Source organism: Solanum stenotomum, chromosome 3 (genome assembly GCF_019186545.1).
Source record: "Solanum stenotomum isolate F172 chromosome 3, ASM1918654v1, whole genome shotgun sequence".
NCBI classification, from domain to species: domain Eukaryota; kingdom Viridiplantae; phylum Streptophyta; class Magnoliopsida; order Solanales; family Solanaceae; genus Solanum; species Solanum stenotomum.
This window is the reverse complement of record NC_064284.1, coordinates 15990445-16057900: the sequence shown is the minus strand read 5'-3', so window position 1 is coordinate 16057900 and position 67456 is coordinate 15990445. Positions and strand designations below refer to the sequence as shown.

Here is a 67456-nt window from a genome sequence, read left to right as displayed (position 1 = left end):
TGAGGTGTTAAGGAATGACAAAAGTCCAACATTGATGGTTAATTATGAGATAGGTGGACTCTTTATAAGGCTTGTGAAATCCTCCTCCCATTGAGCTAGCTTTTGGGGTGTGAGTTAGGCCCAAGACCTACTTTAGCAAATGTTTGTAGAATCAAAATTTTAGGAGACTCAACTAGATGTGTTCAATTTCAGTTAAAATTTTTAGAGGCTACTCCATTCTAAACCCTAAATTCATGCATATATAAAGGGTGATATATTCTTTTGAAGAGACATCTGTTTGAAGAGGCATCTCAAGTTTCCCATAACTCTTGGATTATTCAAAAAGAGATCTAGGAAGTCCAAATCATCTTAATTTCAGAAATACGCTACTAATCTCTCTTAGGGGAGGAACAAGATCGTATCCATATTATTTTATCAATAAAATTATGATATAATCATATTTTATTTGTGATTACAATTATTTTTTATATTATTAAAATTTGTCACAAACAACCGTAGTAACATTACGACGTTAAAGAACAATAAAAATTATTCAAGAATGTGATAGATTGCAGAAGAGGTGTCATTTGACACGAAACAGTGAGCTTTAGGCATTGAAGATTGGCCCTCGCCTGCCTTAAAACCTGCAAAGATTTAAAAAGAAGAAGCAATAAATCCGTCCCACCAGCATAGATTCAAACCCGCCCCACATATATGCATTTAAATGTGTTCTGCTCCACAATCGCATCGTCTCATTGTCATCCTTAGTGTTATTAAAAATATATGGCTGACAATAGACTATAAATACGCTCTTTTAAATCATGATTCGTACCTCTATGATCTACTATTATTGATCTATAATGAATAATGATCTACGTACCTCTAGCGTGGTCGTCTAAAGAGCACAAAATAACCAAGGATCTCAACATATATGTGGTCCATATAGAGATATACTCCTATAAATCATCAATTAATTGGAGTATTAAGTATATATATATATATATTAATGTAACGTGATCAAATGATAATTGTTTTTGTTTAAACACATATTATATATTTATTGATTTGATATAATCAGTCTCATACTAAGTGTCACACCCCTTTTTGCGTAGGCAGCGGAAAGGGTTTTTCCAATTTAAGTGACGTTATTGATTTAGAGATTATTTTATTTTCGTTTCAGAGTCGCCACTTGGAATTGAGTTATGGTGTTCCAAGTCACCTTTTGTTTAATCCCTAATCAAAAGGAAATGACTCTTTATATGGTCTGCGAACTAGAAATTCGGGTAAGGAATTCTGTTGACTGAGGGGAAGGTATTAGGCATCCCTCGAGTCCCGTGGTTCTAGCACGGTCGCTTTTATTGACTTCTACCTACTTTAAATCATTTGTAGATATATTATTTTCAGGTCATGACTTGTTTACATTTTTATTGTTGAAACTTTTATTTGGTCTCAAATCGGATGCATAACTGCATTCTCGACTTTTGACATATAAATAGCTTATGAACATAATTGTTTTCTTCTCTCGAGTGCATCACCTAATTTTATCTATAAGTGATCTTATTTTAAATTAATGAAAGTTATTATATTTTTGGACAAGATGCGTCACCGCATCCTTGAGTTTTTTTTCAATGTCTCAAAAAAGATGCGCAACCGCATTCTTAATTTTTTATAAATATTTTTAACGTGCATAAAACTCATCTAGTATTAAAAGTACTTACTCTTACTTTTTTGAATTCTAGACAACTAATCTTCTCATTTCATTATTATATTTATTGATGATACTTTTAATTAAATTAACCCACATGTTAAAATATATATTAGAATAATTTTAGCAAGGTGTGTCACCACATCCTTGAATTTCTTTCAAGTGTTTCAAAAAAGATGTGTAACCACATTCTTAATTGAAACAAATATTATTTTTTGTTTACATGCCTAAAACCCATCTAATGTTATAAGAAAATATTAAATAAAATCAAATAAAAATAAAACAAATCTAACTTCTAGGATACAATATAAATTTTGGATTACCTTATATTCTTTTATTTTTATTCACCCTTAAAGTTAATGTTAAAATTAGGCCTACACATATATTTTTTTTAATTTTATTTTATCTTGAAGTTAATGGCGAAATTAGACATANTTTATTCACCCTTAAAGTTAATGTTAAAATTAGGCCTACACATATTATATTTTTATTTTTATTTTATCTTGAGGTTAATGGCGAAATTAGACATACTCATATTGTACTTTTTTATTAATCCAACAAAACAATGACGAATTGCTAAAATAAATCTTATTCTTTATTTAATAAATAAAACAACAATAATTTTGTGAACCCAATAATTCCTACCTTATCATTATTAGCATCGAAATCAAGAAAAGAACAACATCATGACCCATTCATTTTAAGACATCACAACTAATGAACAAAAATAGATAAATAAAAATAACCACCAATAAAGTTACTTTCATTCATTAAAGAGATACAACACTTAACACATTCTTCATTTTAATCAAATTATGAATAAAATAAAAGTGTAAGGTTGAATATCGCAAAATCTTAACCGAAGCTCGATTAGAACACCCACAACTTTTGTAGGTTGTTTGTGATGGTATATGTGTTTGTGTTGATATGAAAAAAATGGGTAAGAAAGAAAAGATGTGAATGTATGATTATTGTTTGAAAGAAGAATAAATAAAATGGAAGTGTTTTCTTTTTTTTTTTCTTCTTGCTCGTGTAGTATAGTGTTCTTTTTTTTTCTCTCTGTCTTTTCTTCTGTCCGTTTTTGTTGCTCTCTCCTTTTGTTTTCTAAGGGTCTGTTGTAATATAGGTGTATGTGTGTGCTGTGTTGTGTGTGTGTTGTGTGAGGGGAAGTGGGGGGTTAGGGTGAAGTGGGGGTGAGGGTAATGGAGTGGAGTTGGGTAGTGGAAGATAGGTTTATTTTTTATTATAAATTAAATATATATAAAAATTATAATAATAATAATATTAATAATAAAAATAAATAAATATATTAATTAATTATTTTGCACTAATAAAATATAAGAAAAGTCAAATAGCTAGTCTAAAAATATAATTAAGAAATACTATCTTGTTTATAAAAATCTAAATTAAAAGAAAACATATATTTTTTGTAGTTTTCAGATCTTTTAAAATAAACTTACTAAAATACGATGAAAAAAAATAAAATATTTAATGGAGACCTAGAAGAAATATTTAAGGAATAAAAATGGTGTAAAACCTTATGTTCGGTCAAAAATTACGTGTCTACACTAAGTATAAGGAAAAAGGGTCAAAATTACTCTCGAATTATTCGAAATAGCTAATATATACCCTTTAGTTATGTTTGAGATCAAAACTACCCTTGCCGTCTATGTTTTGAGAGGAAAGAATTTTTGCCACGTTGGACTACCTAGGTGGACTGCCAATTATGCATATATAGCAAAGATAACATTTTAAGGGCATTTGTAGTCCAAAACATAGACGACAAGGGTAGTTTTGATTTCAAACATAAATAAAGGGTATATATAAGCTATTTCGAATAGTTTAAGGATAATTTTGACTTTTTATGTTTTTTTTAACCCACAATAGAATGGGCAAAAATAAATGGCTGGGTCAAAGTTCAAACATAAGATAATAACGTGTATGAAAATTTAAGTTTTCAAAAAAAGAGGACAAGTAGATAATTTAAAATACAAACATAGTGATCGATTTTAGAAAATTTTAAAAACTACATAAATTATCTCAAACAAAGTATTACTTAGTAGTATTATATGCTTTTGCTTTGACTAAGAGCGCAAGTAATGTGGGGGTGGGGGGGGGGGGGGGTTGCATTAAAAACAATGGCGGCAAATGTATTGTATGGCAAAGTCGATGCCGACATATTCCCAACTCAAAAACTAAAATCCCCATTTTTTTAGACAAACAAAAAGAAAGGCCTCGCAAGTCACAAGTATATTATTATTATTATTATTATCTCTAATCTCTAATTTGTAAACGAAATGTGACATGGCATTTAATTTATCCATTCCTACCTCACATGCCAAATGAATAGTATTTTAATTCTAGGCGTGAAAATGCATCAATCTTCAACTGTGTCGCAGCTGCAATACATAAATGGATTCAAATTTTTAATTTTTTGGATTCTAAGAATCAAATTTCAATTATTAAGCCAATAATCTTGTTCGAGTTAATTTCAAAATTTCAGACAGAGTTAAATTATGTTAAGGGATTCAAACTCATGATCATTTAGTAGAACAAACCCACCTTGACCATTGAAGGTTTCGCTAATGCCTAAATTGAGATAATATTAGGTTCCCCTTTATCTATAGCAATATTAGTATAAAGTGGTTCAGTTTCTAATTTACTATTTATTGCATCGCGATGAGGAATTCTGACAATTAGTTAACAAGTACTTCTAAGTGAGATTAGTAGCTTAGAGGCATTAATAAGGTAAAAGTAGCAGTTGAGTTTTTATGTTAAAACTCCATAACAATCAAAGACCATAATAAACAAACATAAACGGATTATTTGTGCCACAAAAGGCAAACATAGGAAAACTTAATATAAGTGGCAGCAGCTATTTACAATGTGGCTCATATATAATTGAGGTTGATATTTTAACTAGAATGAATATGATCTTGTGAAGGCCTTTTTTAAAGCTAATTTCCAGCTTAGAGATCGAGCCCTTATGAGGGCTAAAGGCGGCCTAATTCGATAACGACAAGTTGCTGATGAATCTCTTTCTGAATATTCTTCCATGTTAACAACGTTGTTGTCTTCTGTATTCCAAAAACGAGCCGCTTTTCTTTTGCTCCTAACTCTAGCTAACACATCATACTTGTTGCAGATTCCCCATACTGTCACCTTTTGTTGTTCAAAATCTACATTCACTGAATATATTCCTGCACTAGGATTAATACAATGAGTACATATATCAAAAGCTCCAAGGAAAAAACAGTAAGTATTGGATTAAGAATAGGGAAACTTACGTCCATTTAACCATCTAGTATATCAAAATATCCTATTTATATACTTCGATTATATATGTCATATGTTATTACATTCATTATAAACTAGATGGCCTAAAGATATTGATACTCGAACAAAAGTCATTGAGTAGTATTAGATTAGTGACTATAGACAAAATGTGCCAATAGCATTAAGCTATTCACACCGGATCATCAGCCAGAGTGACAAACACATAAATTATCTGGGCCTAGCTTGTTGGGCCTAATTGCTTAAATCTACTGTCAAAACATATCTGTCCATTGACTAATTGGGCCTTAACATATCTTCATGTACCATATATGTTGTAGACACATTAGATCTCTAGAAATTAACTGAACCAAAAAGACAAGACATCTGATTATAACCGATAATCATTAAAAGTTTAATTCATCAAATTTTGTCCCAATATATAGACATAGTACATAATTTTACCTTTGATATGGGAAAGAGCATTGTTGATTTTTCTCTCACAACCATAAGAGTATAGAGGAACCATCATTTCCACATACTGAGGCTCTACATTCACATTTCTGCCTGCTGGAACTATCTGCATGTTCGCCATATATCCCCAAATTCAACACAATATAGCTATAGTCCTTATCTTATTTGTGTTATATAATACAGTATGTATGTGTCAACTTAGGTTGAGTACTTCGCCTGATCATGATGAGTAACGTTATATTTATATATAGTGCAACTGTGCAAATTAACATTTGTTGGATTATGACATTGATGACGATCAAAAATCAAAAGCAGCAGACAACATACAAAAAGATTCTTTCTAAAAAGAGATGAAAAATTAATTAAAGAGCTATCTAGCACCCCTTTTTTACTTTTCGATTTTAGATTCTTAATTCATCTATTTTTATTGTACATACTCCATCCGTCCACAATTAATTGTCATGGTTTCCTTTTTTAGAGTTAAACAATAAGAATTTTGACCAACATTTTACGATGTATATTTTCATCATATTGATATGCAAAAAATTGTAACTTATAGTACTTTTCGTATAGTTTTTGAATATCTAATTTTTTTAAAAAAATATCGAATTAACGTAATCTAATTTAACTTTAAAAATTAGTCAAATTGACTTTCGAAAAGCGCAACATGACAAATAAAAGTGGACAGGGGGAGTATTAATTAATCCTACTGCTGCTGAAAGTTATATAAATTGTTCTACTAATGTATGGTTCACTGAATAGAGGAAATTTTATTTATTTTTTTAAAAAAGAGACGTGGAATTATGACTAGGACGAGTGTAAAAAGACTAGTGTCATCATTCAAACGATAAAGTTTGTTCTTCACAACCCATGTGCCCTGCATTGCTTAGCATGTAAGTTGCCTATTATCAATGCTAAGAATTGGATTTCAACTGTTTTTTCAAACTTTAACTACCAAAGTTATTATTTCTTCATGCTTCCTAGTTTAGATACCCCATTTGGCTTTTTGCAAAAAAAAATCTATTGATCCTTTAATGAACCTTTTTTTTTTCATCAGGTGAGGGGGAATTCGTGTAGAGTAAGGAAATAAGAGGATCATAGAAAGGGAAGGGGTGCGGTGACCTTTTCATTAGATTGGATCATGCACCTAATTAATTGGTGCAGTGTGAAATTAGGATAGTTGGACTGCTGTTTAATTTCTTGTATAAAAAATATGTGGTTGGAGTTTGAGGCGGATTCACAATTTAGTTGTAGGATTTCTAATATTGATCCCATTATATTTGTTAGCATGAGTTTTCATATATTTATTATTTGTTGGAGTTTGAGATGGATTCACAATTTAAATTCTATGGATTTAATATTAGGGTTATTAATATTAAGCCCATTATATTTGTAAGGTCGTAAGTTTATATACTTACTATACTGTTTACTGGCCATGTCCCCTGGTTGAAGCAAGGCAGACTTTTAGAGTGGGTAATTTTTGAATTCTTTCAAACTCAATAATTTTGGCTAGTTGTATTGATTTGTATTACAAATTCACCAAAATAAGTATATAAGTAATACTTATCAGATTAAATAGATCATTTATAAAATGTTGAATTCAAACTCATAAACTTCAAATTCTCAATTCGCGTCCAAATCAAAGGTAATTAAGCGCGCGTCAACCTAAAGTAATGGGGGAGATTGAAGGAATATGTTTTCTGTAGTTTCAAAAAGTGATGAACCTAAAAGAATTGGCGTAATTCCTTTTACTGTCATGGAAAAGGTGGTTGAGCTTTTGCGTAGCTTATGGTCTTACACATGACGCCAAAGTAATCTTATCCTATACATATATTCCTCAGTGAACCTAAAGTTTTAAGGAATAAGGCTGCACTTACACTGACCCCGTTCCGTATTTCTATGTAAGTGTTTGTTTGGATTAATTTATTTTAAGTATATTTTTAACTATCCAAAAGTATAGTATTATCTTAATTCAAAGGACAAAGCACAAGTACTTCATCATAAGCGGACTTAGAATTTGAAAATTAAGTGCACCACCAAGGATATAATACAAATTAGTTAGTTAAAACATGTTACACCAAGATGTAAAAATTAATTAAATGACTTGTTGGTAAAAATTGCACCATGGGTGCATGTGCACTTCATCCCTCAAATTTTATTACTAACATATTTCTCTCTCCAAACTCAACTTATGAAATTATACTAGGTCTGTTATTATTGTAATCGTTAAACCGCCAACAGATACTGGCATGCAGCAGCTACCATTGAAGGAATGCAAACATGGGCTCACGACAAAAATGATCAAGCCTATTAGTTACTTTCTTGGTGGTCCTTTTTTGCTGCATGCCCTAGCCTTCTTGTCTTAAAGTATAGCAGCAATATTTGAATAGTAACACAACAGGACAACTAACCCCTGCTTAAATAGAATTTAGTGACAATGACAAAGAAAGTGTATAGTGACAAACATTTTGAGTTAATAAAGCATGTTGTTCTTTTCATCAAATAAGAGCTGATCGTCTTCTCATAGATTCCCTTCACATGATCGATCCCCCAGCTATCATCATCTTGATAAGCAATAATTCTACCTACTGATTGTGACAATATAGTTACTTCTAGCTTTTCCTATTGCCTTCATCTTAATTAAGTCCGTCACTCGATTTAGAAACAATGTTACAATGTTATGTTGTTTACAAAAATCCATTGTATTTTCTAAATTTCTATCAAGTCTATTTCTGAAGCGACACTCCTAATTTACTGAAACACAAACTTGAGATCTCTAGTTAAAGTGTAACCATCCGTTAATAGGTGTGTATCGATTATTCCTACGTTAAACGTGGATTGTCGATACGGTGGTGGTGCGATACAATAGAGAGCCGAGAAATGAAATTTATGGAGACAAAAGGAGATGGCGGCGTGGAATCCCAAGATTTTTTAGAGGAAAAGTGCCCCCACCATGTTAGTAAACCGTTCAGTTCACTTTTACTTGTCACTCATTTTTTAAATAGATTCCATTTTAACTCGTCACTTTTAACATATTCGAATTTTTTATTTTATTTTTCATATTTTACCCTTAAAATTATATATACTATTCTCTAAATCAATTTTCAAGACCTACTACTAAATATCATTCAATAGAATAATGTAGTAAAATATTTATATTAATGATTATTTCTTAATGAATATATCAAAGAGTGACAAGTAAAAATGAACGGAGAGAGGGAGCACAAGTCGGCAGCTGACTCAGATCCACGCAAATCCCAAATGGTGGGTCCCAAACCACGTGGAACCCATGCATTTGTCTCTGTAGAGGGAAAAAAGAGAATCTGCGATTGAACAATTTCTAACACGCATCATGTCTCAATTTGTATTTCTTGGAGCCGCAGTTATATGATGTTATTTAAGTGTTTTATTTCGATTAAGTATACCAATTAAGAATGAAAGAAATTTTTTATAAATTTAAATTAAAGACATGTTTATGATTTTTAAAATTTATAATTATAAATTAATATTGGAATAATTCTTTTTGCTAATTATAAAAAGAGGCACTTTGTTTGACAGTTTGAGACAAGTAAAAAATAAATAAGACACTTATGGTTGAGCTTTTTTCCCTTTGTCTTATTTATTTTTTTTATTTGAAAAGAACGATGGGCCATAAAAAACTAGTTGTATTGGATTTCGGATCAAAACCTTTGTTTTCACTTTTCAAATTTATCTTAAACTTTTGTTTTTATAAAATATAATTATTTAAATTATATTTCATAATTAAATGATATTTTATTTTTTTAAAAAAGAAATATACATTTTAATTTTAAATATTTATTGTAAAAATGTGGCCAAGCACAACTTTAGTATTATAAAATAAAGTTTTTTTTTTTCAATTTTTATGGGCAAATGTGAAATGTCCTCTTAGATTGAGGTCGACGATTACTATAAGCTTTTACCAATTGTTTTCACTTTTCATATGTCGCTTCTTTAAAAAGTGTTTTCGTTTCGAGCCTGCTTTTGCTTTGTCTCTAGTTCCATGATTGTATATATGTGATAAAAATCCTTCTACTTTTGAAACATTCTTATATGACGGTTGAAAATTAAAAGTGTTCATCAATATAATTAATTACTATGAGTAACATTTTGTACTATTCAATTATGCTTGTTCTCTGTCTAATCAATTCGTTGGATATATAGTATTCAATAGATCTTACTTTGTTTTCATGTTACATAAAGTTTCGTAATACAGTCGACCGGGCATACATATTATAAAATAAAAATATCTAAAGTAGACAACTTTGCACAATTTATAATGAACAAGATATCATATTGTAACATTATCAAAGATGGTAAATAATATATATACACAACAAAACAATAATATGATGTAACATTTTTATATCTACTCTTGAAATACCATATTCAAGATTAGATATATATAACACGATAAATATTTGTATTTAACATTATTCATCTAGAGATAGAATATTAATTAATCCCCTTCACATGACCATCCATACAACAAATCAAATTAAATACTCCTACGTGTTTAAATTAATCATTGTCCCACAATATCATAAAAACTTAGTGTGAGGATTGATTAATTAAGTACGTACTATAATTGCTTGCAGGTTTATTAATTATGTAATGCAACATGCATTAGGGTTTTCATCGGAAAATAGCTGTGGAGGTGGAATTCTTTCAATGACGTAAAGTGGCTGATACTGATGATAATACATAAACTTATTAATCGTATGTTCATCATAATAATCTTCAATTGGAACGATCATCTCTTCTCCTCCGCCACCGCCTTCGTTTTTTTCTCCCTCCGGTGGTTTTTCACCGTCGCCCCCTTCTTTATTTTCAGCGGGGGCTGCACCGTCATCTTTCTTATCTTCGGGCTTTGGTTCTTCAACGGGCTTTGCCTCATCGGGCTTGGTCTCTTCAGCGGGCTTTTCGGGCTCAGGTTCGGGTTGAGGGACAATTTTTGCTTGTTTTTTGGTGCGTCGATAGACGTAGTCGACGAGCTTGTTAGCGTCCATAGTGCCTGTCACCGTTACTTTGCCAGTGCTGGCTTCTGTTTCCGCACTTCTAACACCTAAATTCAACAAGTCACATATTCTTGAGTGTTAATTAAATAAATATGATTATTAAATTAAAGTGATACTTAATTTACTACGAAGAGAATAATACATTCCGTAAGGAATGTATAGATGAATCCAGAATCGCTAAATTCTATTGGGTCAAAGACAACGGTTCTGATTTTACACGGACAGACTTTAACAAATTAATTACCTATCATTTCTGAGGTTTCTTATCATGTTTTTCACGCTATCAATTATGTGAAAATTATTCAAATAATTTGTAAAATGCTATTGCACCTAAATATATCATATATGGATAACATTCATGCACGTGCCCATTGTCCCACCACCACCTAAAGTATGGTGATAGAGGTGGATAAAATCTCACCATCTCTCTAAGTAAAAACTTATTTTTATTCCAATATATATATGGGATTATTTATTTGAATATAAAATGGTTTTACTCTACCGTGGTTAAGTGATATGTATCTAACTTCATATTAACCATGGTAAGTTCGTGTAAACATTTGATGTGAATAATTTTTACTTGAAGCTTTGTGTTGACTTTCTATGGCTTGCTCTTGCCTTTCACTCTCACTTGTCTCTTTCTTTTAAAAAAAGAACGAAGCAAAGTGCATGACAATTGACTATCCATTTCACTCGATCTATTTTGCTGTGTGAATAAGGTTTCATCATTACCATCCAAAAATCTAATGACATTAGTGTTATTGATGATTTGATTATCTTAGACCACGAGGATCCCAATCGTCAAATACTTAAGTTTACTTCTTTGATTAGGTCTCAACTTCTTCAATGTGATCTTCAAAGTCGTTTACATAAGAGATGGAAATTATCATTGGCTAGACTTTGTCTATCCATACTGATAATATTAAAAAGAATAACCATTAGTAACAAATTTAAAATGTTATATTGAATAACATTCTTTTTATTTTTATTTTACAAGTCACAGAACATGATTAGTACGTAATATGTTACCTTTCATTCTGAGAATCTTTTTTTTAAGTTGCTCAGCGCAGGCCTCACAATGCATGTTGACATTAAGTTCCACAGTAGTCAATCCACTTACCTAATAAAAGCAAATATCCAATGTTCACATTATGATTCTTTATACCAATAATCACTTCAAAAAGGCTGACACAAAAATTATACCTGTGAAGCAACAACTTCAGGAATTGGTTCACCCTCAGCTACCGGCAGGGGTGACAACACTTTTGCAACTCTTTTAGTTTTCTTCGTAATTCTGTCGCACACTGCTTGTGGCTCTATTACTCCCTTTATTGTCACTTGGTTTTTCGCCATCTCTATTACTACTCCCTCAACCCCTGCTCCACAGTACACACAATAAGGGCAGAGCTAAAGTATCGCAAGGGATCAATCGAACCCCTTTCATAGAAAAATAACACTATACTACATACACGGTCTAATGTTTACTTGTTTTAGTTGTGAAAATTCTGATTTCGCCACTGCAGTGATATTAAGATATAGAACAAATAAATAATAGAAGCTACACAAACCTCTAATCTTTGAAATTGACCTCTCAATTTTCTTGGCACATCCAACACAATGCAAGTCCACATACAAAACAAAAGGTGAAGGTGGTTTTGGCTCTTCTTTTTTCTCCTCTTCTTCTACTTTCTCTTCTTTCTTCTCCTCTGTTTGCTCTTCCTTTTTCTCCTCTGTTTTCACTTCTTCCTTTAGTGGCTCCTGTTTTATGTACATTTCATTCACAATCTCATCAATTCAATAAACAAACATAAATTCACTCATTCAAAAAACAGAGCACTAACCTGTTTCATTTCTTCACCCATTGTCTCTGTTTTTTCTATGAGTATAATGTCAAAAACAGAGTGATAGGTTTTATATAGTTGAAAGTTGGAGAAAAGGGGGCTGTGAAGAGAATCAAATAGGAGTTATATGACAAAATAAGATTATAAAGAGAGAAATGGGCGGTGCGATTATTACTCAAAAAAGCAGAGTCTGTGCGATGGCAGAGCACATGCAGAGCAACTAACTGCCTACAATGAAACTAAATTTATTCCTTCTTTTTGTATATTAGTTAAGGAAGAACAATTTTTTTTAAGAGAGAAGAGGGGGGGTTTCCAAAGAGTAGGGGCTAATCAAATTTATAGACATAAAGTGGATTCAATTAAATTAAAAAAAAAAATTAATGAGAATATGTGCTTTGTGAGAATACTAATTTAATCAAATTATATATTGTACTATCTCCATTTATTTATTTTACGGTTTTTCAAGAGTTAAATTATATTGATTTTTAACTTTAAAAATTCGTAGATTAACTCTAAAAAATCAAAATCATTTATCTCTTTAACTGTTAATGTGAGGCTTTTTTCATTCTTTAACACTCTATCTCACACTCAAAACTGAACATCTGATGCGGGGGCATTTAATTTAAAAACCTAACATCGAGCAAGATAGATATTGCTTTGCTATCATGTAAAATTAGCTCTAAAGAAGGAAGATTGTTCAAGCCGAAATCACCCGTAAAATGTGGAACTTTTTTCAATTTCTTTTAACGAAGAGGGAGTATGTTGCTTAGGTTTCGAGAACTATTGTTGTCTCCTGTTTGAGTGTGTCCCGCAATAATTAATCACCTACCTAATCACATAATTTTGTCTTAATACATTGACCCAAGAGCACATTAATTAGCCAAACCATCACTGATTAACTTCAACTATGCGTTAATTAGACCTTTAATTAAGTCATCATTTTCCTAATCTTCTTTTTAATTGTAGAAAATTCTAGAACAGAAGATGAAAATTAAACACGTGGAGCCTCGTATAGAGAATGTTAATGGATCAGTAAACAATACTCCAATTTGCTATGCTTCACAATGAACTAGCAAACTCCATTATTTGAACCTTTTTTTTTCCTCCCTTTTATCTGATCTTCAATTTCAAAGGTACTTTTTTTTCCTGCATAAATTTATCAACTTTCTGTGGNGTCATTTTCCTAATCTTCTTTTTAATTGTAGAAAATTCTAGAACAGAAGATGAATTATAAACACGTGGGGCCTCGTATAGAGAATGTTAATGGATCAGTAAACAATACTCCAATTTGCTATGCTTCACAATGAACTAGCAAACTCCATTAATTGAACCTTTTTTTTCCCTCCCTTTTATCTGATCTTCAATTTCAAAGGTACTTTGTTTCCTGCATAAATTTATCAACTTTCTGTGGCAGATGAGTCTGGGGAAAAAAAAAGGAATATATATATCCTAAACTTTAATTTCTGCGATACAACTTGGTAACTTTGAACAAAATTTGGGGATGCTAAATTTCTAATGATTTGCGTGTAAAGTTCTTTGTGCTTCAAAGTTGGTATCACATGGGTTGTTCCACTTCTACATCTCAAACTGCCCGGGCGATTTAGTCCAGTATTTTAAATGCGAAATATAATTATAAGTTTAATAACTTAAATTATAAAGTAATAATATATCAATTTAAAGTTTTGAATTCAAATTTAGTGTGTACAAAATTAATCATGTCTAAGAAATAAAATTGTATAAAACAGAAATAATAGCAGAAATAGAAAAGAAAAAAGACCCAACAAAAAGGAAAACAGAAACTGGTAGAGAAAGGAAAATAGATGAAATGTTGCATACTCTAATTAGAGTTTGTAGTTCATGTGACATTTTTCTGTTTAACAATCGATTAATTACAAAATTCATACTTATCAGTTATCATTCTCACTACACCTACCTTACCAAACAGGTCCAGACTCCAGACAATGAAATTCACAGCTAACTAGTAACTACTAATACTTTAACATCTGTCCCATCAAATCCAAATTAAATGTCGTGATTTTTAAAAATAGTTATTTCAAATTATTTTTTATATTTTAAATAGATAAAGTTAATTAACCTTTTTCCATTTACCCTTTAGACAAAATATGATAAATAATTTGAGATGGATAAAATACTAATGCTATAATAAGTAATTTCAAAAAGGCGTTTCTATGTGGAGTTAATTAATTTGGTAATTAAAGTAAGTACTTTTGAGATCAAAGTTGTGAATATGTCCCTACTGTGACACAACATGGACGCTAGGTTTACGTGGAAATGAGTCAGCACTAATCAGTGGTTTTCTTGCATTAATTACAACTAGCAAGATTACATATTACCCCACTTCACCTAACAGAGAAAGTTAACTTGAATTATTATGACATATTGCCAACCAAAGGAAAATTTTAGATAATTGTAGTTTTCAAGTTTAATTTGGGATCTAGTTGGATTGATTAAATATTTCTTCAAATAGAGATGTTTTACATGAAATTTCTTACGTGTTTGAAATTTTGATTTGTTCGTTAATTATAGTTAGGGTGTTTTTTTGTGTGGTTGATGAAAATAGTTTTTTTAATTTATTTTAGGTGTGGAATTGTGGGTCACTAAATCTGGAATTTTCAAAGTATTTGGTTAAGTGGAATAGAAAGGTTGGTAACATGCAGACACCTCATATGCATATTGCATCATTTGTAGCAAAAAGGCAATCAAAACTCAACCACCCATTACCTTTCAAACACCTTTCTTGTTACAATTCAAACTACAGAATATACTTCCAATTTTGTTCCTTAATTAAACAAATGGGATTTAGCTAAATACTTTTAAAGATTCGGCCTAGTAATCAATACAACAACATAGCCAGTGAATCCTACAAATAAAGTCGAGAAAGAATAGAATCTATGCAGATATCTTATCAGTAAATTATGAAAGTTGAGAAATTATTTTTGAATGACCTAATAATCAATGACCAATGAAAATGACACTATAAATAGCGGATTCAAAAGTTTGAAAACAAAAATTTGGCGTCTAGTACTTGAACTTGGCATATCAAGGTTGATCTTCAATTTCCTAAACCACTGAATCAACCTCTACTTTTTATGTTTAAGAGATTATAAATCTATATATATATATATACACACTATTTTTTTTTTAAATAAACCTTATTTATACCGTATAATTTTTTATCCATGGGATTCATGTGAACATCCTCTTCCCCTCCTAGATCTGCCATCTACTCATTCTCTATAATAACATGAATAATATGTTAATATAGATTTTTATAACAAGAATTTTACTATAGCAGTAAAAAAAAAATGAGGATAAACAAAGTCATTATCAAAGAAGTTTGACGTTAGGGATTTTTTCTTACATATACTTGAGCAATAGTATCGACACTTGTTATGATATTAGATATATAATAAGTAATCATATGCAAACAACATATTTTGAGACTTCAAATAAAATGAAATTTAGTTAATAAGTGCATTTTAGATGGATTGTGTGGGTGTAATATGTGCTGCACCTCTTCACTTATTCCTTAATGCAGTCAAAAAGCAATTGAATTTTCAAATGGAATATAGGCAAAGAGAGCTATGTTGCTTAAGGCAACTGCTTTGTATAAGTTCTATACTAGTACACTATTACTTTATTTCATATCACATTGATTAATAATTACTCAACAATATCACTTATTCATTGAATCACCACTGAATTATTGTTTCAACTAGTCTAAAGGATGCTTTGAAGTTCAAAAAATTCCAGGTTCAATTCCTCTATACTTTTGTGCTCTATATCCTATTAACAAGCTTACTTAATTAAGAATTAACAAAGATCACTTATTTAAGTCCAAGCGGCAACTATACGCATCGATACATAATTAATTTAAATTCGAAGACAATAGAGTATCTGTATCTTCATTTGTATAATCAATTAATTCAAATTCCCATGTCCAATAATACTAGATTTATGAAGATAGATCATATTTCAAGAGCAAACATATGGACTCTTAAACCAAAACTAAATGGCAAAATTTTCTGTAGTTTTTTTTGGTTTAATACATAAAGCAAACACAAAAAAGATCATAATAAGCATTAAGCAAGACAGACATACGATGATTATATCTGATAATTAAGCACTTCCGAATTGAAAAACAACAATTATAATGAACGCAAGAACTCAAGGTAAGCATAGAAACGGCCAAGCTTTTGTGAAATAGGCGTAACGCGGCCAGGTCTGGACGTTTCCGTTATGTGAATCTTAATTAAGTCCCTCACAAGCTGATTTTCCTCCTCAGACAAATCACTACTGATGACAAAATTTCCATCAATATTCAAATTTTTAGCCACAGTTTTCTGGGCTAACATTTTTGAAGAGTAGCAGTAAATTGCAGGCATAGATAACAGATATCTGATCATAGTAAAAATAACGCTCAACATGATTAATTGTCAATCATGTACTCCTTAGCCTGCGAAGGAATTTTGACAGTGTTTATTTCACTAATGCCTAATTCAGTTAATCTGTTGGTAAGCACATCTTTAAAACCAGGATTCACTAGAATAAGTAAATTGGCAACAAAAGGCACAAGTTTCTCGATTGTCTGTTGCATTGTTAGCTTCACGCAGTGCAATCTCAAAGATATATACAGTGAAATTGTAACTTTGGATTGTCCCCTTGTAGGAAAATACACTGTTTCCAACTCTAGAGTTTGCGAAGGAACTCATAACTCAATCTTCTACTAATGTATAACAGAATAGAACAATTTTGCTTTACTCAAACTAGTACCAAGTAATGTATAAACCATTTGCTTATTGGAACAATTTATATATGCAAAAACATTGGAATAGGAAACGATCAAATTAAATGTATACAGTGAACTTTTTTCTGTACTCGAGACTCGTGAGTGTTGAAGAAGAAGGAAGCTGACGATTGGAACATGTCAAAGGAACAGGTCCAACGAAGCTGATGGACGTGTCTGCAGCATGTGTTGATGAAGAATGAAGCTGATGATTGGAACATGTTCAACGAAGCTGACTGACGAGTTTACAGCACTGTTGTAGAATTAGAGCCGCACTAGGATTAGACTACTTATATTAATTAGGATTATATTATGACTAGAATTATATTATGATTAGGATTATATTACGACTAGGATTAGATTATTTATAATTGCATTATTATTATTATAGTAGTAGTAATAGGTATTGTAGTAGGACTCTACAATTTTCCCTATATAAGGAGGTTGTAACTCAACATTATTTTCAATCAATACAATCCTTGATTTCTCTAATCCTAGACGTGAGATTTCTACATGGTAGCAGAGCATAAAAGCTCTTCCGCTCTCTGAGTATTGATAAAAAAAAAAAACGTTGCAATAGCCCCTTCTACCAAAACCATGTCAACCTCCTCACTTCACCAAATCATTGTTGCTTGCTCCATTAAACTTAAATCAGCAAACTACCTCATAAAGAGGACACAAATATCCCAATTGATTCAGGTGATGAAACTAACGTATCTCATCTATGAACCAAGTAAAAGTAGTTGTTCCACTGGACAAACTGCTAGGGAAGTTGTAGCGGCTGAGAAGGATGCAAAAGATAGTGGTATCATTGATGATTGGAAGGAGAAATATGTGTTACTAAGAAGTTGGATCTCAACCACCTTGACTGAAGAAAGCATGCACCTAATTGTGGGCTGCTCAACTGCCAAAGAGATATGAGAATGCTTGGAAAAAGTTTATATTCAAGCAACAAAATAATTAATTTTGCTAGAGGTTTAGGTCTCAAATACAAGACCTTTGTCATATTAAGTAAGACACCATACTCCACCCTTAATCAATTTGTTTATACTCTCACGAGTTTTGATATAAGGGAAGATGAAGAAAAGGTGTCACAACAAAATCATAACATGGTATTCTCTGCCCAAAAAGGCAGGGGAAGAAGAAACAACAACATCAACTCCAGAGAAACAGACATCACATTCATACCGAAGCATTGACAAAAATAAGTTTTTGCTGGGTATTCAAAGTTTTTTTTTCTGCGTATTAGAATCAAGCTAGGAGTAACCGTTCATCTACTCACTAGCTTGAGGGGAAGTGTTGAAGAAGAAGGAAGCTGGCGATTGGAACATGTCAAAGGAACAGGTCCAACGAAGCTGACTGAAGTGTCTGCAACAAATGTTGATGAAAAAGAAAGCTGATGATTGGAACATGTCCAACGAAGCTGACTGACGAGTTTACAGCACTGCTATAGAATTAGAGTCGCACTAGGATTAGACTACTTATATTAATTATGATTATATTACGAATAGAATTATATTATGATTAGGATTATATTACGACTAGAATTATATTATGATTAGGATTATATTACGACTAGGATTAGATTATTTATAATTGCATTATTATTATTATTATAGTAGTAATAGGTATTGTAGTAGGACTCTAAGTATAGTTAACTTAGGACTCTACAATTCTCTCATATATCAGGAGATTGTAACTCAACATTATTTTCATCAATACAATCCTTGATTTCTCTAATCCTAGAAATCTCACGTATAGGATTAGAGAAATCAAGGATTGTATTAATGAAAATAATGTTGAGTTACAACCTCCTTATATAGGAGAGAATTGTAGAGTCCTAAGTTAACTATACTTAGAGTCCTACTACAATACCTATTACTACTATAATAATAATAATAATAATAATAATAATAATAATAATGCAATTATAAATAATCTAATCCTAGTCGTAATATAATCCTAATCATAGTATAATTCTAGTCGTAATATAATCCTAATTAATATAAGTAGTCTAATCCTAGTGTGACTCTAATTCTACAGCAGTGCTGTAAACTCGTCAGTCAGCTTCGTTGGACCTCTTCCTTTGACATATTCCAATCATCAGCTTCCTTCTTCATCAACACTTGCTGCAGACACGTCAGTCAACTTCGTTAGACATGTTCCTTTGACATGTTCCAATCGTCAGCTTCATTCTTTTTCAATACTTCCCCTCAAGCTAGTGAGTAGAGGAACGGTTACTCCTAGCTTGATTCTAATACGCAGAAAAAAAAACTTTGAATACCTAGCGAAAACTTTTTTTTGTCAATGCTTCGGTATGAATGTGATGTCTGCTTCTCTGGAGTTGATGTTGTTGTTTCTTCTTCCCCTGCCTTTTTGGGCAGAGAATACCATGTTATGATTTTGTTGTGACACTTTTTCTTCATCTTCCCTTATATCAAAACTCATGAGATCAGTATTAACAAATTGATTAAGGGTGGAATATGGTGTCTTGCCTAATATGACAAAGGTCTTGTATTTGAGACCTAAACCTCTAGCAAAATTAATTATTTTTGTTGCTTGAATATAAACTTTTTCCAAGCATTCTCACACCTCCTTGGCAGTTGAGCAGCCCACAGTTAGGTACATGCTTTCTTCGGTCAAGGTGCTTGAGATCCAACTCCTTAACAACATATTTTTCTCCTTCCAATCATCAATGTTGTCACTATCTTTTGCATCTTTCTCAACCACTACAACTTTCCTAGCAGTCTGTCTAGTGGAACAACTACTTTTACTTGGTTCATTCTCTGTGATTTGAATCAATTGGGATATGTGTGTCCTCTTTATGAGGTAGTTTGCTGGCTTAAGTTTAATGGAGCAAGCGACAATGAGTTGGTGAAGTAAGAAGGTCGACATATTTTTGGTAGAAGTGGTCATTGCAACGTGTTTTTTTTTTTTTGTTTTTTTGTTTTATCAATACTTAGAGAGCAGAGGAGCTTTTATGCTCGGATACCATGTAAAATTAGGTCTTAGGCCTAACTCACACCCCAAAAGCTAGCTCCTAAGTTTTGGATTTCTAGTGCATGTACATCCCCCCCTAATTTCTCCATTCTCTTCCAATCCATTAAATACTTCTATTTCAGCACGGCATAAGTGATTTCAAATTTGCGTGGGCAATGAATTTGTCATCAAACTTAAGGTCGCTTTACTAATTGAGTTCGCAATTAAATACTAGTAATACATAAGTAATAGATTTCACTAATACAACTATGTATGTTGAACAAAAGCTACTAAATTCTCCTCATGTCATATATATTGTCATGAAATTAAAGTAAAATGATCTGATTAAACTAAAGGACTGAATCCAAGCAACATTATATTATATTGTTTCGACACTATTCTAAAAGGATGTGTCTTTGAAGTTTTAAAAAAAATATTCCAGGTGCATTTTCTCTATACTATATATAAAATCACTTTACCCTATTGACAAGTTTGCTTGTGACCATCGATGTATATCAAATTCACATATATATAGTCACAATAGAGCATGAGAATCTCCGGTGTTTAATTTATTAATTCGAATTTCATTAAATTCCAACTTGATTTATGAAGGTTCATGCATGTATCCAGAGCAGACTAATAAACGAAATCAAGCAGTAAGAATACTCCCTCCATTTCATATTACCTGGTACATGTTAACTTGTCACTACTTAAAAAAAACTTTAATACGAAATGTATTTATACTAAAAAAAAGACTTGCTAAAAATTCTTTGAAATTTAAACTTGATTCCACTATTACTGTATTGTTGGATAGAATATTGTATTATTATCAATTATTACATAGTGTCACACATTCATAATTTGAATTATAAAACCTCCATAAAAAAAAAATAGGGTGTGCGGGTAAAGCTACAGTGAAAAGATAAGATAAAAGATGAAATATAATTATTAAATAAAAAAATATATTAAGGTAACGACCTGAACACACCAAATTTATGTTATATAAAATGAGTCTTTTTGTCGTTACTCGTTACCTAACAATGAATTTAAACGATTCAATATAATTAAATTTCATAACAATCAAACAAATATTATATTCAAACTAACAATACAATATAATGGATAACAACCATCCAAACAACGTGTAAAGATAAAAATTGAAAAATATAGTAGCAAAATTCTCTAGATTACATAAATTGGACAATAAACTGAAACAATTACATGCTCTAGTCCATACTTCATAGTAACTGAACTTTTGGGTGTCAAAAACTAAACACTATTACCTTTTAATTATTCTCAAATTATTCTCTTAAAAATGTAGAAAATGATTTCTTCTATTAAACATTAATAGGGACTGGAGGAAGTATTTTTAGTTTGTAACAAATAGGGATAAACTATTTCCTCTAGTCCATATAAAGTGACTTGTTGAAACTATTTTAATACTCTTTAAGTTCATTTTTACTGGTCCATTATATTGAAAATAATTGTATAGCAATACTTGTCAAATTTCGAAAAAAAAATAAAATCTTTTGTGCCTATTTTACCCTTGCTAATTAAATATTATTCAATATATAATACAATTCCTAGCAAACATTAATATGAACCAAATTCAATGTCAGCAAAGACACTTTCCCACATTAATGAAACAGGCGTAATGCGACCAGGCCTGGACATTTCCCTTTTGTGAATCACAATTAAGTCCCTCACAAGCTCTTTGTCCTGCTCAGAGAAATCATTACTCGTCACAAAATTTGAATTTCGTCTATAAATCGTCAAATTTCTAGCAACAGCAAACAGAATTCGAAATCTGACTTTGCTCTATATCCTCCAAGGAATCGAAAGAATTGTGGATAATCTGACTCAGTAACAGCTTTTAAGATTATCACCTTCATGTCGAACCCTAGGGTCCTCCAGAATTGGAGATGCACTCAAGATTAAAGTATCATGCATCACTTTATAAGCATACATTTCGGACCACGCCAAAAATCCACACAGATGAGCTATCAAAGAACACAAACAACCAGAACGATCTGAGAACGAAATCAGAAAACGAATCACTGCCTGTTTAACAGGCATTGAAGAGCCTAAAATTGAACGAATAGACTCTGCTCTGAGAAAGAGTAAGGCACCGGCATCTCATCATCACATGAACACGGAACGTTAGAACACATTGCTTTAATCCTTTTGGTCATGAAATTGTCATAGTTAGCTCGGCTGATGTTTTTGAAAAGTATCAGTACGGTGCAGCCAAAGATAAGATACATATCATTAGGGTTAAAATAATGCTCAACATGATAGTCAATCATGTATTCCTCGGCCTGAGAAGGTAATTCAGCTAATCTGTTGGTAAGCACATCTTTAAAACCAAAATTCAGTAGAATAAGTAAATTGGACACAAAGGCACAAGTGTCCCGATTGTCTGTTGCAGCGTTAGCTTTACGCAGTGCAATCTCAAAGACGACACATTTGGAAGGTAACTCTGGAGTGTCCAGTTCTAGGAAAATACGCTGTTTTAACTCTCTGTTTCTAGAACTAGAGTTTGCCATGGAACTCAAAACTCAATCTGCTAAATGTATAACAAACGCGAACAATTTACGTAGTAGTACCTTGAAATTATTGATGAGGAAATCAGTTATTGGAGTACAATTTATAGATGCAACATCCACTTTATCTTTATTTATTTACATTGGAATTGGAAATTAAATGTAAACAGTGAACACAATGCATAAACGAAACGACGTGCCAGGAATATCTAGCTAGGTGTATTCATATTACATTTAATGGGTCGTTTGATTTGATGCGTCGGGCATGTCTCCCTTCTCTTCCAATCCATTGAATGAATAAATAGACACAGAGCTTTAAAACCTTTACTACCAGCATTAATTAATTGGAAAAATCCTTTTGGTCAGAATGATATTTATCTATGTTATTTTACCTTTTTGAACATTTTTACCCTTTTAACTTTAATACATTTTAATTAAAAAATGGAAAAAAGATCAGTTTATTTTAAAATAAAAAGATATTATAGTTTTTCTAAATTTCTGGCCAAATTTTCTGATCATTTAGCATTACCCTAATTAATTATTATTAGACTCAATGTCATGACTATAGGTTGTAGCCATTAATTAATTATCGTTAAAACAATTTTTTGATATAGTGACACCATATGTGGTTTTCCGTCTCGATTTTCCTTCTCTTGTTATCTTAATCACGAACCACTAAATACAAATCCAAGAAGAGGCCAAGTGACGATTTAAAATTTATGGGTCACTAAATTTACTATCGAACTTATGGCTCATTTTAGTATTAATGAATTTTCCTAATCCAACTACAGATTCCAATCAAAAGCTACTAGAGAATCCGTAAATAATACACTAGCTCCACCCCTGAACCCGAGGACTGATCTTCCTCTCATATCGTGAAATTAAAGTAAATATAATTTGATAGCCGGATTATAATAGCAGTATGCTAAGCTATTTTTAAAAAGTCGATTCAAACACCCTCTAAAACTATCCTCAAATTAACGTAAGGATGACAAGTGAGTGATATCAGGCAATTTTGGATATCTAGACTCTAGAGTCAAGTGCATGCACTCTCCCTCATTAATTTCTCCCTTTTCATCCTGTATCCCGATTCCTGTATAAAGTTACTCCTTCTGTCTCTATTCACTTTTAAACTAACACACATATTAAGAAAACAATTATTGACATAGTGAGTTTATCATTTTATCCCTATTAATTATGAAGTGGATGAATTAAAAATTTAAAATTTTCAAGAAATTCCACTTTTTCAAAATAATTAATTGACGGTATAATAGATAAAATTGTTTTGTCCTTTCTTGATTTGTTAAAATGGACAAGTAATTAGGAACAAATATAAAAGAAAAAGTGAACAAGTATCCAGAGGGAGTACTTAATAAATAACCAAAAGGTTGCACCACTATTAGCTTAAAGGTTCCAACAAAGCAAGATCCTTGACCATGCTTTGTTACATTGTTTTTTTGGCCCAACTTCGTGACCAAATTGAATTGTTTTTTTTTTAATGAAGGACAAAACATTTATTTTCTCTATTTTAAAATAAGTGGTGTTTTTAGTTTGAGCATACCCTCTATGAAACTACTTTTTTTTTACCCTCCCTAGGAGCTCCCACCCCTTTTGCTCCTTTGGTGACTCGAACTCGCAACCTTCGGGTTGGAAGTGAGGGGTGTTTACCATCCGAGCAACTCCCTCCCGTCTCTATGACACTACTCATTCCTAGAAAATACAGTGTTTTTTAACGAATTTACCACTAATTAAATGTCTTAAAAAATGACTTAAAATTAATGGAGTAAAACTTCTTATAGTAAAACAAGTATGATTTTGGAAAGGAGGAATTATTAATAAATTGTCCTAGGTCAAGTGATTCAACATTAGGTTCCTATGGATAGATAAATTATTTATGTTTGTTGTCATGTTTATCATCGTTCAAGATTTACCTTGTTAGTTTTCACATGATTTTGATCCTCTGGAATTATGTTACATTTGCATTTAAACTCTCTTTCTCAATCTACTAGTGCTATTGCTATTGCAATCTACATATGTAGAATTCAATTAATATGATGTACAATAATAATGCATTTGTACGGTGAACGAGATATATAGAATACAATAATAATTAGACGAATAACAAACAACGGGGTGGTGGCGCAGTTGGCTAGCGCGTAGGTCTCATAGCTTCTGAGTAATCCTGAGGTCGAGAGTTCGAGCCTCTCTCACCCCACATCTATTTTTATTTTTATTTTTGTAACTTTTTCTCCGACATACGATTTATAAGATTTTATTTTTCTTGATTAACATGCTATCTTAAAAATTCAACTCCTTGTTGAAATAGTAAGGAACGTGTTATTAATAAACAAAACGCAGTATCTGCTCAATTTTTTTGTTTTATGAGCTTGTAGTTCTCTTATATAGCCTTTCCATTCATTTACATCTGCCCTTCAGCTAACTTGTTACCAACGCATCTTTGAAGTTATACAAATTAGAAGTTAATTAGATCGTCATAAATCTTGGTAAGAACCCCAAGATTCTTGTTTTTGGTGTTTCCATGTGAAAAAGACAAGGGAAGGGGATTCAACAGGGTGAGAGCTAAAATCCCAAAATAAAAAAATTGGGAAGAAAACTCAATACTAACATCTTACTCTACAAGAAACATGTACATAACGAGCAAGCTCTTCAAAATATACACTAGCAATCTCTAATGTCTCAACTCAAGTTCCTGCTGCAATAAACATACAACGTTAAATTAAACAAAGAGGAACGGTCAGTTCATGCTACCCTGAATACATACCCATTATATATTGGGAATCTATAAATACAAGTACACGCACACTACACACACAGTCTAAAGCAACCCCAAACACCAATAAAGACCACAAGCAGACTTGCAACCACAACAACCTTGGACATGTAAACGTGTGATGAACTTGAGCGCTTTGTAGCGGTCTTCAAAGACACATCAAGACTTTCTTGAACTGGAGAATCATCTGCATCTTTCACTTGAGTGCTCAAGTCATCAGTTTCCCCAACAACTCCCTCAAGATCTTTATGTGTTGTATTATCACTGGTGGTAGAACTATGTTCATCACAGTCTTTCTCACCCTGCACAATCCCAACATGATAGTTCGTGTTATATTTTCTAATTTAAGAAAGAAGCTAAAAACTTTAGCAGAAAAAAAGGGAATAGAGAGGCTTACCTCAGCCACTGCTTGATGGATTTCTTCCCCCTGACTAGAATCAGAGCGCATGAGACACTCAACTGGCCCACCTTGCATTTTCACTTGTAAACGTATTCTTCTGTGAGCAGTTCCTTGTGGTCTAGACTGCGTGTCATCAGGTTGATTAAACTGTGTGTCATCAGGTTGATTATGCATTTGCCTGGTCCTGAGTTTTATTCCAGTTCCTGAGCCAGATTCAGTGCTTACTATATTATTGCGAAAACCGGATTGTTCTACTTTTAGGAAGTTCGGGACCTGACTTCCACCAATACTAGCAGGATAACCATAATGTCCAGGGTAGGTATTTTGAAAGAAACCTAGATTTCCTACAGCATAATCATTGCCATCATAAGATGCACCTAGTGGACTGCGTGCCTTTAGCACTGTAGGTTCAAGGGAATTAACCTCTCTCTGTACTGCAGCCTCTCGATCAAAATTGTCCCACAGCACCTCAGGATCAAAGAAGTCTGGCTCAACCTGGGATAAAAAGAAAAGCAGCATAAGATCAGCTACTTAACAGAACTTTCTAACAAGTGACACAGATTAATTGATGCAATACATGGTTCCACTCACCTGCCCTTGGGTAACTTCTGCTTCTGACTCACTACATGATCCAGAGTCCTTAATCATCGGGCCAGTTATGCTGTAATTTTGTGTGTCAATATGGTGTGAAGCCAATTCTTGTCCAGAATCTTCACATGAGAACTCATCTGAGTTGACAAGTATCGAGTTCAAAAAGTCATTAATCTCAAGAGCATTTGTTCCATACGGAAACTGGACATCTTTTTGATAACCACAGATGTCATTATTAAAGGGGGCTTGCAAATAAGACGATCCAAGCTCCACCTGCATCTGTGAGTGCAATGGGGAGAAGATCTTCCAATCTGGCTGCGATGAAGGGTCATAAAAATTTCCCAACTCCTTTTCCAGATCCTGAACCGGCTAAACATGAAGCAGAAAAAGAAAATAATCACTTCAACCAAATTAATCCACGATAAAAACCTTTCCACTCAATCAAAAAGTAGAATCCTGATGTAGGTTAACTTACCGGTATGGATGTTATGTCCAACATTTGATCTTCAGTATCATCAGCAATACAGCTGTTGCTGTGACTCTCTATGGGTATTTGTTTGCCATACTTCTTGCCTTTGGAAAACTTTGCAGCATAGCTTTTATCACGATCACTTAAAGGTTGTATGACCGTAAATGGAGTGGCTGCCTCTGATAATTCATCTTCAGCAGGTGATTTGTCAACTGAAGCATTCTGTTCAGCATCTAAATTGGAATTTTCAACATGCTCATCCTGCTTCAAATCATTCTTCCTAAACAGACGACAAAGCACAAAGGCACCCTGCAACAGGCAAATCACATTTCCCAGTATGAACTAATTTTCATTGCTTCACCACTAATAACAATAGAAATATAAGAGTGCTATTGAGTCAACTTCAGAAGTACCACACAGATACAAAGTTTATCAATTTATTTTGGATAGGTAGATGCTTTGGATCAGTAACTCATTAATTGGGACATCTAAAAAAAAACTAAAGAATTGGCATTAATTGTGAGAGCGCTTGCAGCATATTTCAATGGTGGGATAACATATCCCACCATGTATATGGGATAACTTATCCCATCACTATGATATAAATGGTGGGATAAGTTAGCCAAAACAAGGCAACCAAACAAGATAACGACCCCTAAATGTAAGGCACTTCACAAGTCTATACTAATTAGGGAAGAACTAAAAAATAAATAAAATCTTAAAAAAGGAGTTTATCTATAAAATGTCTTCTAAAAAACAAAGCTAGAAAAATCCAACATCTAGTTATGCTATTATTGTTACAATTCCAGAGCCTCATGAAAAAATCCTCATGTGGATGTTTACTGAGGATCTTCAATTTTGCAACGAGTAATTACAATTCATGTTTGCAGAACATATAATCCACCAAAATAACCAAGCACAAAAAAGAGTTCATATAATAAATATTTTGCTTTTTGTAGCAATATATAATATCACGAATCTTGTTCCCCTCTAGTGAAATAGAATCCTTACATGACCAGTCCATGGGGTTGATAATACAAACCCATTAAATGAATTTCTATAGCTGTAAAATTAGCAAGTACATGCACTATTTTGTGACACCTGAAAAACAGAAAGAACCAAATTAAATAGAACTAACCAACCACATATGTTCAAGTAACCCACTACATGACTATGCAGCGTATTGCATAAGGCATTATTTACGTGAACTAAGCAACATCTTATGTATTTAATTACATCGTAGAATCTGATCAAAGCAACCAATAATTGCACCATGATGCAATCAATCTTTTATACAGAAAATAGAAATACAAATCCAAGGCACAAGATGGATAAAGGATGTGCATACCTGGCCAGGGTGTGATCCATCCAATGACTTTTCAGTTGCACGATATTCATGAATCACCCAATGAGTCCTCTTGCCTTCAGGAGCTCGACCAACGTAGTATACCAAGGTCTTCTTCATCCCAATTTTTGCGCCCTTCTTAGTAACAATGTTCCTATCTTTACCAGTGGCTTTCCAGTAGCCTCGTTCTGTTGCTCGGTTCAGTCGCTGCCCATTTTGATACTTACGATCCTTTGGGCAGAAGAAGAACCACTCGTTGTCATGTGACTCTACCACAGACAAATCTGCAACAATTCAAACCAATTCACTCTATTATTTACTTTCTAAATCTAAAAAACTTCTGCATTCCAAAATATAGGGTGTTTTGGGATCTGGCCTATGAAAAGATCCAAAAGACAATCAGAAGTGTTTTTTGTGTTAAGGTTTTCAGGTTGATTTACAGGGAACTGTCAGAGAGCATATATTTTACTCTCTTGTCCTTCTTCCTTCTTTCATTCTACTGTAACAAATGACAAATTTTGAGGTCAAGAAAAATACGATCCGAAAGCAAATCAGCACACTCCTTCCCCTACGGTAGAGATCAATTCTCAATAGAATAGCTCCCCTCACCCACTTCCATCAGTTATTCAATCAAATTCACTTTCCACTTAATTACTTGTGCGATTTTCACTAACGAAGGTCCTACAGAGTGCTGTGAAAATCAACTCATAAAACAAAATTGTACCCTATGCACAAAGCCAAAGCACTAGACTTTAGAAATGAAATCAACAACTATTCCAGAAATGAACTATCCGTAAAATGTAAAAAAGGGAAAGTTAGGGTTCAAAAAAGCTCCAAATTGGGGGATTTTGATGAACTAAAAAATTAAAGTAAGGAAACTAACCAGGTAAGTCCCAAGGCTCGAGTTTACAGATATCAACTTCTCGAATAACGCTGACCTGACTATCAGCACCGTTTATCTTCAACCTCAGATAATGATTCACTAACTCCTCATCTGTCGGCCGGAAACGGTATCCCACCGGCAGAGTATTCAACGGAGGTATACCCATCTGTTTATCCACCGGAAGTACGGCGATCGGATTTTCTCCAGGAAGTACGGCCATCATTTACAGCAGAAAAATAAAGATACAAAGTTTTGAGATGTGATTAAAAAAAAAGCAAAAAAGCTGATGAACTGGCGAATTATATAATAGAAAAAAGTTAAAGTATTGAAAGGAGATCTGAAAAATTCTTAGGAATTAGAGAAGATATTCTGAAGTGAAGTTTTTCACAAGAGGCAAAAACTCCATAAGAAAGTGAGCTGAGTGAGTTTCGTTAAATTTCATAAATGGTCTATATGGTGAAAATGCTGACGTGGAGGAGAGAAATAAACCGCGTTTTACCTTCTGTGTGTATATACCGCGTAAAATTGTTAGGACGTAGTTTGGCTTAGAATTACAAGAACGCCATTCAGTTCGTTAAATTCCGTTTATGCCCACATTGATGCTATATAGGTGAAGGGATGGAAGGGGTAAATGAGGAAACTAGGGAAACGTAGCTACTAAGATTAAGCCACGGAAGTCATACAACGAATGAAAAAATGACACGTGGAGAGGTTATCTTTGAACAAGGAAAGAAACATTAATGACGTAAATATGTTTAATTGAACTTAATTAAAACATTAATAACAGATAATTACTCACCAAATCCACCGAGAGTGTGATAATTAAAATGGAAAAGTAGCTTCGAGAACCAACTTTTATTTTTACTTCAAATTCAAATTCAACCGTCATTTTAGTTCATATATATTATCCTAAGAAAATAAAACGACAATTAATTTGAAACAAAGAGAATATTACTAGTTCTAGCTTTTATCATCCTTTTTCTTTTATTTTTTTTACAAGTATGTGAAAAAATTTAGAAAAAATTGCTATAAAAGCTTAACATCTAAAAAAAATAATTCTTTTAAAATGTACAATTCAACATAATAAATGGATCTATAAAACAAATAATTTTACAAATAAAAGGCATCAATCAGTTTAAAGAAGAAGAAAAGTCAAATAAAATAAATATAAAAAGAAATGAATAAAAAGTAAAGGGGGACAGAAACAATGTTCAAGTTCCATTTCGTTATGTTTAGGTTAGTTGGGAATTTTGACCAGCATAAGATTATGTAGTACTAATAATAATAATAGTAATAGTAATAATAATAGTAATGATGATGATGATGTATTATGTAACTTTCAATTGTGTAAATTCTAAATCTATTATTACGTTGGTGATACTCATATCTCCATGAACTCCATTAATGTCATTTATTAGTTTTTTTTAAGATCTTCCACATGTAATTAGTATAAATAAAAAGAAGAAAAGTAATATGTGAAACATTTGCTTTTTGAAGAAATAAGTAGAACTTTTTTGTACTCCCTCCCACTCATTTTATATGTCATCCCCTTCTATAAATAGTTAGATCACAATACTTATCATTTTATAAAATTTATGCATAAATTATCATATTTTGCCTATTATACCCTTGATAAAATAATTAATTAATCTTGTCTTTTATTAATAAAGTTGACTTAAGAAAACATTAAATAAGAGTATAAGGGTAAATTTACAATATTTCCTAATGCAAGTGTAATGTAAAAAGGTGACATATAAAATGAGACGGAGAGAATATAATCTAGACATTTTTAAAATTGATGTATACCACCAACATTTGATGTCCACGAAACACAATTGAGGTGAGTATAAGTGTTTAATTGTCAGTTAAGATTAAATATACACTCTTAAAACTGATATCATTATTTATATATCGATCAACTTTCAATGTTTGATCGTGTATTATGTCTTTTTAAAAGTGGAAAACATTTGTAGTATTTGTTTTCTAGACAACCACTCCTTTCTTTTGTCTATTTGTGATAAACATCTTCATTAATCATTTGCCTCATTTTAATCTATGTGCGCGAAAAGATTTATTAGCGCAATGTTTTCTGATTTAAACCTTTTTTAACAACAAATAATGTCAAAACTAGTAACGTTTACTTACGCTAGTGGCAATTAGTGTTTCAGAAAGAAAAAAAAAATAACATCGCACCTTACTTTCTATAATTGCATCATTTTATTTTATTTTGGAACCTCAAACTCGTAGCAGCCCTTTGGGTCCACAAGTCTAATATGATGAGTTTGATTGAGAAAACATTGGTAAAAGAATCAATCTTTTAACCTTCGTTATGAAATACTATATGTTTATTGCACTAATTCAATAATCTTTACGAGTTGTATCATGTGTTTTTAAATGAGTATTTTGAGACCTATTCTAAAATATTTTAATTAAAATAGACGTGAGAAGCACTTGTTTTCTTTCATCTTATAAAAAGAATAATTCCTCCTCCTTCTATTACCTCCTTAAATCCAAAAATTTATTTCCAACTTTCCAATTTCAAAAGGAAGGGGTGTAATATTGATTAGAAACAATATACAAACTTAAAATTTGAGACAAAACGATTTGTTCTTCGCTGCATTCACTAGAATCCAGTGGTGGAGCCTCGTCCGAATCTCTTTCAATTAAAATTATTTTTTTGTATATATGGTGAATACTGAATTTCTATAAAGAATTTCAAATTTTACCTTTTCTTAATGAAAATTCTTGCTTCGTCACCCGATCGTCAATCATTAAGCCAACATAAAATTTCTTCATTTACTTTTTCTTTCCTTTAGGCCTTGCGTGTGGATTTCCATTGGATAAGGCCCGTTCTTTTCTTATTTGTCTTTTTGCTCTTTTTTCCTAGTTTTTTTTTTTGTTTCTTTTACTGTTTGTTTACTAGTATATTTGTTTGTTCTTCACATTATTTTTTGTATTTTTGTGAGAGTATTTGCTTATTAAGATTAATTTGTTTTTAACAATGAACCTTGTTGTTATGGCAATGGACTAATATATTGTTGTAAACTCCAACTAAAAACAGCTACTCACTCCATCCCTCTGATTTTCTAGCCTAAATTCAAAATAAGTGATTTTTGAGAAATCAAGAAAAAAAAAATTTACTCTTAATAAATATTGAACAAACTTTTAAGAAGTCTTTGCAATATTCCATGAGTAAATTTGAGAAGAAATAGATATTGATATAGTCAATATGCCCTCTGGTCTTATGTAGCATGGCATAAGTTATTTTGTTATTATTTATAGCATAATTGTGGTATTAGTTATATTTTTTTATATCAGATTAAAATTTTGGAATTATTAATTCCGGATGAAATATAAATGGCACATTTATACTTCCAAAATCTTTTAGGAAGAAAAAGTTTAAATTGATAATAAGAGTTTTTCAAAATTTTATTTAGTATAAAAGGCATTTTATATTATAATCACAATAAATATAACTTGACCAAAACAACCTAAATAAATTGCGTTCACACATGGAACGTTTCTGCTTATTTTCTTGAGTAGTGCTCTTGTTTTTTATTGGGAAAATTGTATGAAATAACAAAGTATTAATTCAAATTAAATGTTATAGCCATAATTTATTTTATTTATAGCAAACATTCCATTTTTTTGTCATCTGATTCGGTATACAATTAGCCATTTTATATATTTCGGTATAAAATGTATAAAATGCGTTTGTGTTTGTATAAAGCGAGAGAAAAGTGTGTATACAAATACAAATATATATATTTCGTCTTATACACTTATAATTATACAAATACATATCTTATTAGACAAATTACAATGTATAAATGAATTTATACAAAACTGAATAATTTGTATAAAATTGGATGTATCTAGCGAATTATACAAATCAAAAGCTCCATAGCAAACATAAAATTTGCTAAATTTGCTATGGAGCGCAATTATGCAAACTATAGTTATAACATACAAATATGATTTTTATGTTTGTTATATGTGAAAGTTACTCATTTTTATTTTCTTAATTCTATTTTCTTTTACTTATTTAGTTATTTTCTTAAAGGCATAATTCATAAACATATTTAAATCTGACGTCAGTTGACTAGTAAAATTTCAAGTTAAAGTACACATAAACATCTCAACTTGTCTCCACGATATAAATGAATATATGATCATTTGAACACTCCAATTTATAAAATAATTGTTTGGGTTTGAATGTAATCACAACGTCATGCGAAAGTTTACAATTGCAAATATATTGGTGATAAATTAGATGACAAATAAAAGCATACTAAAAACATATTATTGATATGGTTTGACTTTGACCAAACGACCAACATATAATAAAACTAATATTGAAAAAACATATACATATTAGGAGAAAATCTTCCCATAAATAAAACTCTTAAATATCTACATCAGTGGCGGAGCCAGAAAATTTAACAAGGGGGTTCAAAATCTGAAAAGTAAACACACGAACTAGTGAAAGGGGATTCGACATCTATTATACATATCTAAAAAATAATTTTAACCATGTATAAATAGTAATATTTTTCGCCGAGGGGGGTCGGATGACCCCCCTCATTACATGCTGCCTCCGCCACTGATCTACATTGTGATTGTTATTGTGTTCTTAATATAAAAAGACGGGTCTTTAATTTATAGAATTCCAAATGTTTTTTTCTAAAGAAAAAATAACCAATAAATATGAAAGTGAATTCCTTTCAAGAAAAAAGTTAAAGCATTTATAGTAATACTTTAATTTTCTTTCAAAGAAAAAATTAACACTCAAATAAAGTAAGAAAATCAAGACAAAATTCTAACAATAATCAACTAGACATTTCAAATTTTTATATGGTACGTCAGCATTGAATATTTATGAGACATTAGTTAGAATATGTTGAAGGGTTAAATTGCAGAGACTAAATTGGAGTGTCCGGATATACACTATCAAAGTTAAAATATTTAGTTATTAGACTAAATGAGTGTTTAGTTATCAGACTAAATGTAAGTGCTTGTTTATGTATTATGTGTCTCCTAAAGATATTTTGTTTTCTAGACAACCACTCCTTTTGTCTAATTGGTATTCCTTATTTTTCTTCTTCTTATGTTTATTGTCGATCTCTGTAAAAGAGACTAAATGCCCAATAATTGCAGTTTAACATATTGTAGAAAATCATTTTCCATTTAATTTTATCCGATGATAATCTGATTGTGCAAAAGAGAAATTAAATTAGTGTTGTATTTTAAATGAAACAACTCTTATCATCTCTATCACATGTGACAACACGAAAGAGAAATAATTTTAGGATGTAAGTCGGGTGAGATTGTTTTTTTTTAATTATAAATTTTATTTTTTAATCATATATATGAAAAGTTTTTTATAGGACGTATTTTCTCTGAACAAGCTTTAATGGGACAATAATCAAGATTAATTAAATTACTTCAAATATAAATATTGAATACGATTTTTTTTTTTTAAAAAAAGAGGTGAGATATGGAAAAGTGAAAAAGAAAAAGGGAGTTGGGTGGGGGAGGAATCTTTCATTCTCAGTATTAAGTACGAGCAACAAAGGAGCCAGCCAAGTACCACACCACTTTTTAAAAAATAATTACTATTATTTTAATATTTCATTTTTACGTGTCTAATTCATAAAATCAAGAAATGATTTTTCAGTTGTACACCCTTTTAACTTTTCCTTTTCTGGTTTCTACGGGTGTCCGAAGCTTACATTAGAGTTGCGATTAAATTTGAATTGTGCACTGCATGAACCATTCGAAGGTGGTGCTGCCAAGTCCTAATAGAATTTTTTTCATACACCGGACTCGAACTCGAAATCTCTAATTAAGAGTGAAACCAATCTAATCACTGCACCACAACTCATGTTGGTATACTTTTTTACCTTTATTATCAACTGCTTCCTCTGTTTTGAGTTGTTTTATATTGATTTGATATTATTTTTAATTTGGGATATATTTTAGTAAATTAATTTTACTAATGATACTTTAAAATATATAGTTTGGCAATTATTTTGTTACGAAGTAATTCTTTAATATTAGAAATTAAGATTAAAATAAAGTAATAAAACTTTCTTGATTTATTAAAATGAACCAGTGAAATTAAAACTCTTTTTTTAAAAGTATATAGGTCAAGTAAAATAGACCAGGAAGACTATTCATTTTCTCATGAATGACATGCGTGCCTTAAAATAATTAAGGATGAAATAATACTTTAGTATTATTTTAGTACTACTTTATAAGGGTATTCCAAATTAAATATGAACCAGTTAGCATGAATGCGGCGTAATAGCTAGCACGATTTATCTTAGTTGACATATTAATTTTATACTCCCTCTCTCATATTTTATGTGACATTATTTAAGAAAATCTAATATATAAATGTGTTCTTTATCTTGATCTAATCTCATATTTATGTTCTTCAATTTTCAATATACACAATAAATATTTAAATTTATACGTAAAGTTGAATAAGTGAATTCAGAAAAAAAAAAAACTGTTTTTGGCTAAAACGGAAGAAGTTTCGTTTTCTTATTTTTCTTTGGTAGGAAGATGCCCTTAGAGGGGACTGTTTAGTATTTTGTCTAGTTCGAATAGGCGTATTATAAAAAAACTGTATGAATATTATTTATGTCGATTTAAGTAACTATTTATGCACACTTAAAATTGAAAGAGAGATATATTAGCTGAGGTTAAATTAGGCGATACGTTTATATATTATGATATTTATGTGTTTGTTGAAGAGATGTATCAAGAATTGGACAAGGGACGGTGGAAGCACTATGTGTTGTCATTTCATCATTCCTTTTTCTTACTTATCTGCACCTCTTCCATTTAATTTTATGGTCCCTAGTTAGTGCTACATAAGAAAAGAAAAGGACACCCCTTTTTGGCTGAAGACGGGCTATTTCATTTTCTTTATTTTTCTTTTAAAATAAGACATCCTTATTTTAAGTAAACATCTTTTTATAAATGTGGTGTTGGGTTAGTTCATATTATCTCGACTAAATCTAATTTTTTTTATCTATCAATACTTATAAAGATTGAAAGAAATAATCTAAAATTAATATTTTGAACTTGGGACAATATTTTATTCATCCTACTATTGGATGATCAATAGTGTTCTAACATTGATTCAAATCTTTGATTAATGTTAGAAATGCTCAACCACTTAAACAAACCTCACTTATCTTGATAACAACTATATTGTTAGCAATGAATATATTGTAATACGTGAATTGTGTACCTCTAAAGGGTGTTTTTAGTTTTGAATATCAAGAGTAATAATTGCATAATTCAATGAGGATTTTTGTGTTCTTGCTCTCTTAAAAATCAATATTAGTAATTTTCTTCTTAGCAGTTAGCACCCGCCATTCTAGATATTCCGTCACCTCTTTGAGCGCTTTTTCTTAATTTTCGGCTAAAAGTGGATTTGCAATGATCTTTATAACTTTAATTACGTCTACAAATGAGAAATTGTTTTATTATTGAACTTTTTGTTCCTAATGTTATTTATTAACGTATGAAAAAGCAACATGTGCTTGTAGGCCTATGGGTCTTTTCTCAAAAGTTCAAAGTATTAAAAGGTGTGACAAGCCCCAAACTTTTCTACTACTCTAAGCATAATACATAACCATAAACATGATCTTTAACTTGTCTTTAACGAACAGTTATGCCCTTCAATTTTTAGTGTGCACAAATAAGCACTTAAATTTATATAAAATTAAATAAGTAGACACAAGTGTCGTACATGACATAAGACATATAGAATGCCATGTAGGTTACAAAACTGTCATGTAGGGTGCCATGTAGGACGATTGTGTTTATTTGTTTAATTTTATACAAGTTTAAGTGTCTACTTGTGCACACCCAAAATTAAAGGTCATAGTTGCCAGCTGACACCAAGTTAAGGGTCATGTTTATGTATTATGCCTTTAAAAAAAGATTCGTACTATATGTTGGGGGTTCAATGATTGTATTTGGACTATGATAATCACTCCTCTTTTCATAATTTTGTTTACCAATACCATCGATACACAAATGGTTCTCTATTTTTATTTTCAATTATTACAAGACGAGAATATTGCAATAATAAAATAATTGTTGTTACATAATTAGGAGGTCATGAGATAACTTCTTGTGATGGCATACAATAAAGGAGATAATAGTGCACCAGGCTACACTAAGTTATTATTTTCAGTTACAACTTACATGCCCTGCATGTACACAAATTTGGATTAGTCAAAAATAGTACTGGACAAATCGAGGTTGCTTGTCTGAAAGAGCTTCAAATTGGATTCAATAATACATATAGTTTTCCATTCCGGCTCTTACTAGCTCTTTGTTTGCTTGTACAAAGAACATGCTCAAGGGGTTAATATAGGCGAGAGGTAGCTTGCTTCTGAGCTGCAAGGAAACAAGAAATTTTTCCCAGTGCTACTTGGATCTCAGGTGACGGAGTAAAGTGGTAAACTCGCATGCTACTGATCAAAACAACTAATGAGCTAATAATTCATCAATCAAAATGGTTCCCCTACCTAAGATCTGTCACTTCAAGAGACAGAATTATGTGCAGAAAGTAAAAAAATTCTACTTATGTGCCAAGAGTAGAATTACATTTCAAAAAATGCTACTCAAGTGCAGAATTAAAATTTCTTCTAGGAAGGAAATGCATCAATAAAAACAAACCCAGTGCAAAAATATCATTTTAGTTTGAAAATGTTTAAGCAACTTCAATAGTTGTTGCAACTGTATTATATTACACAATGATATTATCAGACTGAACATTGCAGCAGTCAAAATGCTCAGTCGACGACTACAAAGAAGATCGTCTCTAAGCTACTACATCTTTCATTAAAACTAAATATTTACATTTCCTACTTACTCTATATACTTCCACCTCTACCGTTATATACGAGCATGGAACATGTAGAGAGTAAGAAGAGGAAATGCCGACATGAACCCCATTATGGCATTATACTTGAACGCTAGAGTAAGTCTTGATCGACATGAATAGACACTTTGAATGAACTCCAAGATCCAGGCATCAGCCATATCTCTTCCGAAAGACTGGGCACCCTCTTGTACTATCTTACTTAGATACACTATGTGTGCCTCAAGATGGTATTATTATCTTCAGCAGAGCTCAGTTGGAAGCAAGCATAAGTCTCCCAGTTCGAGAACTCAGGCAGCAGTTTTAGAATCTTGTAGTCTGGCTACAACCCTCAAGTCTTTTTTACTTAAAATTCAGTTCCAAGGCAATCAACATTCAAGAAACTAACGGGACAATTGACAGCATAGCATTCTTACAGGTGAAAATACCACAGTAAGTTTGGCGTGATCAGAAAGTGAATAATCTTCGGGCCATGTTCCTTTCTCAGCTTCGGTGGGGAAGAGAACTGCATTCTTGACACTAAAACCAATTGTTTCTTCTGTATCACTAACAATGCCATCCCATGACTCATCGCATATACCATCTCTTGGCTCTGACCGTGAGGGGTTCCATACCCGATGCTGCTATTAAAAAACAGTAATATGATTCAATTGTGTATGTTTTCAAAGTCATTTGGATCTTAAAAATCAAAAATATGATTCAATTGTGTATGTTTTTCAAAGTCATTTGGATCTAGATACATTTTATTCCTACGTGAAGATAAATTGCTTCTAAATCTAATATAATACAAAGTTAAGTCAATTGTAGACTGTTTGATGCTAAGACAAATATACATCACACCATTAAATCAAATACAGTAACTAGTAGGATTGCTATATTCTTAATAATCCGTGATATCAATTATCAGCCAAAGTGCCTTCAAGTTTAAAACAATCTCATTGCAGTTTTACAATAAATCAACTCGTGAATTATGTGAATAAATAGACAAATAAGAAATAACTCAATCCCGGAAGAGAACAGTAGAAATTCTGTAAATCACCGAGTGTCAATACCTGGAATTCATTGTAATCCAGAACTCCATTTCCATCTATATCTGCTTGCAACCACAAGTCGTTTATCTCCTCAGCGGTCAGCCCATAGCATTGTCCAATCAAATTAAGCTGTGGGTCAGGGTACAAATGTTTAGCATCGTTTCACAAGATAGAATAAGAGAAAGAACAGAAAATCATCTGGAAGTTCAATCCACATGTGTGCAGACTGCAGCACATGTACAAAGGTAGAGAGATGTATGAGTTCATGACTTGAAAGTACCTGCCGGAGTGCTTCACAAAACCCAGAATATGTAATGTAATCACCATCACTGTCAGCTTTAAGGAAAGCAAATGCATCTTTCTCAGTCAACGAGGCACGACGAAGTTGATACTGAAATTGAAGCAATAGTTAGATAAAGTACCCTCTAAAAAGAAATTTTCATTCTTTTACTATGCTGAACAAACTAAAACATGTCATACATACGTTCATGTGCAAAATAAAGTGGACCAAGGACCAGGAACTAATTCAGAGAAAAACCACAAGATTCAAATCCTTCACAACAATATTTCACAAAAAGTTGGAATTATAACAAAATAGCATATATGTAATCATAGTAGTTGTAAGAAACAACCAAACCAAAACAAAATCTCAAAATTGGCAACTGCCTTAGCAAAACATCATTAGAGCAACAAGTTTGAATAAAAGGAATCTGCATCAAGTTTCAGCTTCCTATTGTGACCAAAGTGGAATGCTTTGCAATCATGATTTCAACATATAATCAGATAATGCCCAACGACCAGCTACTAAAGGAAAAGAGAACATTATCTTTACCTTGAACATACTGAAAATTGCATTTCTCCAACTTGTTTTCAGCAATTTCCTGTAGCTATTTGGATTCAAAAGCCATATAAAATCCACACCACAGATGTTTCCGCGGTGATTACGGTGGCTCACCCACTGCAAAATAAAAAAAGTAATCAGCATCAAAGGAGGTTTGCAATGTCGGGGGTCAAGAGTAGCATAAACAATGAAAGATAAGGGACCTTTTGAGCATCAGTATCAGTGTACTGGTGAGCAGTATCATACGATGATACAAATCCTTGAGATCTGAGGAATTTGTAAATATGGCCGCGCTTGCTCCCATTCCAGTCACTTCAAAATTAACAAAAGATTTAGCAAAATCGACCAGTGACATTAGAAATCCAAAAACAAACAAACAAAAAGGTAGTTGATGTATTACCCGCACAGAATGATTGGCAAGGGGTTAAGCTTATTTTCTTTCTGATATGAGTCCACATATTGCAATATCTTGTAGACCTGTGCAAGTATACCATGATTGAGACAAATGTATCAGTATAATTTGCCAGAGATTTTCACTCTGCTACTGAGAAAAATGACCGTATAAAGATTGATGTACCTGTCGCAGTCGTTCCATAGAGAAACTTGAATCATGAGGAAACAAAAGGTGTGTGTTCACTATCAACATTTCTTGCCGAACGTTATTGGTTCGACATTGTGCAAAAGGTGCAAGTAGTTCAACATGCAATAGCTGAGCAACACGGTCACCAAAATCATTGAAAAGCAACTCTCTGTGAGCTATAACCTTGAAGTAATCCTTATGAACAGCCGTCAGAAGACCTATATCAGGTGAAGACATGAAGCAATTCAACAATGAATCATTAAGAATTAAGAATCCACCCAACATAACAAAGACCTAAAGCAATACTGCGCACTTTGCATTGAGGTCAGCAAAAATTTATATCAACAAATTAGAAAACAGCCTCCCTACTTGAAAGTAATGATTTAGTTAAAAATCAGAGATAGTATTTATATCGAGAAATCTATTAAAATATATAAGAAATATCTACTCGGTACCTAATAACAAAACAATCACTTGGTTCTACTACAGTGAACGAATCACTTAAACTTAATTTGCCTTTAAATGGGGGGTTTGACCCATTTGGGCACATAGCATATAAAAGAGTACTTTTATTATTTTGAGATATATTATTGGGAACCATAAACTTCAAATTCTAAATCATCTACGGCATAATATATATTTATATACATATATAAGGGGCTAGAATTTTGAATTCATAAGTTCTAGATTCTAAAAAAATGCTTAAGAAATTATTTGTACTTATTAACTGATTTTACCGGGTTTTAGTCAAAGAGGGGGGTGGGGTGGCTAAACTGTACAGGTAAAAAAAGAACTTTTCTTCTTTCAGGAGGTGTGAATAAAATAGAATAAAAGGGAAGGAACAAAGAAAGAGGTATACCATCACCACGATTATTGGTTCGTGCAAGCTTGAAATTATTATATCCTGCATCTCCGAGCCTCTTATCATACATACCAACAAGTTCTTCATTACCAACCCAGAATTCCTGTAAACCAATTTAACAATCTTCAATATCATCAACAACAAACAAGCCAAATTCATAAACAAAAAAATGATTAAAACTCCTAACCTGAAGACAAATAATGGAAGACCTCTCAAACAACAACCAATCCAATATCCTATTGTTCCTGCTCAACCAATTCGCCTTGTAATCGCTTTCTCTACAACTCTGGTCCTAAAATCCCCATAAAACAAACAGAAACAGTTCTCAGAAACAGAACAGATCGTTAACCCAAACAAAACGCAGGACAAAACAGACGAAACTACCCTTCGGGTGGCTCAGATGGTTTGGATTGAGACTTCCATAATGGAGGTCTCAAATTCAAAACCCCTTGCCTTCTTATCAAACTCGTCGCACGGGTTTTGCCATATTACCCCGCGACACCCAAAGGGTAGCGGCTGCGATTCCCTTATCATAAAAGAAAAAAACAGACAATGATGGCAATTGAAACCAACCTCATGATTGAGTCTTTTATAAATGGGTGCGAGAATATTGAAGGTGGTACAAGAAATCGAATTGGGTTCATCGATTGACGAAGCAATCGCATAAGCTCCAAGTCTTGAGACCCTCCCTTTCGTTGTTCCTCTATTCTTCCTTCCCATAATTCAATTCAATTCAACAAAAACGTATTATTAGAACATACAAAATTTTCCGAATGTATAAACCCAATGATGATTTATAAACCCAACGGAAACCGCCTGATAAATCCAATATCCTTTACCGACAATGAAACGGAAATTCTCTGACACATAAACACAAGATTTTTATGGAAACTTTTCCAGAAAAAGAACCAATGCGGATTTTTTTAGAGAGATGAAAAAAATATATAGAAATTGTTATGAATGGAGAGAAGTGGGGAAGTTGAAATATATAAATTGGTTTTTTTTTTATGGATGCCAGTGAATGTTTCTCCTCCTCTCCTATTTCTACTTTATTTAGGATTTTTTTAAAAATAGTTCTTTACTTTTTTTTTCGAAATAAAAATACAATATTCTTCGACCTTTTAATTTGTAGGGTTATTATAAATGAAGGAAGTGTCTAATTTGTTCAGAATATCATACGTGGGTCCCACTTTGCAAATATAATAAAACCTGCCCAATTAAAAAAATCGAGAAAAATGAAATCATCATGAGTCAATAGCTTTTTTGATCCTTGAATATTGATAAATTTTTAATTTTAATTTTTGTGTTATTAGATATTTTGATTAAGTACATTTAATTTGAATTATTTGAATAATGTTTTCTATTTATTTTTGCTTTTGAATATTTATAACTTTTTAGAATTTACTTATGTGTTTTTCTTATAATTTTGATATGCCGAGTCAATTTGTGTTCATTTATTAGTGTTATTCACCTAGTGTTTAATTACTCACATGTTATGTTAAATTTGTATTGTTACTTTATATTTAATTGTAATATACTTTTAAAATAATTTAAATACCAAATATTTTTCACATCAAAATGTCAAAAATATAAATTTTAATTAACTAAAATCTCATATATTACCAGAAGCGAAATTAAAATTCACTAATAATCAAAGGACTAAAAGTGTTATTCTCCTTTATATATATCATTAAATTATTAATTACAATAAGTAAAAGATATTAAAGTGAACGGCGGCAAAGTGCTTCACCATCATGGATGTCTTCTTCTTTTTTTCCATCGGCGGTAATATGTTAAATAGAGCGTAGATTAAAAAAAATCTCTATAAAAAATAAAATTTGCATACATTTATTTTTTCTTAATTCCATTTATAAAAATATATTGAATACATTATTATTATTATTATAATATAAAATAATATATATATTGTGCAAATTGTTTGCTAGTCTCTCGTAAATAGTAGTATAAATAGATGATGTGGGGTTTGGTCCATGCACCTGGAGAAATATACTTAAACATGAATGACTTATTGTGAAAAAAAATGAGTTGGTGAAAAAAATAGCATTTTCTAAGAATATTTCTCTATGTGCTTTTGTTCTTTAACGTACATTTGTCATCTCTTTAAATTAGTTTTTCCCTATATTTTGCAATTAGAATATGTATATATATTCTTTAAATTTCAATATATATATATATATATATAAAATTCAAATAAAAAGTTGAACAACTTACATATTTAATGTACGTGTAAGTCGGCAAGATGTCCTGTATAAAATTTCACAATAATTAATAAAATAACAAGAAAATCAATTATCTAGATGACTATCAAAAGAACATCTTAAATAAGTCAATAGATGATAAATGATAAAAAAAATTATTGTGTTGTTAGTGACTTAGTTCCACAATCTTTTGTTTTCATCCAAAAATTCTTGCAACATCATATTAAACAAATAGACCATCACCTAAAAAAATAAAAATTCGAGCATTATTTAAATAAAATAATAATACAAAAATAACAATGAAAGTTAACATTTTAAAAGCTAAAATGCTCAACTTGAATTCTCAATAAATGGAGATTTTTCATTTTTCATTTACGTGATTAAATGTATTAATTTTTTTAAAAAAAAACGAACAAAATTAGAATAAAAAATATTACTTACCTCAATTCAGGTTTGTACATAGCAGCAAAAGAATTAACGTGTAATACAATCATCACTCATCTACATGTAAAAAAAGAAAATATTAAAAATTACAAATTCTAGAAAATGTAGTAAATAAGTTTACAAACAAAGCTAATGATCAATAAGAAAAAAAAAAGGAAGCTTAATATTATATGTCACTGTAGGAGTATATATAAAAGTGGTTAAGAAGTTAGAACTTTACTCCAACTAAAATCTCATTTAAATTAAAATTTAAATACCACATCATTTTATTTTTTGAAAAAAGATCTTTTTATTTTTCTCCCTTATCCTAGATTGTTGAAAATATAATACATATTTTTCTAATAAATTATATATTTAAATTGAGATAAATATTTAGGATATTTTATTTTTTCCTATGTTTTGTTTTTCATCTTTCCCTCGTGTATCTTCATTTTTTCTTTTTCTTTTTTTGTTGGTTATATTTTATATATTTTTATTATTATTACTATTGTGGCAGGTATTACTATTATTTATTAATTATTCCTATTATAACTATTATTATTATTATTATTAATTTTATCTCTTTATCTTTTAATTTAATAGTAAATCAACTGTATTCGAATTTATTTTGTAAAATTTGAAAAAGGTAAATTTATGAAATAGTAAGAGTTAATTTAGAATTCTTCTGGCTATGGATTTCTATTTTCAAGTTAATGAGAAAAGTTAGAATTCTATTCCAACTCAAATATCATTTAAATTCAAATTCAATTTTTTTTTTTAAAAAAGGACTTTTTTTTTGTTACTCTTTCTTAATCTTGATTTTCAATTGCAATGCATATTTTTTAATAAACTATATATTTGAATTGAGAGAATTATTTCCAAAATTTATTGTTGCTTACAACATAACAATGACATTGAGTAATATCGATAGATAGGAACCACCAGTTCACTACCGATCAATTCTCACATCCAATTCACCATCTTCGATTGTTGTAAATGGTTAAATTTCTATGTTTATGCTTTATCAAAAAACTAAATATAATAAACCTATAGAAAAAATCATATACATACATGAAAAAAAAATCTAATTATAAAAGTATCGTGTAGTATATTTGCATCTCAAATAATTCAAGTAGTACTAATTGTTTAATTCCACTTTTAAAGGACCATAAGTGGTTCATGCATGAAGATTACATGTTCCTCGTTCATATTGTAAGCAGCAAAAATTATTTATATCAATTTGATTAAATTTTACAAGTAAAGGTGATTTTTATTTTTTATTTACGTAATCGGATGTATTTAGTATATATGAAAAAACATAAACGAACAAAATTGTAATGAAAAAATTACTTACTTCAATTCAAGATGGTATATAGTAGCAAGCAATTTAGCTTGTAATACTGCTTATAATACGACAATCCATCATCTTCATATAAAAAATAAAAATATTTTAAAAAATCTAGAAAATAAAGAATATGGAGAATGTAGTAAACTCACCAATAAAGTTAATGATCAATGATGAAAAAAGAAAATGGAGATTAACATTATATAACATTGTAGAAATATATATAAGAGAGGTTAAAAAGTTAGACCTCTATTTGGACTCAAACATCATTTAAATTTGAATTCAATATCATATCTTTTTTTAGAAAGAAGATATTTTTATTACCTTACTTATTCTTATTTATTTTTTAAATACAATGCATATTTTCTCATAAGCTATATATTTGAATTGAAAAAAATATTTGAAAAATCAATGAAATAATTCTTTTTCCATACGTTTTTTGTTTCTTTTCTCATTTTTTTTTTTCTTTTGTTAGGTTTGTTATTTTCTTAAAAAACAACTAACATAAATTAAAAGGCAGGTGTAAATCTTTTAATTTTTTATTTTTTCCTACGTTTTCTCCCTCCGTTTCTCATTTACCTTCTTTTATATTTTTTCTTTCTTCTCGGTTGCTTTTATCTTTTCTAAATTTTTTTTGCTAATATTATTATTAATATTACTACTACTGCTGCTATAATTTTATTTATTTATTATTATCATATTTTTATTTTTATCAAGTATTAATATTAAATGTAATCAAAATATATTTTATAATATTTGATGGTATAAGTTTATGAAAAAATTGGAGTTGATTTAGAACTCTTCGGCCATTAGTTTCTACTTTTAAGCTAACTAAAAAATCTTTTTTTTCCTAAAATTTTAATAATTCTGAATTCAAATACATTTTATTTTTCAAATTATAAAAAAGCTAATACAAAGTATATTAACTTTGTCCTAAAATCACCAAATAACTTTTCAATAGCTTTCACTTGGCTTAACCACATTACAAACTATTCTCTTTCATCATATATGTAGCTATAAAATATTATTACTATTATTATTTCTATATCTTTATCTTTTAATTTAATATTAAATCAAATATATTCAAATTTATTTTAAAATATATTTGAAAAATAATAAGTTTATAAAATAGTAAGAGTTAATTTAGAGTTTTTTTCCCGTTGTTTCTATTTTAAAGCTAATGGAAAATAAATTATTTTTTAAAAGCCTAATGTTATTTTCTAATTCAATTACTTTTATTCTTTCACTTAAAAACTTTTATTACCGTATTTATTAATTTTGTCCTAAAATTACTACTTGACTTTTCAATAGCTTGTCACTTGGTTTAACCACATTGTAAATAACTCTCATTTATTATGCATTCTACATAGAAGATTTCACTATTTATAAAATGGAAATACAAATATTTTTAAATTATGTGAAATTAAATAAAAATATCTTACTCAAAATAGTTTGATTCAAAAATATCTCTGTCATTAATATTCTGACTCAAAAATGTTCATTGTTACTTTTGAATCAAAAATACCATTTTTAAAAATAAGTAGTATATTATTTCTTTTTCTTTTAAATGCATTATTTTCGTAATAATGTGATTGCAATAGCAAGATGAATTTCTCTCGTAACTATACCATTATAAGCATAATATATATAACTAAAATCTTGTAAGTTAATATTAGGACAATAATATATATTCAATGTAATTACATAAAGTAAAGTATAAAAAAATAGAGTTAACAAGTTTCATCCCTACCATCATTGTTCTCACTAAAAACTTATAAGCTAATACTAATTTTATGAAATACTTTTAGATAAAAATGAGGTTTAATTCTTAGACACATTCTTTTTTCTTCATTAATCCTTCAAATTTTGACTTGAATGACATGTATTAGGGATGGTAATTAAAGTCGGCGGCTCTCCTAGAATTTCCTCATCTCAGATCTCTAAGGAAGAAGATCAAATTGGCCCTTGCGATGGACCTTAAATCTCGATGCATAAATGTTTGATACGAGAAATACTACAGCAATCCCTCTTGTCATTTGACCTAAACAATAAAGTATATTATTGGTTAAATTTAAGAAAATTAATTTAAGGATTTTATGACATTTGGATTAACACCTAATTTCACTGCATGAGAAATTTACTATCTCTGTTCTAATTCAATCTAAAAAGAATGATATATTTATATATTAAGTAATTGCCGTTTTAATTTATACGTTTTTTTTTGTATGTTTAATTAAGAAATATGTTTTATTTTTTGACCATTATTTAATTTTAAATTTTTATGTGACATGTTTAAGATTATAATATTAAGGGATAAGGGTCTGAAAAATATCCCAACTTTGGTCGGATTTGTTGTTGCGATACTAAACTTTCATAAGGACCTATTACCTCCCTAGACTATTTAATACCGTATTTTTTACCTCCTGAACTATTTAATAGTGTATTTTAAAGGTATATATGTGTCCACGTGGACACATTACTATTTATAATTTTGCATTATTTTTTATATCCACGTGGACAAACATATATGTTTAAAATACGGTATTAAATAGTCTAGGAAGGTAATAGGTTATCATGAAAGTTTAGTATCGCAACAGCAAATCCGACCAAAATTGGGGTATTTTTCAGACCCTTATCCCTAATATTAATGAGCATTAGATACATTTTACATATTTTTAGTTAAGACTACAAGATTAAAAAAATTATTTATTTTCTTAAACTATTAAAATGAAGAAAATTATAATTTTAACTCTATGTTCATGTTCTTAATAGGATTATTTATAGCCACAATATCTATAATTTATTTTCAAACCTAAATTTCTAAATTTTTTCTCTTATTCTTTAATAACTTCGTATCGAATTAAACATTATCATATAAATCAAAATGAGGTGTACTAACTAAGACAACAACGTATCAACTTGATCGAAAACTCCAAAAGTAGGAGTGGTCCATCGGAAGAAATCCAATTAATAAAAATAGATTAATTTTACCTTAAATTATAAAATAAAATTAATTCGAATTCAATTGCGTAAACGTGCAAACCACCTCCACGTCAGACCACATGTATAGAAGTTACTTCCTCCATTTCATATTAAGTTAATTTTTGAGGCATTTTTTATTTTTAAAATTAACTTAATTGTTCAGTTTTCAAGACTACTTTTAAAGTGTTCTTCCAATTTTATCCTTCATTAGTTAGCATTGGAATTAGTGATTAATTAATATTTAGTTATTTTAATCATAAATTTAATAATAATTAATAAGGGTAAAAATGGAAAACTAGATTCAATTTATGTCTTAATCTACTTTTCTTAAAGGGTGTGAAACACCTCAAAAATTAACTTAATATGAAATGGAGGGAGTAACAATTTAACCATTATGGGATAAGTTATGATGGGATAACTTATGATGGGATTAGTTATCCTGACCTTATTTCTTATTGATTGTTTGGTTTGTTCTACTAAAATTAATAACTATTACATCATTTTTAGAAATAAGTGGTTTGTTTACAAAAATACCCTCTAATTTAGTTTTTTGTGTGTATATTTTTTTTATAGAGTTTTAGTTATTTATTTTTAAAACAAATCATCCATCTTATTTAGCTTAATTATTTTTATGTATGATAGGATTTAACCCCCGAAAAACTCAATTTCCGCTTTGGAAAACAAACAAAAAAAACAGAAAAAAATAGGATTTAACCTCTAAAAAAATAAAAACAAAAAGAAGAGTTGCCTTACCATGTAAAACCAATAGCCTATTTTACTTAAAAATATCTCCATTTTGAAGCCTCCAAACAAATCCAGCAAAATGTTGTCAATACTAAAACCAAAAGTACTCTTTAGATGGAACTTCTTAATTAAAGGATTTGAAGGATAGTTTTGTCATTTAATAAACTTATCCATCATAAATTATGATGGCTTGGGAGGGATAACTTATCTCAATACTATTTATTAATTTTGGGATAAGTTATCTCAAACTTTCTAACTGATGTGAGGCCAAATACATATTTTTAATCATTATTTGTCTCACATTTATTATTTATATCTGTCTTTTTTGAGCATTAATTTTATGAATTGTGCTAAATAGTGTATTTTATTTGTAGGAGTAAATTAACGTAAAATTAAAGAAGTTTGAAGCTAAAACGAAGTAAAGATGGAAGGTTGAGAAGTAAATCAAGCAGACAGCTTAATGAAATAAATTCAATATAATAATGCATAAGGAAAAGGTGCAGCAAGATTGCTGCTGCTGCCACGTGGCAGCCGATAACGGTAACAGCAACCCAACATGGCGGCTACAGTGTTTTACGCACGGGAGGAATTCCAATTCCTTTTGGTTTCGATTTTGGATTCCTAATTTGCTTTGGAATCAATTATTTTATTTAGAGTTTACTATATCTATAAATAGTTCATATAAATAATTATGGGAGGTATCAAGAATAAGGAGGAGACACTTAAAGTCATCAATACTTTTTAGGGTTCTTTTCTTCTTCTTATTTTTTTAGATATTAGTAGCCAAAACTCTTGTTCTGGGGCTATAGCTACGGATTCAATGTTGATTATTTGAGGTTTTATGAATTGATTTTCGGTTGTCAATCCAAATTACTTCTATATTCTTGTTTTACTACTTTATGCTTGCACACCATAAAATAAATCTAGTGTCTAATCTTAAAATCGAACGAGGAGGGATTAGATAGACCAGAGAATATAGAGAGCTCGGTCCACCCATTAAATTGAGGTGATTAGTGTTCAGGAGTGACGCTCAGACGAACGCCTTACTTGGTTACGAAATAGGATGAAATATAAATGCTCGCCAGTTAGTTTATCTATCCCCGCTCAACGATGTAGTTAGATGGCTAACTGGGGTAGGCAGCGAGAGGCGAACCACCCGGACCATACTATCAACCCTATAAACCAATAATTTGACAACTGAAGTGAATTCTAAGCTAAAAATATGATACATGAAATCCAATACATGCTGCAGCCCTGAGATTTTTCAACTATTGTAAGTAATTTTATTATTTTGTACTTACATTCTTCTCTTTTGGTTCTCTTAACTAAATAAATTAGATAAGTATAATTTAGTAAAAATAGTTAATTGACAGGTCCTTTGGGTTCGATAATCTGGTTCTTTTAAGAGCCACTATATTACTTGCGCGACCGCGTACACTTGCGTGTGCAATTGGGAGCAGCACTAACCAAACACTAAATTAAGTGTCACTAAATATTTATTCCAAGACAATTTGTGTTTATTCTTCACACTAAACTACCCTATAGTGTAGTTCGATATGAGTTAGCTACTAACTACAGTTAGCTGTTCACTGAATTTTATTAGAAGTACTAGATAATGTTGCCCGTGCTATGCACAGGCCCAATAATATAAATGGTATATTTTGGGACTAATAATTGAGTTTTTGAAGCGATTGTTTGCGTGGATAAAAGAATAAGTTTTTTTATCATAAACCTGTACTTTCTTTGACGCTATTTAAGGTATAATAAGACTACCCACATACAACATTTTGAAATATTTTATGTTGTCAATTATCATGATTTATAGTATTTTTATGATAGTTTTAAATATAAAAATTTTTAAAAAATAAGACAAATAAATTAAAATGGACCCAATATATGTTATTTTTGTTGTCTCAATTTATGTGACAAAAATGAAATTTGGAGAGTCATCCAAATTTTCATTTTTTTTTTAAATGTTTGGAGTTATTAATTATTGTGATTTATAATATTTTTATGTAACTTTGAAATAATGTACATTACTGGTCACTTTGTCCTAATTCATGTGATATGGATAAAATTATAAAATTAACCCTTTTAAAATGTCTTTCAGATATTTTAAGTTGTTAATTATTATTATTTATAATATTTTTTTAGTAATATTACAATGATATGTGTTATTTTTCTGTCTCAATATATGTGAGCCTGATAGAATTCTGAGAGTCAACCTATGTTATTATATAGCTTTTAAATATTTTAAAGCTTTTTAAGTCATTTGTAAATGATATATGTTGCTTCCTTGATTGGAACTTTTCCATTTGTGATATATATATATATATTCTACAAAAGGGGGTTTATGCCCAAGTTCTACTATATAATAAATATAATATATAATATTCAAGAAAGAATATTATATATTATACTTGGGCCTAAACTCTCTTTTATAATATAGTAGAATACTTGGGTATAAAATAGAATTTTAAAAGTCCCACAAGTATAATATATAATATTCAAGATTGGGAAAAGTCCCAATCTTGAATATTATATATTATACTTGAGCCTAAACTCTCTTTTATAATATAGTAGAATAGTTAGTAGGAGTAGTTAGTAGTTAACAATTGGTTAGTTAAATATTTCCCTTCGTAAAAGTTCTCTTTGTTTATTTTTTATATATCATCTTTCATTTTTCGAGAGTATCAGATGTATTTTTTTAAATTATATTAATATGAAAATAGTGCAATTTTATACTAGTATTTTTCATTTAATATTAAAATTTTAAATTTTAATATTAGATTGATCTAATTTAATCTGGCTTCAAAGATTAGTCAAAATTAATTTTAGTGAAGTGAAGTATGACAAATAAAAGTAAACAGAATTACTAAGGAGTACTCCATAATATAAGAATAGATTTGTCATTTACCTCTAAACATTGAGCTAAGAGTAGAGGATATCACAAGAAAAGCAAATTTGTGAAAACCTTCTACGAGCGTAAGATCATTAACTAAGATCAGAAGACTCAACTAAAGAAGAGAAAGCTAGAAGAGAAATGTGTATTTTGGATATGAAAACTTTGTTTCATGAGAAGACTCTTTGATTTGGTTTTAATACAAATATACAATATCATCCCCTATTAAATTTATCTATAGATGGTTCTAGATATTACGTCAAGATCTAAATTATTCTATAATTTATACTAATAAATATTTGATTCTCTAGAACATTACAAGACCAATCTATCTAACTTTCTAACAAGGATCTAAAACTTCTATACGTATCTTAAAATAATATCCAAAATACTATTATAGGTCATTCTAAAAAAAATTCATAAAATCTATGAATTTGTTCTAGTTCTAAAAAATCAACTTTACTGTTTCACACTAAGATGTTCTTGATCTAGCCAGCAGAGTTCATAGTAAATTAACTTATTGTAATTATTTTTTTGGCTAATTATTCATTCTAATCTTAAGATCTCCACAAAAGTAACAAAGCAAAGGAAAAATGAAAATTTGGATAAGATCAAAAGTACTATATATAGCATTCATTAGTAAAAGATGAACATAAGGTGGGCCTGAACGCCAGAATAATTTGTCTTCATCGCCGAAAGTTGTGATGTTGATGAACACAAGATACCGTGTCCGTGTGTAATGTGTATCAAACTATCGATATTCGGTGACGGATCTAAAATTTGATCTATGAAATAGAAATTTGATAAAAAAAAATTCTCAAATCTTCTATAAATTAAAATATTTGTTAAGTATATTTAAATATTTATTTATTATTATATATTAACTTAAAATCGTTATCAAATTTTAAATTTTAAATCCAATCTTCTTGTACCACGCATTTAGGCAGTCAAGTGGGCCGGCTCATCGAAAGGCAATGGTTCAAATATTGTTCCGTGCGTAACGTCTACGCGGAAAATAATGCATGAACTAACGATAGACTGGTTTTCACTTTTCATAAGTGAATTCAAAGATACTCTAAAGGGATAAAATAATGTAATTTTGTTGCATTTTCCAAATAAAAGAAAAATATAATTTGTCAAGATGATTTTCGATAGATTACTTTCCTCAGTAAATATAATGATTCAAACTTTACTAGTAGCATGGTATCCTCATCCTAATGTAATAATAATGAAAAAAAAAATTAACAAAAAAGATGGATTTGGATAACTTTTTGAGTTATATACAAAGTTAGAGTTGATGTTCTATATACAAATTGATATTGTAAAACATATTTATGTAATTATATTATTTATAAGATAATCAATATTTAATACAATATTATTTTTCACATAATAGTTTCTACATATTCATTTATCGCATTGATAATTTCAATAATTAATTATACAATTAATACGTGGACTAAACCATTTGTTTAATCTGAAAACTAATAAAGGACTATAAATATGTACGGTTACTTCTTTCTAAACAATATATGGGCTTTGGTTAGATCTACCGTACGCCTAATTAACAAACGATTTACATAAGAAAAAATTACTCGACACAACAAACATATCATCTATAATTACTTAAATAATACTCCTTCTGTCCCTAATTACTTGTTCACTTTTCTTTTTTTTAGTTGTTCCTAATTACTTGTCAATTTTGACAAATCAAGAAAGGACAAAATATCTTTACCTATTAAACCATTAATTAATTACTTTGAAAAAGGTAGAACTTCTTTAAAATCTTAAGTTTTTAATTCATCTACTTCATAATTAATAGGGGTAAAATGGTAAACTCCCTATATCAATAATTGTTTTCTTAATAGGTGTCAATTCAAAAGTGGACAAGTAATTAGGGACAAAGGGAGTAATATTTCCAAAAAAATTATAATACATAGCGATAATTTTTAATTAGTAGCAAATACACTCAATTTATTTATTTTAAGTCTAATTTATAAGTGTATCTCATAAATATAATACTTCATCGATACTTGTCATTTTTGACAAATCAAAAAAATAAAATATTTTTCGCTTATTATACCCTCACTCCATAAAGCTTCGACTCCTAGTCCGCCTGAAGCCCATGGTTTATGCATGTGAAAAACTCCACTTTATCAATGCTACAGTTGCTTCTTTTACAAAGTAAACAAGTAATTCACGTGTTGATTTAATTAATAATTTAAATATTTCTATAAATATAGAAAAATTCTGTTTAAAATTCCTTAAAGAATATATTTGACTAAATTTACTTCGAAAAATAATTAGATATGTGATTCTCGTACTTCGAATAAAAATAATTGGCATATTGAAATTACTGGTCCCACACATTTGTATTTGCGGCAATAGAATGGTACAATTTGATTTTATTTTATTTTGTGTGGTTAACTTTAATTTAGGCTGAATTTGGAATGATGACTCTTTCATATTTATATTCTTTTGTTGATTATAAAGTAGCTTTAAAGGTTACTCAATAGCCAAAATACTTTCGGTTAAATCTCTGGCAGAAGCAGACAGCTACATGTTTTTGGCTTCCCACGCTTCGCCCACTGTTTTCTCAAATTAGTACATTCAATTGAATCTTCCGTCTCATTTTATATGAGTTAACTTGATTTGATAGACAGTGTAAGAAAATAATTTATTTTTAAATTATGATATAAAATAAGTGATAAATGCTTATGTGACTATCATTAAGACTAAAGAAAAGCAACTCATATCAACTGAAAAGAAAGAGTATTTCTTTTCTTTTCTTACTACTTTTTAATGACATCACTCTCATTTCATTCTTATTGAATTTCACTAACACTTTATTCTGGGGGAGGTAAAAATCAATCTTTAAAAAGAATGATTTGGTAAACGTATCTTAAACTTCGTACCAATCAAACACTGAGATATAAATTGTGACGGAGGATGTATCATATGGAAAGGATATTTGACTATTTAATTTTATTTATATCTAAGTTATAAATATTTTTATTAAATATTTACTCAATTTATGTGTATGTAATTGTCAAAATCACCTTGCTAACATATCAATAAAATTATAAAATGAGTAGAACATCAAAATAAACACCAAGGTGAGAATAAATTAATTTAACAACTTCAAGAAGTTATAATACCCCAATAATCAAAAGACTTTGTAGTCTTGGAGAAAAACTGTATTTGCTAATGTCCAGTTATTAGTTATCTTAAGGATAACATTTGGGCCATTTATTTGGATTCTGCATTTTGTGGATACAATTAACATAGATATTTGCCACATAAAATAGAATCAATTGACAATTTCATGGTTGTTATAACTTCTAGTTCAAATCTGCTCTTTTTCATTTCCTTAAGTCAAAGGGGGTTCACCCACTCGAAAAAAATTTAAAAAGTCCAATTGTAAGTCAGCTCCTCAAATAATATATTTAATCCATAACCTCATAAACATTTTGATAAATAATGTTATGGAGTTGTGTCATCAACTTTTTGATCAATATCTTTTCTTCTTTTTTTTGTGTTGCAAAGCTGCAAAAAATATCTTTGTCAATACGAAGTTTAAGGAGAAGTAGCTAGTAGTTGTTGTGTTTAAGTCAATTTTGAAAGTGATTTTATTAATCAGAAACAATTTGTGTTTGATCGGTTCAACTAAAAAGATTATCTTGAATGTTATACATGTAAGGGTTTTAATTAGTATATACATTAATTATCTTAAATTTTTATTATGGGAAACTTGACTTAAGAATTTCAATTTTATTTCAAAGATGAGGCAAGAGCGTAGACAAATGACCTAATTTAATGATAAATTAAGTTATTAGAAATGGATATTGAATTTAATCCAATCTCAAAAATTAGTTTATAGGACAAAAATTATTTGAGATCATCCCATCATCGAAGCGGGACCCAACACTTCCCTCCCTTTGCCCAAGTCTCGTTCATTGTTGTATAATATGCTTATGAAAAAAATGATTTTGAATTTTGAATATAAAAAAGTAAATTTGAATTAAGTGGGTGTAACACCTTTTGAAGACAATGGTATTACTATTTACGATAAATTATTGAAATTCAAAGAACTATGGTTGTTTTGAGTGAAAAAAATTATATTTACCTAAATTTTATATTAAAATACGTAAAATGTAGTCATATATATGCTTGAGCTCCGTATCAAAAAGTCGAAAGTGCAATCATTATATATATGAAGTTTGGTCTTTTCAAAATCATAATTTTAATAAAAATGTCTAAAATTAGTCTTTGTAAGACATTATGTTTTTGAAGTGCAATTATTACATCTCTAAAGTTTAATCTTGCTAAGGTTACAACTTTACTAAACAAATGCCTAGTAAAAACTATCTGAAGTTGACCTTAAAAAACATGATCAAATTTTATATAAAAATATCTGATATTTGATCTTAACAAAGTCGAGCTTCCAACAAAAACATATCTAAATTTTTCTATCTTTGCGCACAAAATTTTTCAACTTTTATCCCGCATATTTGGAGATGTTTCAAAACAGTATATTTGCAAAAAAATAAAAAAAATAATCAAATTTGGCTATATTTTAAATTAACGGTCCTAAAGTTGAATATTGATATAGTTCATCCCCAATATCAAGTAAATTAAAATTATGATGAGTCTACTTTTGATATCATGATAGAAATTAGAATTTTTTTTGCTAGTTGTTCCTTGTTTAGGATAATTTCTTAATAAATGATTTTTTTTTCTTGCCATCTTTGAACTTTTTAAATCACAATCTAAAATTTTGTAGACATTGAACGACAAATTAATTTTTGGTCAGAATACAAAGCTCTTTGAGACAAAATCTATATAATAACCTATAAAGGAAATATTTGGATGATTTATGTGATACTAACTCAACTCCAAAAACTAACTTTCATAAAAATAAATATAAAAATATTTAAGAAAAGTGTCCACCACCGGTTCTTATGTGGACAGAGACAGACAGACGTGTCCCCGTAAGGATGCACATGTTTACTTCAAATCTTAAATTCCAAGTTCTCCTCTTTGGAGCTCAACATAAGTAAATCAAAAAATAGAAAAAATATAATTTTGTTCATCAAAGAAATAACCATTTCCAAGAACAGTTGTAAAATTCTGTTTTTTTCCCTTAACAAAACAATCACTTCTTTTACCATTCAAAATCATTTTGTGTTATTTATTTATTAAAAAAAAAAGAGGATGGCGGAATACCTTCAACTCTCTAAACTTTTTTTTTTTTTNTTAAAAAAAAAAGAGAGGATGTCGGAATACCTTCAACTCTCTAAACTATTTTTTTTTTGACATCTTTTTCTCTGGTAAAAGACAGGTGTTCGAATATTACGACGACATTTTAGGCCAAAAAGGATATTTAAGGTGTAGGTAAAACAAACAATTAATTAATTATATAATTTGTCCCAGAAGCAGGACAGGTTATTTATTATTTATTTTAGTATAAAGCAAAATGTGAACATTAGTAGATTCTGTCGGTTGATAGTAATGATTGTTCTCATCACTATTACTCCTATTCTACTGGCAAAAAAACAACAATAAACTAAACAGACTTAATTTGTTTTTCTTCTTTTAATTTTTTTTAAAAAAAATATTTTAAGCAAAAGGAGACTTTTTGTTGGTGCGTCGGTGAGCGAAGCTGGAGCTTTTTGAGGGACAGTTGGATTGCACAGCCAGAAATGCAGGACCGCTACACCACTTATATGTATCAAGACAAACCTGCCAAATTAAAAATAATGAGTTTTTTTTTTCTTTAAATATTCAAATTTGAGCTACCATTAAAGTAAAGGAAGATATAATGTTCTAATATACTTTCAACCTAACTCAATTTCGAAATTAGCTAATAAAATAAAGATTATTCAAAATCAAAGACCTCCCCATTCATAAGTGAGCCTATGTGGGACTCAACACTTAAATTTATCACCGTGCTTGATATAAAAGATTTATTTTCTACTGAAAAACCTTTTTACATTGAAAAAACTTCTTTGAAGTAAATACAATTATGGTGAAAAGTGCCAATAAGATAAGAAATTCAGGACAATCCTAATATAATTATGATAGTATATCATGTGAAACTTAATTCGAATGTAAAATTATTAGATATGCAAATAAAGTCTCATATTGAAAGTTAATAGTAAGAAAACGAATAACACAAGACAATATCACACTTTATTAAAATCATCTTTAGACTTAATACAACAAAATTACTATGTATAAACTAATAACTTATTGTAAAAATAAAAATCTTCTGCGTTCGAGTATTTAACACAAGGGTTAACTATGAAAACAAATCATAGCGTTAGGCGCACCGACAGATAATATTTCTGAACTCGTTTTATGGGTCCAATCCAAGACAACTATATACTACTAAGTACTAAGTACTAAGCATGAAATAACAAAAAAACAAAAGGATGACTAATCTGTCATATCCCATTCAATGAATCCATTTAGTAAGGTTTATATCTAAGATTTATTTTAGATAAGATTAACATACAAACTTGATCACTAATAAAACTCCATTTGGCACCATTTAAACTCTATTTTGAGTTTTGACTTTGGTTTTCCATTTTTTTAACACATCAAAAGCCAAATTGTCTCTGCTTGTCGCCCAAAGTCCAACAACAAAATCAAGTCTATAATTAATTTATCAAAAGTAGTTTAATGACTACGTCAAGCAAACAAAATCTCCCACTTTAAAAAGTCCTTTCAATGAAATAAATTTAATGTAAATATTAGTAATATATAGAGATATAGACTGTTTTGTTCGCTGTTCTTATGAAGACTTTTAGTATTGAACTATTGATCATAAAGGAATTCTTCTTTTATGAGTATTACTTGTAAAATCTTTCTCTATATTCTGGTTAGCCCTCTCAAATGACAATGAGACCTCAACGATTGCTCACTGTGCTGGACTACAAATAGATAGTAATGTCAAATGAACGGGTTTGATTGAATTCAAATTGATCAAAATAGATTGTGTTAATAGTATATGGGTCCAAAAGAGCGGATCATATCTCAATTTACCTAATTTTTAATTAATTTTTATAATCTTTTTAAGTGTCTAATAATTTTTTTTCTTTATTATGATTATATATACATATCAAACAAAAAGTCTTTTTAAAAAAAAAAATCTCAATCAATTGACAACATATCGACCCAAATTCAAAATGGTTAAATTGGGCGGATCAATATAAGTTGAGCAAATAAATAGATGGATGCATAACCCTCCCAACTTAAATGGGTTGAATGAATCATATTTTTGTGGGCTAATTTTGACCATCCCCCTTGAGGACACTTATTGAGTGGAAAATAGTTGTGAATATTCACTTTTCTGGCGCCGTTCAAGACCATAGAAAAAGATTGTCAACTTAAATCACGAATTCAGTATGTGATGACATGATATTATGTTTATTTAACTAATTAACCAATCAATGTCTTAATAATATTGTCATTTGACAAAGTTAAAAACAATTAAGTAAAAGAAGTTTGACAAGCTTACATAGTAGGACGCAAGTCCGAACCAAGTTGATTTGTTGTATAGATTGAATGACTTTTTCTTCTTTAATTTAATTGTTTTGTATACAAACACCTGAGAGTTTGTGACTCTTCAAATATTCCAAGGGACAAAATTGGTCCTTTTGGAATCTGAACAGCACACTCCTAGTCTTTAAAAAGAAAAAATTATACTCAATAATACTTTGTTTAATACTATGTTTTTGTTGTTGCACAAAATTGGTACTCTTTGCCCCTACATTAGCATCCACAATAACCTAGGACCATATCATATGCATTGTTTTTCTTTTTCTTCTTCTTCTTCGTCTTCGTTTTGTTTTAGAATTGGACTAGCAACTTCTATTGTTGTCGATTGAAATCTAGCACTTTCGCGTGCTAAAATTGGTAATTCCATGTTTGAACGAGGCGTTATTACTTCAATTTCAGGTAATGGTGCTTCAGCGTCCCCTACATTTGGTGATCCAATTTGAGTGAACTCTTTACTTTTTGCCCGAAGGAATGAATACAATCCCACTATGATCAGAAACATGCCAAGCAAGCTGCAATGAATAAACAGAGATGTAGCTAGTACTACTTAGTTTTTGTATCATAAATAATTTTTTACTAGAAAATTAGCTACATATATATAACTTGAATTACATGAAAGATCGTATTTTTTTTTTACCTTCCGATACTGATTTCTTGACCAAGGAAGAAAGCTTCCGCTATAGCTACAAAAATCAATGACAGAGGATTGAACATAGAAGGGTAAGTTGGTCCTCTTTTTGCAACTGCCCATGATATGATGCACAATGTTGCTGCCGTTGCCAATGTGCCCTGCAAAACGGATTCAGGATTAGAACTTTATGAGTTTGAGCAAGCAATTCTACCACAATCTAGTTGATTCACTAAATACAAAATCTATTATTTATACTCATTTAGTATAGTTTCTGAGTAAGTTACTGGATTCAGACGAACCTGTTAATGGGCCAATGAGTATTCTTACCGAGTAAAAGATAGTAATTAGCTGCATATTGAGTCCCAGCTTCCAAGAGGCCTTTCTTCTATCAACGGATAGTCCAATTATCGCGCTTTGGATAGTTGCGATGATGGATATAATAAACGTTGAAGAATATTTGTACGGGAACACTTTGGACACCTTGGACTGTAACACAATTTAACATCATAAAATACTCGTCTTATATACATCGATTTTGAACATCTGTAGTACAAGTTTACCTGTATAAGGAACCAACAACCGTAAGACATACAACTACACATCAAAAATATAGTCCCACGAAGCTTATGCTCATGATCATTGGAACTATTTTGATACTTGTGGTGATGACTGATATAGAAAACTTTCCCTTTGTAAAGAGTAATTGTCAATGCTCCAGCCAAACACAACATTGCACCTAAAAGTTTAATTTTACCAAGCATCGTCTTCAATCTTAGCTTTTCCACACTACAACAATTGCATATATACAACACAGAATTAAGACAATTAAAAGCTCAATCGATATAAATTACATGGACTAGTTTCTTACCGTGACACAGTTGAGAAGATAAAGGTCACAATTGGAATTAGATTGAGGAAGTTAGTAGCATATGTAGCACTTGTCTCTTTGAGGCCATAATAGAAAAGACCCATAGCCATGATGATCCTGTTACATAGTTTTTACTAAATCAAATAACAATGCAAACGCTTGAAGATTGTAAGTATTACAATATATAATTAAGTATCCACATGATATACAAAGGAGGAATACTGATCAATGAAGAAAATATTATTGGGCCTAGTCCATTCACTAAGAGGTGCTACTTAGTTATTTAATTGGCCCATTAATCCTTCACCTAAAGCCTTATGAATATAGCCCATTTGGGAGGATGTTAAATAAGTACATTCTTTTCTTCGTCTTCATAATAGAAATCTCAAAAAAAAAATCTTTATAATAGAAATGGTAAGGTTTTCAGTAGCAAATATTTACCATTTAGAATTTGAAGTTTGTGAATTTTTTCAACCACCTCATAGTGATCAGTGACTATGACGAATTGTAAACAGATCTTTTATTATTGTCATCATTTCTGCAAGTTCTTACTTGAATGACAGACTGAGACAAATATCGTGATTAAAAAATAATGGTTGAGATTTAGTTGATCAAAGTAAGGCTCTAACCACACACAAGATAACAAATATATTCTTATTAGTTTATTTTTCGATAAAACCTCCATTTGGAACCTTTTGAACTTCTGATTATTAGCTTCTATATTTTAAGTTAATTTTTACATGTTTATTTATTGAGTTCCCCTTTTCTTTAAGTTTTTCTTATTTTAGTTAATTAAATCTTAATTATTAATTTTAAAATGACACGTTTTCTCTATTCAAGTAGTAACTTGAAAAATAGAGATAATAAGAAATGGAGTGAAGCCTAATCCTTTCTTGATAGAATAAAATAAATAAATAAAATCCCTTCATATCTGGTTCTTAGCTAACCCAAAGTTCAATGAAATCTTAGCTTATTTACACTAAAATCTACCAAACAATAAGATCACCAAATTGTACATAAAGGGATAATAAGATTAGTCAGTGCTAATCCATGACAAATAGAATCTTATGCGAGCTTAAATTGTCTCACATCGCACTGTATACAACTTAATGCATGGTCCATAAACATACACACCAAGTGCAAATCAACAATTTATCAGCAACACATAGTATACCTTACTTCCGAAATAACGGAGACATTTGGTTTTGCGGATTACATTAAATATATTATTCTTATTGATTATATATATGAAAAGTCTATTTGTTAAATCCAATTTGTAAATAGACATAAAAGACAAAGGCAAACTTAGGATTTGAAAAATCCGGATGCACCAATATTAAGCTAAAAAAGAATTTAAAAAAGGGTTCTACTTGGGATTGAAGCATGGTCATCAAGGTGGATCTATTAGCTTGTATCACTGGTACAAAACATCATTTCATATTTTTTATTGGGGCACTATTAATTATATTTAGTTTATGTCAGTTTTTCAAGATAAATATATATACATGATTTTTTTCGAAGTTAACGGATGCACGTGCAGCCCTACATTACCAAGTGGGTCCGCCTCAGATAAAAGACCATTTCCACTAAATAACAATAAGCAAGCTTATTAGTGTTTTTTAGTCCGATTTAAACAAGCAAGGTAGCAAAATAGCAATAACATATTTAACGTAATTTCATAAATTGAATTCAAAGAGTAAAATATACACAGAATAAAATATGTATGAGGAAAAAAAGGAAAAAAGAGACATTTGTCATGAAATTATGAAAGGTGGCGCATGTATGTATCGTCATGAAATGGCTCAATTCCCCGTACGTGGGTTGTTAAACATAAACCCCTTTTTAGTTACACAATCCATATATACCATAACTCTCATTGTTTTGATTGATAATAAGTTATTCTGAAATTAGTTATCTTAAGGTTAGTAATTCTATGATAAATTATCCCATTATATATATGGATAACTTATTTCATCACTATGATATAAATGATGGAATAGGTTATCCAAATATGACAATCAAACAAGACATAAACATTTTATTTCATCACTATTTTCTTATCTCATCACTATTTATTTTTATTCCTCACGTCAAACGACCGCTATTGTCATGACTCCTACTAAACAACAACAACTTACCCGGTTAATGCGATCATGAACAGCCAGAATAAAACTGACCACGTCACTTTCTTCATCAAACTATCCCTACAAACCAAAAAAAAAAAAAAAGAATCGAAAAAAGATACATTAATCTATAAGAACACAAAAATTTCGAAGATAAATATCGATAAAAGTAACAAACCTTTCCCAAATTAAAGCAAAAGGGGCTATGCATAGAGTAGCAACAACATGACGGTAAGTCATGAGAGCAAAAACAAATGTCCCGTGACTTAATATCACTTTTGAAAGAAGTTGTAATCCAGTTGCTATCACTTGAACTGTTAACATTCCTATCAATACATTTGATCCTTTTAACTTTTTCTTTATCTCCATCATCTTCTTCATATTATTTCTGCTACACACAAAAAAATAATAATGATATATAGAGAGAAACGAACGTACGTAAACTCACAATCTTTGATGTGTTACTTTTTTCTTTCATCTTCCCATGTTTTTAAGGAAATAACGAAAAGGGCAAAAGTATAAATATGAGCATAGCAAAGTGTTCTCCTGGATACCAGCAACCACTTGAATGCCGAGTGGTTTCTTTGTGTGACAATTTATATTACTTACGATTTTCCACTTCTATTTATGACTACTTAACCTATGTGTATAAATGAAAAAACTGTTGGGAAAATCTCCTATATTATTAATAATAGGGGTGTGAACTATTCCGATTAAATCGAATAATCAAACCAAATCAAATTAAATTTTTATTTGGGTTGGTTTTGAATTTTAAAAAATAAAAAATAAAACGAATTTTATATATATATAATGTTTAGGTTTAGAGTTAAGTTGGAGTTAATCACTTTTGTCCCTTTTTGGTTATTGCCTTTCATAATGATTACGTTTATATTTTATGGTTGAATTACATCTATAATAGGTATACTTATAAGTATTGTGTTTTAAGTTTTACTTATGATTTATATTAGAAAGTATATTTAAGGGATTAAATATTATTACTTTGGTTATATATGTTATTAATTATTGACATAACCGAATAACCAAATCGAAAAAAGCCGAACCGAATAGAGGAAAATCAAACCAAATCAAATTTATTTTAGATCGGATTGAGTTACACTTTTACAAAACCAAAAACCGAAAAATCCAAACTGAATAATATAAAATCAAATCGAAAAACCGAATGCGCACCCATAATTAATACTTTCCATCTTATACTCACCACGTGGACAAATTACTGTTGTCAGATTCCATTTCATTGACTTTCCATATCCCTTTGTTAAATTACGTTTATTTTTATTTGTTCATATAATATTTAATATTAAATTTTGAAAAATAATTTTAAGATTAAATAATTAATATTAAATATATTTATTATTTTTTAATATGTTAAAATGATAATTTATTTTTAAATTAAAAGTGAATGAAGGAACGACTTGAAATATATATATATATATATTACTCCCTCTGTCCACTTTTATTTGTCATGTTGCGCTTTTCGAAAGTCAATTTGACTAATTTTTAAAGTTAAATTAGATTACGTTAATTCGATATTTTTAAAAAACAAATTAGATATTCAAAAACTATACGAAAAGTACTATAAGTTGCAATTTTTTGCATATCAATATGATGAAAATATACATCATAAAATGTTGGTCAAAGTTCTTATTGTTTGACTCTAAAAAAGGAAACCATGACAATTAATTGTGGACGGAGGGAGTACAATAATGGCCTTATTATATGTGTTATAATTGCGAGGTTCTGGTAGTTTTGAAGAAAAATTTACTACTCTTTAAGGTAAAATAATTATTTTTTTGTTGAACTAATTCTAAAATTACGAGTATTTTGATTTTTTAAAGAAGAATGATAAATGTTTTGAGATGAATAATAACACTTCCACAAAAGAGTCATTATTAGTTGTACCGACAATTAAAAGAGTTCTTAGCGTTCTCTCTAGTTTTAATTTAATTTAGTAGCGGTGCAGTTTTGTGTACGTTTGTTTAAATCCAGATAGACAGCATTAAAGATATGTGTAACAGAATTCTGTTACACGTAATATTCCCTAATTAAACACAATTCTAAACACTTTAACTTTTAATAAGGGCACCCTATTTAACTTTTACATGTTAAGATTTATAATTTAAATCCTTTATGTTACTATAAAATAAAGTGACACTTGTCAATTCTTACAAGTATTTTATTTAATTGGGGTCTTTTCGGCAAAACTTCTAGAAAATCAAAAATATTTATTTGTAAATGTGCATTTTTTTTAACTGATTTGTAAAAAGCACTTGTAAAAAAGAAATATTGGAATCTTGATCAAACGACTACAAATAACACTTGTCCGTCCATATATATATCAAAACCATATATTATAAGATTAAAAATAGGAAACGTAAACTTCATCACGATCAGCGGAACTTGGTTTTGTTTCTATTTTTAGACGAGTTGTTGATCACAAAAGATTTCTATTTCATGTGCTTTATGATTTTCATAAAATTAGTGTAAATAATTATTTACTTGTCTACTTTTACTGCTGTTAAATATTACTGTAGATGTGAAATAAATATTTACTCAACTCACTAATTAAAGTTGTATCCACAAATTTGAATTATTCGCGGTTAATTCAATAAGACTATTAAGTTAATAATATTATTAATCCAGGAAGTGAAGCTTATCACCATATTAAGGGGGGTAAAAAGTAAAAACCAATAAAGATTAAAAGAATTCAAGTGAAACTAATGTCGTTTGAATAACTAAAGATACACCCTTAAATTGTGAAAATAGGTAAAACCACTTGCATCATTTTTATGACTATTATTTAAAAATGCTATAGATATGATTTTTCTTTCAGTGAGATTATATTGTTGTGACATTTTTCATATTTTAAATTAACTTAATTGTTCAATTTTCAAGACTATTTTTAGAATGTTCTTCCAGTTTTATCCTTCATTAGTTACCATTGGAATTAGTTATTAATTAATCTTCAATTATTTTAATCATAAATTTGACAATAATTAATAAGGAAAAAAATGAAAAGTCATGCTTAATTTATGTCTTAATCTTCTTTTCTTAAAGGGTGTGTCGGTGTAAAACACCTCAACAATTCAATTAATTTGAAATTGAGGGAGTAATAATCAAATAATTGATATAATTGAAAAGAAAAAACTGTAATTCGTCCACTATAATTTTTTATCCTTCTGTTGATTCAGGGAAGGAAATTGCATTATTGATTTAAGGAGTTACATACTGCTAATAAAAACATTTAATGCAAACAATATAAAATAAAAACAGAAAGAGAAAAAAAAAGAGATAACTTTACCGCAATTTGATTCAAGTGCTTTGGCTAACGCAATAAAATTTGGCTATTGACTTATAATTCTCTGTGTTTTATAGAAGAAATACATTAGTATAAATTGTTTCACATCTACTTATAAACACCCCTCATATATAGCCTCAATTTATATTCCCTAATAAATGATAGACTATATACTGATTTGTCTAAGTCGATCAAGTACATTAAAATTCCAAACAAACTTATTCGTCGTTTACATTAAATATATAATCTATACTTTAATTTTTAAAGATTAGAAATAATACTTCAAACATTTTATCAGGTGTTATAAGACTGTTTATTAGATTACGATACCTTATATCTTACCAACATAGATTGTGGTTTAGTGGTGAAATTATTCCACTCTTAATTAGAGGTTTTGGATTCGACCGTTCGAACCCTCTCCTTACCTCAACACCCCTAATAATATTTTATTTTAAAGTATTTTCTTTAAAAAAAATTGAAAAAGTAATAAAATTCTTATTTATTTCTAGAGTTCTATATAGTATAAAAATAGAAACTTGCTGCATAAAAATAAAAGATAATATGCATGAAAAACAGAAATAGAACCCTTCAACTGCTATTTGATCAACACAAAGTCCCAATCCCACACACTGCATGGGAGTTGTTTGGTGTGAGATATAAGGTCTAATAATTTTAAAATAAAATGTTGGATTATTTAATCACATGTTTGGTCAGAGGTATTAGATAAGTCATGAATTATTTATCCCATTATTTTTGTCATAGTAATAGAATAAGTCTATTTCTTATACATGATGGAACAACATATCTCAAAATAACTTATCCTAAAATTAATTATTTCAGGATAACTTGTTTCCAATCAAACGACCCTTAGGATAGCATCGTGGACAAGATATTAATGACAACAATGAAGTGATTTAGTTAACGCAATAAAATTTGCTTATTAAATTATAATTATTTCTGTTATAAACATGCATTAGTATAAATTGTTTCACATTTACT

The 67456-nt window shown here is 30.1% G+C and overlaps 5 protein-coding genes and 1 non-coding gene across 8 annotated transcripts; 1 reads left to right on the top strand and 5 right to left on the bottom strand.

Annotated features, from left to right (window-relative positions):
• Positions 1-4475: 4475 nt before the first annotated feature.
• Positions 4476-5563, bottom strand: LOC125858527 (heavy metal-associated isoprenylated plant protein 28). The gene is made up of 2 exons (XM_049538329.1): positions 5423-5563; positions 4476-4884 (listed from the first exon to the last, which is right to left on the bottom strand). The coding sequence occupies exons 1-2, from the start codon at positions 5550-5552 to the stop codon at positions 4604-4606; spliced, it is 411 nt and encodes a 136-aa protein (XP_049394286.1). The 5' UTR covers positions 5553-5563; the 3' UTR covers positions 4476-4603.
• Positions 5564-9753: 4190 nt separating this feature from the next.
• On the bottom strand, positions 9754-12611 carry LOC125858520 (heavy metal-associated isoprenylated plant protein 9-like). Its single transcript, XM_049538322.1, has 5 exons — positions 12309-12611; positions 12036-12225; positions 11671-11843; positions 11497-11587; positions 9754-10514 (listed from the first exon to the last, which is right to left on the bottom strand). The coding sequence occupies exons 1-5, from the start codon at positions 12327-12329 to the stop codon at positions 10057-10059; spliced, it is 933 nt and encodes a 310-aa protein (XP_049394279.1). The 5' UTR covers positions 12330-12611; the 3' UTR covers positions 9754-10056.
• Positions 12612-24767: 12156 nt separating this feature from the next.
• Positions 24768-24852, top strand: TRNAM-CAU (transfer RNA methionine (anticodon CAU)). Its single transcript is given in 2 exon segments — positions 24768-24805; positions 24817-24852. It is a non-coding gene; the product is annotated as a tRNA-Met (tRNA).
• A 391-nt stretch (positions 24853-25243) lies between these two features.
• Positions 25244-29540, bottom strand: LOC125858511 (protein NTM1-like 9). 2 transcript variants are annotated; one of them, XM_049538308.1, is made up of 6 exons: positions 29117-29540; positions 28237-28517; positions 26895-27197; positions 26420-26779; positions 25826-26323; positions 25244-25730 (listed from the first exon to the last, which is right to left on the bottom strand). In XM_049538308.1, the coding sequence occupies exons 1-6, from the start codon at positions 29337-29339 to the stop codon at positions 25461-25463; spliced, it is 1935 nt and encodes a 644-aa protein (XP_049394265.1). In that variant the 5' UTR covers positions 29340-29540; the 3' UTR covers positions 25244-25460. The 2 variants fall into 2 exon arrangements, with proteins under 2 accessions (XP_049394265.1, XP_049394264.1); XM_049538307.1 differs by having other exon boundaries at positions 26420-26788; positions 29117-29539.
• Positions 29541-37963: 8423 nt separating this feature from the next.
• LOC125858514 (uncharacterized calcium-binding protein At1g02270) lies at positions 37964-42339 on the bottom strand. 2 transcript variants are annotated; one of them, XM_049538311.1, is made up of 10 exons: positions 41915-42339; positions 41529-41633; positions 41339-41444; positions 40477-40697; positions 40300-40376; positions 40103-40211; positions 39891-40016; positions 39339-39449; positions 39080-39187; positions 37964-38650 (listed from the first exon to the last, which is right to left on the bottom strand). In XM_049538311.1, exons 1-10 carry the CDS (start codon positions 42059-42061, stop codon positions 38411-38413), a joined length of 1350 nt encoding a protein of 449 aa, XP_049394268.1. In that variant the 5' UTR covers positions 42062-42339; the 3' UTR covers positions 37964-38410. The 2 variants fall into 2 exon arrangements, with proteins under 2 accessions (XP_049394268.1, XP_049394269.1); XM_049538312.1 differs by having other exon boundaries at positions 37964-38647.
• Positions 42340-59749: 17410 nt separating this feature from the next.
• On the bottom strand, positions 59750-63522 carry LOC125859776 (WAT1-related protein At5g64700-like). Its single transcript, XM_049539589.1, has 7 exons — positions 63320-63522; positions 63157-63222; positions 61019-61135; positions 60711-60936; positions 60478-60636; positions 60157-60308; positions 59750-60031 (listed from the first exon to the last, which is right to left on the bottom strand). The coding sequence occupies exons 1-7, from the start codon at positions 63520-63522 to the stop codon at positions 59761-59763; spliced, it is 1194 nt and encodes a 397-aa protein (XP_049395546.1). The 3' UTR covers positions 59750-59760.
• Positions 63523-67456: the final 3934 nt, after the last annotated feature.

What these genes read in the sequence shown, in the direction of transcription:
- LOC125858527 (XM_049538329.1), bottom strand. Translation starts at nt 5,552, where the DNA reads ATGGCGAACATGCAGATAGTTCCAGCAGGCAGAAATGTGAATGTAGAG. An exon ending in TGCTCTTTCCCATATCAAAG is followed by an intron (nt 4,885 to 5,422) that starts GTAAAATTATGT and finishes ATCCTAGTGCAG; the next exon opens with GAATATATTCAGTGAATGTA.
- LOC125858520 (XM_049538322.1), bottom strand. Translation starts at nt 12,329, where the DNA reads ATGGGTGAAGAAATGAAACAG. An exon ending in TGGGTGAAGAAATGAAACAG is followed by an intron (nt 12,226 to 12,308) that starts GTTAGTGCTCTG and finishes TACATAAAACAG; the next exon opens with GAGCCACTAAAGGAAGAAGT. An exon ending in GTCAATTTCAAAGATTAGAG is followed by an intron (nt 11,844 to 12,035) that starts GTTTGTGTAGCT and finishes ACTGTGGAGCAG; the next exon opens with GGGTTGAGGGAGTAGTAATA.
- LOC125858511 (XM_049538307.1), bottom strand. Translation starts at nt 29,339, where the DNA reads ATGATGGCCGTACTTCCTGGAGAAAATCCGATCGCCGTACTTCCGGTG. An exon ending in TGGACATAACATCCATACCG is followed by an intron (nt 26,789 to 26,894) that starts GTAAGTTAACCT and finishes CTTCATGTTTAG; the next exon opens with CCGGTTCAGGATCTGGAAAA. An exon ending in CAGAAGTTACCCAAGGGCAG is followed by an intron (nt 26,324 to 26,419) that starts GTGAGTGGAACC and finishes TTTTTATCCCAG; the next exon opens with GTTGAGCCAGACTTCTTTGA.
- LOC125858514 (XM_049538311.1), bottom strand. Translation starts at nt 42,061, where the DNA reads ATGGGAAGGAAGAATAGAGGAACAACGAAAGGGAGGGTCTCAAGACTT. An exon ending in CTTCCATTATTTGTCTTCAG is followed by an intron (nt 41,445 to 41,528) that starts GTTAGGAGTTTT and finishes ATTGGTTTACAG; the next exon opens with GAATTCTGGGTTGGTAATGA. An exon ending in AACCAATAATCGTGGTGATG is followed by an intron (nt 40,698 to 41,338) that starts GTATACCTCTTT and finishes CACCTGATATAG; the next exon opens with GTCTTCTGACGGCTGTTCAT.
- LOC125859776 (XM_049539589.1), bottom strand. Translation starts at nt 63,522, where the DNA reads ATGAAGAAGATGATGGAGATAAAGAAAAAGTTAAAAGGATCAAATGTA. An exon ending in ATCTTCTCAACTGTGTCACG is followed by an intron (nt 60,937 to 61,018) that starts GTAAGAAACTAG and finishes CAATTGTTGTAG; the next exon opens with TGTGGAAAAGCTAAGATTGA. An exon ending in GTTGTTGGTTCCTTATACAG is followed by an intron (nt 60,637 to 60,710) that starts GTAAACTTGTAC and finishes ATTGTGTTACAG; the next exon opens with TCCAAGGTGTCCAAAGTGTT.